General features: G+C 39.1%; 4 protein-coding genes and 1 non-coding gene across 14 annotated transcripts; 3 read left to right on the forward strand and 2 right to left on the reverse strand.

Moving 5' to 3' along the window:
• The first annotated feature begins 3,992 nt into the window (after nt 1-3,992).
• On the forward strand, nt 3,993-4,099 carry LOC131305775 (small nucleolar RNA R71). Its single transcript, XR_009193334.1, has one exon. It is a non-coding gene; the product is annotated as a small nucleolar RNA R71 (small nucleolar RNA).
• Nucleotides 4,100-6,041: 1,942 nt separating this feature from the next.
• Nucleotides 6,042-9,684, forward strand: LOC131304373 (uncharacterized). Of its 3 annotated transcripts, none has more exons than XM_058331597.1 (4): nt 6,042-6,357; nt 6,783-7,732; nt 7,850-8,878; nt 8,966-9,684. In XM_058331597.1, the coding sequence occupies exons 2-3, from the start codon at nt 7,042-7,044 to the stop codon at nt 8,476-8,478; spliced, it is 1,320 nt and encodes a 439-aa protein (XP_058187580.1). In that variant the 5' UTR covers nt 6,042-6,357; nt 6,783-7,041; the 3' UTR covers nt 8,479-8,878; nt 8,966-9,684. The 3 variants fall into 3 exon arrangements, with proteins under 3 accessions (XP_058187580.1, XP_058187581.1, XP_058187579.1); XM_058331598.1 differs by lacking the exon at nt 6,042-6,357 and having other exon boundaries at nt 6,453-7,732; nt 7,850-8,662; nt 8,760-8,878; XM_058331596.1 differs by lacking the exon at nt 6,042-6,357 and having other exon boundaries at nt 6,453-7,732.
• Nucleotides 9,685-24,851: 15,167 nt separating this feature from the next.
• On the reverse strand, nt 24,852-39,659 carry LOC131303769 (uncharacterized). 6 transcript variants are annotated; one of them, XM_058330762.1, is made up of 20 exons: nt 39,052-39,657; nt 36,500-36,652; nt 34,738-34,916; nt 31,207-31,314; nt 30,706-30,876; nt 30,056-30,616; nt 29,878-29,952; nt 29,655-29,783; nt 29,496-29,570; nt 29,181-29,390; nt 28,849-29,001; nt 28,544-28,758; nt 28,284-28,401; nt 28,024-28,156; nt 27,730-27,931; nt 27,546-27,651; nt 27,322-27,462; nt 27,104-27,229; nt 26,852-26,966; nt 24,852-25,723 (listed from the first exon to the last, which is right to left on the reverse strand). In XM_058330762.1, exons 1-20 carry the CDS (start codon nt 39,248-39,250, stop codon nt 25,323-25,325), a joined length of 3,570 nt encoding a protein of 1,189 aa, XP_058186745.1. In that variant the 5' UTR covers nt 39,251-39,657; the 3' UTR covers nt 24,852-25,322. The 6 variants fall into 6 exon arrangements, 1 of the variants encoding a protein (XP_058186745.1); XR_009192184.1 differs by having other exon boundaries at nt 25,689-25,723; nt 27,104-27,186; nt 39,052-39,659; XR_009192183.1 differs by having other exon boundaries at nt 25,689-25,723; nt 27,104-27,246; nt 39,052-39,659.
• Nucleotides 39,660-48,140: 8,481 nt separating this feature from the next.
• On the forward strand, nt 48,141-50,942 carry LOC131302575 (protein PLASTID MOVEMENT IMPAIRED 2). Of its 3 annotated transcripts, none has more exons than XM_058329278.1 (4): nt 48,141-48,365; nt 48,467-48,542; nt 48,637-48,768; nt 48,985-50,942. In XM_058329278.1, the coding sequence occupies exons 3-4, from the start codon at nt 48,643-48,645 to the stop codon at nt 50,755-50,757; spliced, it is 1,899 nt and encodes a 632-aa protein (XP_058185261.1). In that variant the 5' UTR covers nt 48,141-48,365; nt 48,467-48,542; nt 48,637-48,642; the 3' UTR covers nt 50,758-50,942. The 3 variants fall into 3 exon arrangements, with proteins under 3 accessions (XP_058185261.1, XP_058185262.1, XP_058185260.1); XM_058329279.1 differs by having other exon boundaries at nt 48,467-48,525; XM_058329277.1 differs by lacking the exon at nt 48,467-48,542.
• Nucleotides 50,943-52,230: 1,288 nt separating this feature from the next.
• Nucleotides 52,231-56,422, reverse strand: LOC131302576 (protein PAL OF QUIRKY). Its single transcript, XM_058329280.1, has 2 exons — nt 55,634-56,422; nt 52,231-53,274 (listed from the first exon to the last, which is right to left on the reverse strand). The coding sequence occupies exons 1-2, from the start codon at nt 56,290-56,292 to the stop codon at nt 52,440-52,442; spliced, it is 1,494 nt and encodes a 497-aa protein (XP_058185263.1). The 5' UTR covers nt 56,293-56,422; the 3' UTR covers nt 52,231-52,439.
• Nucleotides 56,423-60,948: the final 4,526 nt, after the last annotated feature.

Below are 60,948 nucleotides of genomic sequence, written 5' to 3' on the forward strand. Positions count from 1 at the left end.
GAGGGGCATCATGTTCCTCCGAGTCACCGCACCTAGTTTTTGGCATTGCTCACAAGCCCGGCAAAATGCATAAGCATCCTTGTGAAGATTTGGCCAATAGAATCCACATTGGAGAATTTTGGCGGTGGTCTTTTTATGAGAGAAATGGCCACCACACGCCTCAGTGTGGCAAAATGAGAGAATCCCCCGTTGATCTTCGTCGGGCACACATCGCCGGATAATTTGATCCGAACAATATTTGAAAAGATAAGGATCATCAAAGAAAAATCTTTTCACCTCACTAAGAAAAAGCCTTCGGTCTTGCGGGGTCCAATGATCCGGAATTCGCCCGATAACAAGATAATTAACAATGTCGGCAAACCAAGGGCAACTCGAAATAGCGAAGAGTTGTTCATCCGGAAATGTATCAACAATCGGGAGCTTTGAGGAAGAGTCCTCGAACTCAAGACGAGATAAGTGATCCGCCACCACATTCTCCACCCCTTTCTTATCCTTTATCGTGATGTTGAACTCTTGAAGCAATAAGATCCACCGAATTAGCCGTGCTTTCGCATCTTGCTTCGTAAAAAGGTACTTTAAAGCGGCATGATCGGTGTAGACAATAATAGGGGACCCCACCAAATATGACCGAAATTTGTCTAAAGCAAAGACGACGGCAAGCAACTCTTTTTCCGTGGTGGAGTAATTCATTTGAGCTTCGTTTAGAGTTTTGCTTGCATAATAGATGACGTATGGATTTTTGTCTTTCCTTTGCCCGAGAACTGCCCCAACCGCATAATCACTAGCATCACACATGAGTTCAAAGGGCAAATTCCAATCCGGCGTTTGCACAATGAAGGAAGAAGTGAGGCTTGATTTCAACTTCTTGAACGCTTCTTCACAAGCCGGAGTCCACTCAAATGGAGTATCCTTTGAAAGGAGGTGGCACAACGGCCGAGATATGGCACTGAAGTCTTTGATCAAACGCCGGTAGAAACCGGCATGCCCAAGGAAAGAACAGATGTCCTTGACACATTTAGGGGTTAGGAGGGTGGCAATAAGATCAATCTTGGCCTTGTCGACTTCGATCCCCTTTGATGATACAATGTGGCCCAAAACGATACCATGAGTCACCATGAAATGGCATTTTTCCCAATTGAGCACCAAATTTTTCTCCTCGCACCTCGCCAGCACCTTATCCAAATTTTCCAAACAGGATTCAAATGATTCGCCAAACACCGAGAAATCATCCATAAATACCTCGACGATCTTCTCAATCATATCGCTAAATATGCCCATCATACACTATGAGAAGGTTCCAGGCGCATTACACAAGCCGAATGGCATGCGTCGATAAGCGAACGTTCCAAATGGACAAGTGAATGTCGTTTTCTCTTGATCGGGTAAGGCGACCTCTATTTGGTTGTACCCCGAATATCCATCTAGAAAGCAATAATAAGCATGTCCCGCCACCCGCTCCAAAATTTGATCAATGAAAGGAAGCGGGAAATGATCCTTCCGGGTGCTAGCATTAAGCTTCCGGTAATCGATACACACACGCCATCCAGTGGTGACTCGAGTAGGGACTAACTCATTATTGGCGTTGGGAACCACCGTGACACCGGATTTCTTGGGGACCACTTGGATAGGACCAACCCACTTGCTGTCGGCGATCGGGTAGATAATTCCCACATCTAAGAGTTTCAAAACCTCCGCCTTCACCACATCTTTCATTATGGGATTCAACCGGCGTTGGGGTTGGCGAGAAGGTTTGACATCATCTCCGAGGGCAATGTGGTGGGAACAAATTGAAGCATCTATCCCTTTGATATCCGCGATAAACCAACCAATAGCTTTGGTATGCTGCTTTAGAATTTCAAGGAGTTGGGATTCTTGCGAGCCGACGAGAGAGGAGGAGATCACCACCGGGTAAGTTTCATTTTCACCTAAAAAGGCATATTTCAATGTATCCGGGAGGACCTTCAACTTGAGTTTTGGTGATTGAATACTCGAGGGAAGGGTCTTGCTCTCGAGAGGAGGCAACTCTTCAAATTTCGGAGACCATACGTCCGTCCCACAAACATCTTCAATGTCAAGCAAAGAACACAAATACTCCACCTCCAGTGAGTCAAGAAAATTTTCTTCTTCGGCGGTAAGACACCTCCAACGGATCCTTACACAAGAAAGTGTCCACATGCTCTTGGACCAAAGAATCAATAAGATTGACTTCACGAACACACTCGTCATCCCCCATTTGGCTTCCGATATTAAACACATTCACCTTCATCCTCATGTTGCCGAAAGTGAGGTTTAGCAAACCGCTTCGGCAATGGATAACGGCATTGGAAGTGGCCAGGAATGGACGCCCAAGAATGACCGGAGTCAACGTTGACACTTGCGAGGAGGGCACAGGGCATGTATCCAACACGATAAAATCCACAGGATAGACAAAGTTATCCACTTGCACGAGTACATCCTCCACTATCCCGCGTGGAACTCGAATGCTTCTATCGGCCAATTGAAGGGTCACCGATGTTGGCCTCATCTCCCCCAATCCAAGTTGTTCATAAACAGAATACGGAAGCAAGTTCACACTAGCCCCCAAATCGAGGAGGGCTTTTTCTATCTTCTTGTCGCCAATGGTGATGGAGATGGTTGAACAACCCGGATCTTTATACTTGGGAACCACGTTGGTTTGAATAATAGAGCTCACTTGTTCCGTCAAGAAAACCTTCTTTTGAACATTCAACTTACGCTTTTGAGTGCATAAGTCTTTGAGAAACTTGGCATACGTGGGAATTTGCTTGATGGCATCCACCAACGGGATATTGATTCTCACTTGCTTGAAAAGCTCATAGATCTCGGCATTGGTATTGGCACGGGCCGGTGCCTTCAATCTTTGGGGAAAAGGAGCCGGAATGTTGGTGTCGGGTACCTTCGGCTCTTCCTCGGGAGATTTTGCCAATTGCTCACTAACGGGAGAGGGCTCCGAGGTTGGTGAGTCATCAAAAGGGTCCGGAGCTTGCGATACAATGGGTGTAACCCATGGCTTGATAGGCTTTGGAGGAATGGCCTTATCAATCTCCTTGCCACTCCGCAATGTTGTAATAGACTTGGCTTGCTCGGGACTAAGCACCGAAGAGCTCGCCACATAATTGGTTCCTTGCGGATTCACTTGGGGTTGAGTCGGAAGTTTCCCCTTTTCTTGTTGGAGCATCCCAACCGTATTGGTCAACTTTGCCATTTGATTCTTGATTTCCCCAAGCGTTTGAGTGGTTTGCTCGTTGAGGGATGTTTGGCTTTGCATGAAAGATGACATAATTTCCTCCAAGGACCGCTTTTGAGGTTTGAATTGATTTGGCCCTTGAGGAGGTCCAGGAGGTGCAAACCCCGGAGGTTGTTGATGTTGAGGGAACCTCGGCGCTCCTTGAGATTAAGGAGGCCGAAAAGCTTGGTGTTGTTGAGGTGGTGGAACTTGTGGAGGTCCGGGAGGTTGAGAATCGCTCCACCGGAAATTAGGATGCATCTTCCACCCCGGATTGAAAGTTTGAGAATAAGGGTCAAACCGTTGATTAACGGCATTGACCTCCGCTTGCCCGGTTCCTTAGAGAATATCCTTGACGGCAGGGAGCATTTGACAATCTCCCGTAGCATGACCTGCAATTTCACACAACACACAAATTTCCTCCGCCTTGGCCACGGAGGCCATCCCAGCAACTTTGTTGAGTTGTAAAGTTTCAATTTGGCGGGAAAGCTGGGCGACCTTGTGGGCTAGCTCATTTTTCTCATTTAATTGAAATTTACCGAAATTGCTCGGAACCGAATTAACCACGTTCTTGTCAGAAGGGTCCGAGCAATCCCAGTTTTGAGTTTTTTCAGATAACTCCTCAAAATAGTCCCACGCCGCATCAGGGGTTTTAGCCATGACTCCACCCATACACATGCTATCCATAAGAAGTCGGGTGCTTGGAAAACATCCCTTTAACAAATACTCGACTCTTTGAAAAACCGGTAAGCCTTGATGTGGGATGGAGTTAAGCAAATCCTTGTACCTCTCCCAATATTGATAAAATGATTCCCCCTCTCTTTGTTTGAAAGTTTGAATTTGATTCATGAGTTCCTTTGTGAGATGTGGGGGAAAAAATTTCATGTAGAAAGCCTTTGATAAATCCGCCCAATTTGCCAAGAATTGGGGCCTCATGTTATTCAACCAAATCTTGGCTTTGTCTTTCACGGAAAATGGGAAGAGTTTTAACTTTGCGGACTCAAGCTGAGCGGGCGTAGACACTATTGTGGAGACCAACTCCTCGAATGCCCGCATATGAGTGTACGGACATTCTTTATATTTGCCATAAAAAGATGGCATCATGTTAATGTGATGCATTTTAACGGTGAAAGTATTCGCCTCGGTTGCGGCCGGAAGGACTATAGTGGGCCGCGGAGTAGTACGGGCCGGATTTAGATAGTCGCTCATAGTCCTTTCGGGCACAATCTGCGGCATCTCGCCTTCACCGTTTCCGGCCATTCTTTCTCGAGGAGGGGTTCTTACGGAAAAAGGAGTTCTTTGGGGTGGTGGTGTCCTTGCTCGAACCCGACGAGGAGTTTTGGGTCGAGAAGGAGAAAAAGATCTATGAAGCCTTTTAGAATTTGGGCTCCGAAAGGCTCCACGATGACCACCATGCATACAATTTAAAAACCCTTCTCGAGAATTAATGGCCAACAAGGATAAAGCAAACAGACAAGAGGGGCTATGCCGCCACCTCCTAACAACAGCTTCGAGGGGCTATGCCGCCGCCTCGATAAGAAAAGACAATAAAAGAAAAAGGTAATCTGTACTTAGTCTAACTTCGTTAAACCTCACGTTTGAGAAGCTCAAGTTAGAGGTATCCACTAGATTAAGTACAAGTCACACAAAGTAAATGAAACGGGATACTTACAATGATTTGGCGAACCTCCAAAATAAGCTATAAAAGAAAGCGCTCCCCGGCAACGGCGCCAAAAATGCTTGCGACCTTAGAGTGTGTTGCAATAAGAATACCCCAAGCGTAGGACTAGGTCGGTTGAAAGCATAATAAAACCCAGAAGTCCGGGGTCGAATCCACAGAGAGCGCATCCAAAACTTGGTTCGAAGATTAGCTTGCGTAGAGAATTTTGGCGTTTGGACCGCCAACCAAAGTTCGGCGTTGAGACGGCCAACTGAACGATTTAGAAAGTGGCTACTTAACCTAACTACGGCTTTTTAACTGAAAATTAAACTAAAGGCTAGGTTTAGGGATAATTAACACCTATAACGTAAGGATAAACTCGATTCTTCTCTTCTTAACAACGGTGTTAAACATGACTAGGGCTCTTTTGATTCATTTTAACAAACACAAAGAGGGACATAGCTCCAAGTATCAAATGTGGCAAATAGCTTAGCCCTTGCCTACATTTGATCAAAAAGATTAACACCTCTAAGTTTTGGTACATAAAATTAGTCCTAAGCCATGTTCAAGCTAGAAAATGGGATTTTACAAGAGAAGAACAAGCTACATCCTTGGTTACGGGATGCTAACCATCCCACAACCTAACCTTACTACACTACTCACTCATATTGAAAGGGGCAACGAAATGAGCAAGGGGAAACAAAAGGAAAACACCAAACGTTAAGTAAATTCGAAATGAATACAAGATCCTCGAAGAGAATGAAATTCCTTACAACTTTAATGAAGACCAAAAGCTTCGAAAGTAAGTGGATCGTGCTTAAAATCCTTCTCAAAGCATAAATGAGGAGAGAGGTGAGAGCTCCATTAATGGAGGTAAAGAGAGAAAGTGCAAAAGATGAAGATGACCTACTCCAATCAGGTCTGGGGGTATTTATAGCCCCTTAAAAACGAGTTACAAAGGTCCTAAATGCCCTTAAAAAGTTACAAAAGTCGAGCACAAAAAGTAGATTTTTTCCAGGATGTACCGGTATCGTGAAAACCTAGTACCGGTACATCGCTTGTTTCACAGCATTTTGAACCAAATCTGTCCGCGATGTACAGGTACAGCCAGTGATTAAAAAATCGTGACTAGGCGATCGCCTAGGCGAGGCGAGCGACGAGGCGAGGCTGGGTCGCCTCGCAGTTGCGAGGCGAGGCGAGAATGGAAGAAGCGACCGACTAGGCGGTGACGTCGCGCCTAGGCGCGAAGCGTGAGGCGAATAAAAAGCTCGCCTAGGCGTCGTCCAGGTCACAAACATAATAAAAGGGCAAAATTAGACTTACACAAGTAACACACCCACATCGATCGAAGCCGCCTCTCTGCCTCTGAGCTCCGAAGCCCTCTGTCTCTCTCTCCTCTGCGATCCAAAGCCCACTCTCTCTGCTCTGTGATCCGAAGCCCACACACACCCAGGTAAGCTCTCTACTCTCTCTCTTCTGATCGATTGATCCCTCTCTCTTTCTCTCTTCTGATCGATCTCTCTCCCTCTCTATTCTGATCGATCTCTCTCTCTCTGTTCTGATCTCTCTCTCTCTCGTTCTTAGAAACCATGTGCAGCATGTCTTCTTGTCGGTCAGTCCGTAAGTGTACTGACTGCTGAGTTTTTTTTTTGTGTTTTACATGTTCAGTGTTCACAGTTTACTGGTTAGTCAGTTAGTGGGTGTATATTATATATATTCTCTTAGTTAGTGGGTGTATATAATATAGTATATTCTATGAATCTATATACTCTACAGTTTTGGTCCATCTCTTTTCCGAACAGTTTCTGCATTTGCCATCTTTATACTCTACGGTTTCTGCATTTTGTGAATTATGTTTTATCTCCTTTGTTTGTATAGATATTGTAGATGTCGAATAGAACTGATCCTACTTGGAAGTATTCAAAGAGACATGAAGATAATAAGTTCAGATTCACATGTAATTTTTGTAACAAAGTGGTTACTGGGAGTGTTTACCGAGTGAAGCTACATCTTGCTGGAGGATACCCTGATGTGACTTCATGTCCTAATTGCCCAGAACCAGTTAAAGAGGAGATTAGGGCATTTATGTGTAAAAACAAGGAGACGGCGTCTAGCATAACTCCTCTTCCAGATTTTGATGAAATGGGCAATGAGGAGGACATTGATGAAGATGAGTTTTATGTACAATCGAAGCCCCCTCCTAAGAGGCCTGCTGCCACTGCTACCTCCGGCTCCAAGTTCCAACTTAAGAAGCCCAAGACCAAAGGGCCTATGGATGCTCACATCACCCCTGACTCCAGAGATCGAGGTAGAGAATAGGAGAAGTGGTAAACAACCTAAAGTTGACGATAATACACCGCAAAAGAAGTTATTGAAAGAGCAAGCTCATCAAGCTATTGCGAGGTGGATTTACGATGCTGGAATACCTCTCAATGTTGTCAATATGGAGTCCTTTGAACCGATGATTGAGGCTATTGGGCAATATGGCCCTGGTTTAACACCGCCAACTTATTATCAAGTGTGTGTCCCTCTTCTTAAAAAAGAGGTGGAAAATGTGAACAAACAAATGGAAGACCATAAGAAGGAGAGAGAGGAAAATGGATGCACTCTTATGTGTGATGGATGGACGGATCGAAAGAATAGGTCATTGATAAATTTTTTGGTTAACTGTCCTAAAGGTAGCATGTTCATTGAATCGGTTGATGCATCAAGTCGTTCCACAACTGGGGACAGCATGTATAGGTTGCTTGACGAGTATGTGGAGCGAATCGGAGAAGCTAATGTGGTCCAAATTGTCACGGATAGTGCCGCATACAATAAGATGGCAGGTAACAATGAATTGCCATATGTTAGTTACTAGTTACTACTCAAAGTCTCAAATATATTATTTCTTACTTTATTACTTACTCTAAGAATCTTATTGTACTTGTTCTAATTTATGATAGGGAAGTTGTTAATGGCAAAAAGACCACATTTGTATTGGACTCCATGTGCTGCCCATTGTTTGGATTTAATGTTAGAAGACATTTTCAAGTTGCCATATTTGAAGAGGACATGGGAAAGGGCGATCAAGGTACACGGTTATATCTATAACCGTCCGACATTGTTGAACATGGTGAGACACTTTACCCAAAGAAAAGAGTTGATTAAGCCAGCAAAGACTCATTTTGCAACAGCTTGTTTGACTTTACAAAGGGTTCATCAACAAAAGAATAACCTAAGAAAGATGTTCACATCAGAGGCTTGGAGTAAAAGCAAGTGGGCAAAGGAGGCGGATGGTAAAAAGGTAGCAGAAATAATGTTGTCGCCATCATTTTGGAACAATGTCTTGCTGGCCCTAAGATTTGCATGTCCTCTTGTTAAAGTACTTCGTTTGGTTGATGGTGAAGAAAAACCCGCAATGGGATACATCTACGAGGCCATGGATAGGGCCAAAGAAACTATTATAAACACGTTTGGCGGAGACGAAGACAAGTATAAAACTGTGTTTGAAATCATTGATGTGAGGTGGGAAGTGCAATTGCATCAACCTTTGCATGCAGCAGGCTACTATTTGAACCCTGCATTTTTTTAGAAGGATGGTGCAAGGATGAAAGCTGATAAAGAGGTATGGAAGGGTTTGGTGGATTGTATTGAAAGGCTGATACCAACTGAGAGGATGCAAGATGAAATTCTTCATCAGATAGCATTATATGAGGAGGAGGAGGGAATCTTCAAAAAGAACATGGCAATTAGGCAAAGAGTTACAAGGTCACCAGGTGATCACAATTTTTTACTCTTTGTGCTTAAAAGCCTTAAATACTACCTCTTTATTCTTTATCCTTTGCGACAATATAACTAATGGATAATGTGCAGTTGAGTGGTGGAAGTTATTTGGTCGTGAAACTCCTGAATTGCAAAAATTTGCCGTCAAGATCCTTAGCCTTACTTGCAGTTCATCCGGATGCGAGAGAAATTAGAGTGTGTTCGAACATGTGAGTATTACATTAAGGGATTTCTAATCATTTGAAGGTGTGAATAGTGTGATATGAACTTAAATCCCTTTTAACTTTATTTTGCAGCTTCACACCAAAAAAAGAAATAAGCTAGATCAAAAGCGCCTCAACGACTTGGTGTTTGTTAAGTAGAATAGAGCATTGAGGCGTCGATATATGAACCGCGGCAAATTTGACCCGATTTCCTTGAAGAACATTGATGAGAGCAATGAATGGTTGATTGGGAAATTGGAGGATGAGCTTGTATTTGAAGGTGAAGATTTGGATTGGAATGTTGTTGCGGAGGCTAGTGGGGTAGAACAACCTAGCAAAGTAACTAGGTCAACTCATAAACCAACAAGTTCAAAGAAGCGTTCAAAAGCATCAAGTTTTTGTGCAGATGATTGGGAAGAAGAAGAATTTGATGACACTATTTCAGATGAAGGAGAAGAGGAAGATGTGGATGGATATCGGTCAAATGATGATGAAGAAGATGAAGATATTGGTGATGAGTGATGAAAGGATGACTGATGATGTCTTGTTTGGAATATCTGGATTGTTAGTTTGTTACATTTTATGAGCGTATTTTACTAGTAATTCGTAAGTTGGAATGTTGGATTGTTGGTTATTATGCAATATGGTGATGTTTGTTCTTGTTTTGATGGTAGGAGTGAATATTGGTCGTTTATATAGCTTCTATTACTTTTTTTTTAAAACGCTCGCCTCGTTTCAATGAGGCGCTCGCCTCGCCTCGCTCCGATGAGGGCTTTGTCACCTTGCGTACGCCTCGCGTATTTAAATCACTAGGTACAGCTTTTATCGGTACAGGTACATCGCTGGCAGAAAGCTTCCGAATTGGTTTCTTCCCTCTAACAGCCCCTTTGACATCCCGAACACTCTTCGACACTTCTTTAAACAATCCTTGGGACTTGGTAGCGGGGTGCACATGGTCTCGGCTCTTTGGATGATCCCGGGTTGATTTCCTTGGCGGTCAAAACGCCTTATTTTCTCCTTTAACCTGTAAGGGCCAAAAAATACCAACTCCGCGCAATATCAACTAATTAAAGTAAATTATGCACGAAAGAGGGACAAAATTGGTATCGATAAGCCCATTTATATACACTATCGAGGGCTTATCAACGGAGTGCAAGCATATTTGTACTCTCCCCATCCTCCAGGGTTGGGTCGGGTTTGGCTCGACACGCAGTTTGACCCAACCATGCCGGACCAACGATTTGAGCTTCCATGGTGATGGATTCTTTTTTTAGTACATTAGGACAAGAAGGGAAAGAGACAAAGGGAGGTGGGGGTAAATTCGTCAATGTGTATGTTTAATTTAACGAAGTTTAGGCCAAATTAATGGAAGGGGGAATCTTTGTACTGTGAACCAAAACAAGGGAAGTTAGTGATATTTCAGAAACCTCTAGGGCTTTGAGATTTCTGCTTTTGTCAAAAATCTCAGGAAGGTTTGTGAAATTTACCAGCCGACTTTTTATAGGCTTCGCGTTAACAAAATCTAGCTCTTTCTTTCTTTTTTTTCCTGAGAAAAAATTTAGGAATATCCTAGAGATGTTATGATCGTTATTTAAAGATTAAAAAAAAAAAATCAGAACCACAAATCCGATCCTGGGGCGCCATTACTCCTAAACCTGATATACCTAAAGTTAAACCAAAAAAAAAAAAATTAAACCCCTCTAAATATTGTGAGGGATTGACAAAACTCTAAATGCAGAGCATTGGCACAGGGATCACTTATGCCCTGCATAAATACCAAAAATGCAACCTCCATATTCAAAAATCCAAACTTTATTTTATGCTTGCAAAATTCGATAAAATAATTTTACTAAATTTTTGGGGTTATTATCAATACCCCGGGATGCCACGTGGCTTTTTCAACCTGGTATTCCCCACAAATCACTTAGCAACAAATTTAATAAGCAGCACATGTTGACATACTTTTGTTAAGTGGTTAGGAGATAATAAGAAACTCATAAACCAAAAGCATCATATAACGATACCGCATAATTCTCCCAAAAATTGGGCTATTATAGCGTAGGAAACTTAACAGGAGTGCATAGAAAAATCAAACGGTATGGTAAACGTAACAGGGTATCAGGGTATGCAAATTGCAAAAGGTAAATATTCAACTTGGTTTGTAAAATTACAATTGTCAGTTTTCATCTAAAAACAAAAACTACTACTAAGGGTATCCACAATATTATAATTAAAAGTTGTCATATCAACTTTTGATTATTCATTTAAGAGTTTGTTAAGGTTAGTAATGTAGATGTTTCAACGACATAATCAAAATTGGATAGTTAAAACTTGTCACATCATCTTTTCAAACTACAAAAAACTAAAAACTGTGAACAGTAGAAAATAATTTTTCTAAAAATAGTTTTGAAATAATAAAAATTATTTATTAGAAATAAATAATAGTTTTTGAATTTCATTTTTTTTTGGGAAATAAACTGTTTTAAAAAAAACATTTTTTTAGTAAAAAAAAATTCAAAAATATTGTTCGAAAAGAAAGAGAGAGGAAAAGGGGAAAGAGATAGAATATTTTTGTATAATGATTGGTGTATTTGATTGAGAATATGTAGTGTCTATCAAATTTGATTATTGTAAAAAAAATTGCTAGTTTTGGTTATCCAAAACCTAAATTTTGATTATTTCTAAGGAGGTTGTTAAGTTTGATTATAGTATTGTGAGCCATATTTTACACCAATATTGTTAACTTTAAAAATCTTTTACTTTTAATTATAGTATTGTGGATACTCTAACACATCCCGACAACAAATCTAAAAAATTAAATCAACAATCAAATAGGTTTTCCTTCAGAAACTCCTTCAACATATCGTCAGTCGAGTACTCCCCATCTCCAACCCCATGAACATAGTTGTTAAAAAATGATATACGATACACGATACACAATACGTATCTTACGATTTGTATCTTCTCGTTCGGAGAAGGATACGTATTCCATCATGTATTCTTTTTGTATAAAAATTCTACGATACAACCGCGTATCTTACGATTTATACCCGTATCCTAATTATGTACATATCCTATGATTACTTATTCAAAAAAATTTGGACTTTATTTCAAGAAGCGGAATCTCAAATACATTAATCTAAGCCGTTTGATCTAATTATGGCATCTTTTAAACCCTTTGATAGAAATTCAACATCAATGTAGGTCTTGTATAAAAGAAAGAATCATACTTCGATTGTATTTTGTCTTACTTTTCTTTTCCTAACAAAGGGAACATAAAGCCAATGATAGGCCCCAGTTGAGAAACTTCATCTTAAATTTTTTTTTAAATGTACGTATAGTTTGTTGGTGTTATTAGGTATATCTACCTCTTAATTATATTTTAATTACGATTAACATTGTTGAAACATAAACTAATTTAGAATTTTGACAAAGCTCCAATTGACATAACCCAAATATGATAGATATTATCGAAAAAGATATAAATATCTAGTTTTTAAAAACTCTAAAATTTCTAACTTTAGAAGCTCTAAAATATTCTTGTGAAGTATGTAGAGTTTTTTTTTCTTTTTTGTGAGAATTAGTCTCATGCACTAGAGTCTTCCATGAAGTAGTATAAATAGGGATGGGTTCTAACCATTTTGTACCAAGTCAAAAAAAAAGTTTGAGTTCAAGTGCAATACAAATACTCTATTTTCCCATACTTGTCTTTTGGTATTCTCCCGCTCCCAAAAATATTGTTCTACACAATAGAAACTCCTACTCTTCCAGTAAATGTGAAAAAACGATACACGATACGTATCTCAATTTGAAAACATTGCCCATGAGCTTCTTGGCCCCTAAAGCAACCCACATCCCCCTCTTCATTGTCAAATAATCGCGATTGAAAACAGAACCAAAGCAGTCCTCACTCACCAACCCAAGAAAATCTTGAAATTCTGGAACAGGGGAATAATAATCACAACCAAAATTAAACGAGACAATATGTTCCAATGAAGCCACCCGTATCACCTGATTCTCTCTCTAACTTTTTTTGGGCAATGCTTTCTCCTTCTAAAACTGGGATCTTGAGGGGATTTGGGTCTTCCACTGCACTAGTGTAGCTTTCAACGTCGATGATTTTCGAGCATTGGGATTTCTCTGTGTTTTTGTTTGGGTTTCCTCTGTTTTGCCTTCTATTTTTCTTTCGCCTTCTTGAATAGGCCTTAGAGTCTCGTTGAGAAGTACTGTTCTTGCTTCTTCTTTTCTTGATGGCGATCGGCCTTGAAGGTTGTAGAGAGAGAGATGGTTTTGTGTTACAGTCTTAGGTAACGAAGTCAGTGACTGACTTCTTCGCATTAGTAAAATCTTTTGGGTAAATTTCACTTACCTCCCTAAGGTTTTTGACAAATGTAAGGACGTCCTAAGGTTTCTAAAATTATACTAACCTCCCTTACTTTACAAACTGTTGTCTAGATTCCCCCATTCCGTTAACTAGACACACACTGTTAGATTTTGCTCCAAAATGATGGAAATACCTTTAATTGTTCTATTTCCCTTCAAAATAGAGTTTTTAATGTTTGATTAACTATTTATATTTCTTCAAATTTGGGTAATTACTAGTAATACTTTTTACAAATATAATATTTGTTGCTTCATGTATCTCGTTCTTTTTTGTTTCCTTTTTATATTTTTTTTCAATAGAAATGCAGTTGTATCTTACTAACTTATCATATCTGTAAACACTAAAAATAAATAAATAAATTTGTCTCAGTTTCTACTCTTTTTTTCATAAAAGAAATCCATGTAACTTATCATTCAACCATTTTAACAATATTTTGCAACATAATGTTAAAAATATTAGACTTAATTTGTGCATACTATGCTCAAACTTTTATGATTGCTTATGCATTTTATATGTAAAAAAATTAAGAAATAGAGAAGGAACAAAATGAAAAAAAAAGTTCACAAAAATAATTACTAATAGTGGTTTTAAAATGAATACCATGGAATAAGTAATCAAATTAAAAATGGAACGAGAACATAAAAGCTCATATAAATTAGAAATATAACAAGAACCAATAATTCAATTAATGAAATATTAACTAATATTAGTCAACAAACCCAATTGAAATTGAAACAATTACGAAAATAATAGAAATATATCAACTTATATTTGAAGGACATTTCTGTCATTTAATAGCTAAATTTAACATCGTTAAGGAGTTAGTTAACGGAAGGGGAAATCCGTATAATAATTTCTAAAGTAAGGGAGGGCACAATGTAATTTTAGTGAAGTTTAACCAAACCTTTTTCTTTCTTTTTGGGCGCCGCTATTCGCAGCCCTTTATTTTCTCCCATAGCCCATTACATTTCAGTAAATGGTTGTTGAAAATCATATATAACATTTCGGTAAATTGCTGTTGCAAACAAAATTATATTTCGGTAACTACATGTCGAAAATATGTTCAACTTTCGGTAAACAACTGCCGAACATACATTTTCGGTAAATATCTGTTGAAAAAAATATTATATTTTGGTAATTGGATGCTGAAAATATATCTCAATTTCGATAACGAACTGTCGAGTATAATTGAAAATTTTTAACGGGTTATGGGAGAAAATAGAGGGCTGCGAATAGCAGCGCCTTCCTTTTTTTCGGGGGCCGCTATTCACAGCCCTCTATTTTCTCCCGGAGCCCATTAAAAATTTGCAAGTAATTACAACATGACCCCCTAATGTATAATGACCTACTTACCCTTATACCTGTACATGAAATGACCTATATGCCTTTATAACCAAAATTCCTAAATTATCCAGTACCCCCTTCCCCTCAAAATCCCCCCAAAATCATCATTCACGTTTGAAAATAAAAAAAACGCACACAACCTCCAATTCTTCATTCTCGGCTTTGTACCAGTTCATCTTCTCTTCTCTCGGCTCTCTAAATCATCATTCTCTTTTTTCCTCTCTCTCAAATTTTTCAATGGAGGAGGAGCAAGGACCATATATTGTATCAATGGAAGGTTCAAGTCCTTCCATTGATCCATTTTTTGACCCACTTGTAGGATTTGATTTTGAAATTGAATCAAATTTTATTGACAACCATATCATGGCAGAGGAGAAGAATGATATTGTGATGGACACTGTATCTTGGAAGCCGCGTGAGGAGGTAAGTTTTTCCGTTTACAATGCCTCTGTTTTGTAGTTGTGGCGTCTGGATTTTGTAAACCCAGTTTTTCAAGGGTTTTGTCGATGTTTCTGGTTCGAACAGAATGAACAGAATAAAGTAAGTAATTTCGGTAGCTAACCACTGTAAAATATTACCATATTCGATAGCTAGTTACCGAAATTGAGATACATTTTCAGCATCTAATTACTGAAATATATGTTTATTGTTTTTTTGTTGTATGCATTTTTGACATGTAGTTACCGAAATAGAATCTTTTTTTCAACAGCTAGTTACCGAAATGTATGTATGATTTTCCTATATAGTATTAAGTTTAGCAGTTCTTTACCGAAGTTTGAACATATGTTCGACATGTATTTACCGAAATATAATCTTTTCTTCAACAGCAATTTACCGAAATGTATGCATGATTTTCCCCATATAGATAGTTCGGCAGTTGTTTACTGAAGTTTGAATATATTTTCGACGTGTAGTTACCGAAATATAATCTTATTTACTTATGTATAATTTTGTAGACATAGTTCGGTAGTTGGTTACCGAATTTTGAACATGTTTTCCACGTGTAGTTACCGAAATCTTATGTATAATTTTTTTCTATATAATTCGGCAGTTGATTACCGAAATTTGAATATATATTCGACATGTAACTACCGAAATGTAATCCAATTTTCAATACCTACTTACCGAAATGTTATGTTATAATTTTCCTATACATAGTTCGGCAGTTAGTTACCGAAGTTGGAACATATTTTCGACGTGTAGTTACCAAAATGTAAACTTATTTTCAACAGCTACTTACCGAAATGTTGTGTATAATAATTTTTCTATGCATAGTTCGGCAGTTGGTTTCCGAAGTTGGAACATATTTTCGACGTGTAGTTACCAAAATGTAATCTTATTTTCAACAGCTACTTACCGAAATGTTGTGTATAATAATTTTTCTATGCATAGTTCGACAGTTGGTTACCGAAGTTGAACATATTTTCGACGTGTAGTTACCGAAATGTAATGTTATTTTCAATAGGTACTTACTGAAATGTTATGTAATTTTGGCATGCCGAACGTTCGGCAGTTGGTTACCGAATTTTGTATATATTTTTGACATGTGGTTACCGAAAGTGATACTTATGCGAATTCTATGTATTTTTGACATTCACTTACCAAAACAGATCTAGAGAGGTATAAAACTTGTTTTAATGGACTTTTGAATTTTTGATACTTTCTTCAGGGTGATGCTTCAACGCACGGCAGCCATATAGGTCCAGTGACCATAGCACCGGAGTGTACGACGGAGAATGTGAGTGCGCACGGCAGCCACATAGGTCCAATGGCCCTATATGATTTGACACGAGAGTTTACAACGGAGAATGTGAGTGTTTTCAAAATAGTTGGATGATTCAATGGTTCTTTGGATTTTCTTTGTTTATTGTTATTAAATGTTTTTGTTGAATCATGTTTGTAGGTTTTTGCATCTGAAGATATGTTGAAAGATTGGATAACATCTACCGGTAAGGAAAATGGGTTTGTAATTATCATAAAGTCGGCAGAGAGAATGACAAAGAACCGAAGGCCAAGGATGTGGTTTGCATGCGAACGGGGTGGAAAGTTTAGACCGTTTATCAACAAGGCAAAGGACAAAGGAGGTAATATGAAGGAGAATGGCAAAGAAGCGAAGGCAAAGAAGATAGCACGCGTCACAGGAACTAAGAAATGCGAATGCCCGTTTCAACTGAGATGTGTTAAGAGGTTGGAAGGTTGGACTGTCACTGTCTACAACGGCAATCACAATCATCCTCCTGCGAAACAGCTTGAGGGGCACGCTTATCCCGCGAGGTTATCTTTGGAGCAGTCGAATATGTTGGTGGATATGTGTGTTTCGTCATTGTCTACACCGCGAGAGATCCTAAGTCTAATAAAGGGCAAGGATGAATTCAATGTAAGTTCAATTAAAACCATCTACAACGCACGCTACAAGCATGGGTTTAAGGACCGAGCGGGGAGATCTCAAATGCAATATTTATTGGCTAAGTTACAAGAATATGGGTACATCGAGTTTAATCGGAAAGATGACAATGACTGTGTGAAGGACTTATTTTGGTCACATCCTACTTCTGGTGACATGTTGCGTGCTTTCCCTCGGGTTTTGTTGATGGATTGCACATACAAGACCAACAGATACAGGTTTCCTTTGCTCCAGATTGTTGGCATTACATCCACCGAGAGGACTTTCTCGGCTGCCTTTGCATTCATTGATGGGGAGAAAGAGGAAAACTATACGTGGGTGTTGGAGAAATTGAAGAGTATAATGGATCCCGCTGCACTTCCCAGTGTTATTGTGACAGACAGGGAGTTAGCTCTAGTGAATGCCATTACAAGAGTGTTCCCAACGGCCAGCCATCTTCTTTGTCGATGGCATTGGGCAAAATGTATATGCCAAATGTAGAAAGATGTTTGATGAGACGGCTTGGGCTCTGTTTAAGCATGCTTGGGATTCACTGGTGTACTCACCGACTATATCTTTATACGAGCAAACACTTTGTACAATGAAGCGGGAGTTTGTGCTATATCCAGATACATACAATACATATTATTGTTCATAGAACAAATAAAGATTACAAAATACTATTCAAAGCAATTTTGAAATTGAAAAAAGTTTACATCTTCCTCTACCGGTGGCTGCGGTGCTATAACCTACACGTATAAGAAGAAACAAAAACAATACATATTAGTGTTCCTAAAACTAAAAACCTATAGATTGCAAATAATATGAGTTAGTGTTCAACAAAACAAAAATGTAGTGGAACCCTTTTTGAAAAATTTTCACCTCATCCTCAGGTATGTCCTCGAAGACAACATCTTGCTCTTCCTGACGAGGCACTTTGGCCTTGCCCCGGCCCCGGCCCCAGCCCCGACCTCGGCCTACTCGAGTTCTAATTCGAGGCAGTGAACGCATAACCTACACGTATATGAAAATAATACAATTACAAGTTAGTCTTAAAAGAGGCAGTACATACATATTTCAGTTTTTCGTTACCGAACGTTTCATAAAACAAACAAAGATAAAATACAAACTACTACAAAGCTGGTGTGAAATTGGAAAATTTTAACCTCATCCAAAGGTATGTCCTCGACGAAAGCATGTTCCTCTTCCTGACGATGCACTTCGGCCTCGCCCCGGCCACGGCCCCGATCTCGGCCTCCACGAGTTCGAACTTGAGGCAGTGAATGCATAACCTAAATAATACAATTACAAGTTATTCATTTCCACATGAAGTTTTAACGTCTGCTTGCCGAAATAAGCATAACATGTCAGTTACTGATTACTGAAAATAATAAACAATTTCGGTGATTGGTTACCGAAAGCAGACCAAAATGAAACCAAAAAATAATTTTGTTTTTTGTTTCAGAAGTCAGAACATTTTACCATACGTGAAGCTTCTGCTTCTGGTCAAGTTGTTTACCAAAAGGCAATACACTGTTGCTTACAAACAGTTAATGCCTGAGACATAAACTTCCCCTATTCACATCCTTGAACTCCATTACCAGAAAAAATCTTCCACAAAAAACTACTAGTAACAAAGTTTCTTTGTTTTTGTCCACCTAAACATAGCCACTTTGACTCCGATGCTTTCAACAAAATATTTTGAACACAGTTCTTATTTATCAATTTGGTTGATCATGCCCGTATCCATTATAAACAAACAGCAAACATACTTCAACGTGGCTCAAATGGTTGAAGTTATCATCATCAATCTTGCAAACAGTATGCCATCATCAATTTCTACGCCACTTCAGCATGGCAGAACTTAAAGCTAGCTAGTTAATTCACATTCAGTCAAATTGTATTAATGGATACTGGACAAAAATGCGGAGTCTTTAAAGAGGGAACGATACCCTCTTATCGATGAGTCATAACAAGGAATGCGGAGTCTTAAGCTATTAAACTTCATTCAAAAAATCAACTATTGAAAGCTGTTTACCTCAGGAGCCTCAGACTCGTCCTGAAGGACACCCCGAGCCCGACCTCGGCCTCGAACTCCACGTGGTGGACGCATAATAACCTGCATATCATAACAATAATACAAATTTACAAGTCTGAAAAGACAACAAAAAGTAAGAATGCCTATAAGACCATGTACTATCAAGCCTTATAGTTTCAAAACAAACTAGACTCATTATGAGCAGTTTCGTCTTCTAAGTATAGAGCATCTTAGTATAAATTTTGGAATATGGAAGTTCTGTGGTTCCAATTTTAAGGTGGGTTCCCTGCTGCCAAAAAAAAAAAAAAAAAACCTCGTCTAAGAAATGCCAAATATTATATATGCTAGCTAGTCGGGTGGGGTCAAATGGAATAGATTGTGTTCTTTAATCATGTAGCGGATGAGGAAACGCTAGTTTACCAAGAGAATTTTAAAAGCAGTTTTTATGTCACCAAGCGAATAGGCGACTTAGAGAAATTACTCCATTGATTAAACGTTTCTCTTTGGATCTTAGGAATGTATATCAGTCTTGTGGTGAAATGAACTCGGAGCTATAGAAATTGGGCATTTGTTTCGGCTTGCTAGAGTAAATTTTGATGGCATATTGTTAGTACGTAAACGTACCCTGTGGTATTTTTATAGCTGGCCTTCTACATCAGAGATTGAACGCCACAAAACTTGAACCACAAAGACTTCATCAAATAATGAAAATCTACTTGGTGACTGAATTTGCTGTGAGATATTGCGATGTCATTCTGCACTATGCCTGGTTTTTTTTGGTTATACAAAGGATATGTAGATTGGCTACTCTACATACCGTCAGAGCAATGCCTGCACCACGCAACCATCTGCTATCCCACTGTGTGTTCTAAGCGCCAAAGAGTAGGTTTGCCCCACCAAGCAGCTAACCACTTGCTGGTACTATGTAGGCATTTAAAGGAAGTGAAATTTTGATTGTCGGAGAGCACAACAATGTAATAAGAAGACAAAATCTTAGGAATCCACCTACGAGCAGAGAAGCTCCAACAGGAGCTTCATATCCTACGTGGAGTATGGGCACTTTTGACAAGTAGCACAGCTCAAATTCAGCTGCCTCTCATTAAGCCAAATCCACTTGCATTGACATGAGGTTTAGGGCTGTCATTTTTTTGCGCCAAGAGAGGCGCATGCCAAATGTGAACCAATACAGGATTAAAAAAAAACCCGTAGCATCTCAAAGCTTACTAATCGGACACATTCACCGCTTTTGGCTACCAATTTCGGGATCTAGTTACCAACATTTCTAAACAAATACGGGATCTAATTACCAAAATCTTTACAAAAATACGGGATCTAACTACCAAATTCTCTACACAAATACATGTATGTAAATGGGTGGGCGTGCTGGGGTGGCGGTGGTGGTGAAGAACACACACACACACACACACACACACAGAGAAGAACAGAAGAACAGAGAGAGAAGATCAGAGAGAGAGAGAGAGAGAAGAACCTGAGCCGGTGGTGTGGCGGTGGTGCGGCGGTGGTGCGGCGGCAGGAGTGGCGGTATTGCAGTGGTGGCTATGGAGGTGGAGGTGGTGGGAGACGGAAATGGAGTGGCGTGGGAGACGTAAATGGGTGGGCTGGGGATTAGGGTTATTTGGATGGGTGGGGGAGTTCAAGTGTAATTTTTTAGAGGAAAGGGTATAATAGGAAGATCAGGTACATTTAATGGGTTACATGGAGAAAATTTTCTTTTTTAAAATATTAGAAATGGGCTATGTGGAGTAACGGGCTACGGGAGAAAATACGGGGCTGCGAATAGCAGCCCCCTTTTTCCCCTAAAAAAACGCTAGGCAAAGCCTAGAGACGTTAAGGAGGCTTATTTGTACATATGGTCCCCAAAGTATTTTAGGAATGTCAATTTGGTCCCCAATATACAAATCGTGTCTATTGCATCCCTAATGTTAACAATGCATGTTTAAATGGTCCTCGGAACTAACTCTATTTCCTTTTGCCGTCTATAACAAGGGCATTATAGTCAAGCCCCCCAACCCAATTCCCCACTTTCCCCTTCATTTCCCCACACCGTCCCTCACCGACCTCTCTGCCCCCAAACCCACCCTCACTGATCAAATCAAACGCGCCGCCTCCACCGTGTTAATCTCAGAAGCAGAGAGATAATTAAATAGCTCAGGTTCAAAGATGATATTTCGTTCTCGAATGAAAACAGCAGCACCAGCATTAAACAAGAAACAACCAAACGGGCTTGATTGAGAATAGCAGCACTTTGACACACCCCACAGCAGAATTTCCAAGCAAAACAGAATTGGTGTTGAACAAATTCTTCATAAATGCTTCAAAGAAAGATCAGTGGGTGGGTTTACAAATTCCTACAGAAAAGGAATTCTAAGGTTTCGAAAACCCCAACGAAATTAAATGAAACCAGATGAAATTGATAGATACAAGAGTATATACACGCTGGAATTAACCTCTGAATTTTCCTTAGCATTTGTACATGAACTCCCAGGGGTTAAAAGGTGGGTGGGTAGACCAAAAAGAAAGGAGGAATTGCTTTACATTTGCTTCAATGGTTTGTCTGCGACTCTTAAACCTTTCGTCTTTTAAGTCCAAACCCCAAAACCCCTTCTTTCCAGGTATGAAAAGCGAGGAGCACAGTAGATCTCAGATCGTCGATGGGCGAAGCTTCGAGGAGGCTCTGTGAGACCTTAGCTTCGAGAGAGCTTGAAAAGTTGCCGGCGTCGACCCCTGCTTTAGATCCGAGCGAGAGGGAACGAGGGGGGAAGAGGAGGGCGGCGGTCATGGGAAGGGTGGCGGAGTCGCACGCGCCGCCGTTGGTGAAGGTCGTGGTGAGGAGTTGGAGGGCGAGGAGGATGCCTATAACCTGTTGGGAGGAGGTTGGCCAAATTAGCGGTGCCGGTTAGAGTTTGAAATACTGGTTAGGGTTGCGGAATGTTTTAGACAGCAAAAACAAACGGAGTTAGACCCGAGGACCAATTAAACGCGTATTGTTAACATTGGGGACGCAATAGACACGATTTGTACGTTGGTGATGAAATTGACATTTTAAAAATACTTTGAAGACCGTTCATACAAATAAGCATCTTAGGCCATCCACAGTGGCATAATCAAAAACGGATAATTAAAAGTTGACACATCAGCTTTTGATTATCCATTTAAGATGTTGCTAAGCTTAATAATGTTGAGGTCCACAATGGTCACTTCTAGTCCATAACTAAAATAAGGGATACACTATAATTACACTCTCTCTCCCCTTGTGTTTTTCCACCATTGATCACTTTCCTCCATTACACTTTTTTATATCGATTTTCTCCTTTAATTTTGGGGGAAAAATTGGTGACTTCCTTCCCCAATATTATGAATTTGGAAAAAAAATCATGTACTAAAAAAAAAAAAAACAGATGTGTTCTTAAATTTGTAAAAAAATGTAAGGTTCTTTATGTACTTAACCACAGGGAGAGAAACGAAAAAAGAATAAAATAAAAACAAAAAAAAAAGTGAAATACCTTAATGCGACGACAAATGTTTTCCATCATTGATCACTTCCCTCCATTACGGGTTTTTTTTGGTAAAAATATATCGATTTTTCTCTCTTAATTTTGGAGATAAAATTGGTGACTTCCTTCCCTCATATTATGAATTTGGAAAAAAAATCATGTACTTAAAAAAAAAAAAAACAGATGTGTTATTGAATTTGTAAAAGAATGCAAGGTTCTTCATGTACTCAACCACAAGGAGAGGAACGAAAAAGAATAAAATAAAAACGTAAAAAAAAATGAAATACCTTAATTCGGTGCAATGAGTTGAATTGTAAATGATTGAAAGATATGAGCTTCACTTTTGGAGGGAAAGAAAAAGAAAGTTTGTGGCTGAAAAAAATGAGATATAGAGCAGGCGAAGAAAATAAGAAGAAAATACCATTTGAAACACGTGTGTACATAAATTTTAGAACCAGTTAACTTATGTGGTGTGAGATCCACAAATTTTGATTATTGAAAAAAGTTGCTAGTTTTGGTTATCCAAAGCTCAAAATTTGATTATTTCTAAGAATGTTCTTAAGTTTGATTATACCATTGTGAGCCATCTTTTACCTCAATATTGTTAACTTTAAAAATAATTTGCTTTTGATTATGCCACTGTGGATGGTCTTAGGATTATGATTTAAAGAAAGTAAAAATGATAGAACCACAAACTCTTGCACACATAATATTGTGGAATTGCTGTGGTTCTAGCACTAAAGGAACCGGCTCCTCTCAAGTTTTACTCTCTCCGGTCATTGTCCAGTTTCAACTTTTGTCGGCCCATCTCAAGCCCAAAACAATGATCGAAACCGTTCATGTTGTAAATATTGTCGTGAACTTGTACCCCACCAATAAAAATTATTTTGATCGGATACCATTTGATACTCGATCTGCACACATTTAAATTAAAGAAAATATATAGTTCGCATTAGATTCGAACCCATTCATTTGTGTTTTTCAATATAAATATGTGCCAATCAAATATCGAACGGTATCCAATCAAAATGATTTTTGGATCAGGTTGAATATCTTGACGAGATCTACAACATGAACGGTTTCGATCGTTTTTGTGAGACCTAGATGGGCCCACAAAAGTGAAAACTGGACAGTGACCAAAGAGAGTAAAACTTGAGAGGAGCCGGTTCCTTGATTAAAGATTTTTATGCCTTCGGCTTTCATTCCAAGGGATTTCAGATTTGGAATCTGTAGATATCAGGATTAGGAATTTTCGCTCCTTTTTTAAATATATGTATTTATCAAGAAATTAGGAATATTATGAATTTCAGGACGGAATACTATTTATGAATCCCGCTTTAATAACACAACACAAAAAGAATATCCAAAATTTGGTTAAATGTACCACAAAAAAAAATTTCGTTACTAATGGCCACTTTTTGTTCAGTTAATTTATCCAAAAAAATTTAAACTTAGTTCCTAGTAAGTTTATTCTCTACGTGCGTTAATCTAGAGAATTGTTTTCTCGACGAATTCGCACTTGGTTTAGATGTGAGATATATATATACACCACCGGCATTGTTCTTGTGGTAGATCTACCGCTACCACCACATCAAATACAAAAAGTCTCAAAGTTCAACTCACCCCCATACCACTATCCTCATAACCTCATAAAATCTCAATTTTTTGGTTCTACCGTAAGCTCATAACAATGATCCAAAACTATTCATTTCATATGCCTTGCATTGATCAACATCTATGAAAAAAAATTAAATTGATTGAATATTGGTAGATACATGAAACAAATAGTATAAATTGGATTATCGTCGTGTTTTAGAACATAAACCATTCAATTTATTGGTTATAAGAAAAAAAAATTTAAGGCTATAAGTGAAAACATACACAATCTAATGGACTAAGAAACGTAAATTGAAGGTTTATAATGGCAATCGAATTTTTAATTGTAGATTTTGTTTCAACTTCTCGCATTAAAATTCTTAGTTTTAAGAGTGTCTGGTCAACTTATGCGTGCCTTCACTAATCTCAAGGTCTTGCTAACAACCAGCAGACCTCACAGGCCCCAAAATTTGAAATGTTTGATCTTCGTAAAATTTAACAAGGATAAGCCCTTTAGTACTTTATCACATAGTTTTAGAGAATACCATACATTCCAACATGAAAAAGGGAAATATCGACCCAAGGGAAATATTGACACGGAAACCGGAACACAAAAGAAACAAAGTTATTTGATAACGGTTTTTTGGATAATAAATAGAGAGAGATCAGAGTATTAAGTGGAAAGAAAACTAATTAAAAACTGTGCTCAGAGAAAGGGGTAGTTCTAGCCCTCTAGGAGGCCAAAACGGAACAAAGCTTCCAAATTAATCTGATTAAGTCGATACATGACGAAAACAGTAACATGAGAGAAACAGTCACAAGTGGAAGACAAAAAATGTTTTATTACTCTATATCCATCGGATTCAAAAACTTTCAACCTTTCCGGATATGGGGCAAAGAATGTTCTAAACATCATGTGGAAGAATTAAAAAACAAAACAAGATTCGCGAGTGAAGTAGCAAATAGACTTGCCAATATAGGTGTCAATCAAGACGACAAGATGGTGTTGCATGCCATTCCGCCAGATGATATCATTCCGCCGCTTGAGGCGGACATGCAGGGTGTGGCTTTTGAGCGTTTCTAGTTTGTTTATTTCCTTTCCAGTGTACCAAAAAAACAAACAAGATTCCAGCTTCCGCCACCCAAAATAATTTCCAGAAGGAAAAAAAAAAAACTTTCGGGTTTAATTTTTATTGGCTCGGGGGATTTTCCTCGCTGCTCTTTGTTTTGCCTCTGAGCATGTCACTGAAACCACCCCGCATGATCCGCCTAAACCTCGTGTCCTCAACTGGAGATTGCTGTGGTGGAACAGGTTTAGGAGACTCGACTTGCGGCTCAGGTGGCGGTGGTGAGGGGTCTCCGGTTTCCTTCTTCCCTAATAGGCCACCTTCACCAAAGAAACTGCTTACGGATGATGCAAGCCCAAGATGAGCACCCATCACCTTACTAATAGCCTCAAAAGTTCCACCTCCTCTTTCCTTCATTACGATTTCCAGCGCTTCTTTATGTGCTGGATCGAGCGCATCGGGGTCTTTCAACAGATTCTGTATTGTTGGGAGCAGTAAATCTCTCACACTATTAGCGGGTAGATCTGCAGTAAGTAGAGATGGAAATTACATCCAGTTATATAAATGGGGCTAGTGAGGCTAGTGATAGTCAACAATGTTAACAGGTAACAGCAGTAAATCATAAAGAGTTCCCAACAAAAATACAGCCGAATAGAGAGATGAACTCTTTCGAATGTATATCTATCGCTATCCATGCTAATACATTAGGCCACCTCCGCCAAGCAAAACAAGATCCTGATTTTTGGCTTTTCTAAAGCTTTCGCAACTATAAATTCCCCTGTGAGCATAAATCTTTTCAACTCAGTTAAACCAGTCTTTCTTCCAAAGTTTGTGAATGAACTCTACAAAAAATGAAGTTGGCTCAATTTGTGGATTTTACAAAAAAGAAGTTGGCTCAAAGGAATTGGAAATCCTGTGTTTTTAACACTGTAATAAAGGAATCTCTACATAATTCCACCTAAAATTTGAAGGTTTTTCTAGCTAGAGTAAGGTTTCTGACCAAGAAACCACAATCCTCTACACTCCAGCGAATATCTTTTGTTTCTTACATGTTTCTGTTTCTACTCTTCTACTCGCACCTCCCTCCATCTCTATTTATGTACAAGTGTGCATATATACAGATAATGAATGCGAAATCTTCCATGTAAATACACGTCGAATGAAAAGATAATAAATTTCATTTCCATACGCCCCCTAATGCATCTACTGGGACATTGGAAATCTTCGCCTTGTTAAACAAGTTCTGAAACTAGAGAGATAGAGCAAGGAAATATTTGCTTGTTAATCAAAAAGTAATCCCCTTGCAAGTACCTTAATGACAAAAATCAGTTGACCATTCATCTCACAACCCCTTCTCCAACGTCTGTTTTCAGAATATATCAAGATTCCCAATTCCTACACCTTATGAGAGATCATAATGTAGGAACAGAAAATGCCAATGTATAACAAGTCGATCAGAAAGGCAAAACCTATTGAAGAGCAGAATATTTGAAAAACATTCACGGTGCAAAACTTCTTTCATGAAAGACCTCATCCAGAACTATCATGAACACTGTGGCAGGTGATACGAACATGGAACTTGGAAGTCCCTCAATCACATAAAAAAGAAAAATAAAGCGTTTTCTGATACTTGGAACTTGAAAGAAGCAAACCTGTAGCATCTAGAGCACGGATTGATTCACAAAACGCATTAGCTCTCTCACGACGACGCCTCACATCACTTGTAGGAAAGGGTGTGCTTGTAAGTTGGAAAATCTTTGTCAAAAGATGTATACCAAGTCAAGGAGGAAACTGAAAAAATCTAGTACGAGGAACAAATGGAACATATAAAATGAGTACCAAGGACGATAATATTCTGAATACGTGAAACCACAGTAATTTATCAAGAAAAAAGGGTTCAGGATATAATCTCTAAGTCTATCTGTCGTATGAGGCACAGCCACCACCAATGCACGGACCACAGCAATTGTAGCTTCATGTGATCCATCTTCAAGAAAAGCATCCATTTGAACACGTATTTTGTCAACAATCTAATAAAAACGTAAAACTTGATCACCCAGATGAATTGAATCCACTGTATCGAAAATATAAATTTTGAAACCGATGTCAAAAAATACCATACCATGTCATTTTTAAAATGCTGTGCCACAGCTCCAAATGCGTCGATGCTCCCATACTTCACGTTCAAGTTTTGGTCAGATCCAAGAGTAATAAGAGCAGGCACAACATGAGTTGAAGCCACTTTGGCATCAATATATGGTACCTATCAAGAGAATGATATCAAATACTTTCACATAATCTAGAAGTAATCAGAAACAAAACCTCCAGGAGAATGATAGAACTTACACTAACTTTAAACAGATTGGCAGCACTGATTTTCATATTTACGTCGGAGCTTACAACCATTTCCCATAAGATGTTGAAAATCATGTTATGATGTTCTTCAAATGTACTGCATTATGTAAAAGGTGCAAAACTTCAAACCAACCATAAGCTCTGTACAATGAAACTTTCTCAGAAAAGTACCAACCAGAGGAAGCGAACAGGGTTAACAATCTCAGTATGGTGCTTTGATGGCTGACCCTCCTGCACTGCACTTTGAAATAACAGATTACTCAAGTAGTCTGTTAATTGTTTTTGCTTACTAGGAGATCCTAACACCCCTGCCAAGAGAAGTGGTAGGACACACATAGCAGCAAGTCTCTCAGCTACAGCAGTTTTTGGTCTCAATCCTGTAGCAACAAGAAGCAATGAGCCTCCAATAGCACAAATAATGATTTGATAATATAAACAGTCATCACGAATGGATTCCAAAAGTCAATACCTCTTATTCTTGACTGGATGGTAGAAGGCAAAAATTTAAAATCAGCATTGTCACCAACTGCTACCAAGAACACGGGCAGCATGATGTGTGTAAGATAATCATCTCCAAAACTCTCAGATACAGCCAACAAAAACTGCATTGCCAATGTCTAGGTCAGTGACTAATGCATGACCGGTAATATTATGCAAAACAAAACAGACATGATAAAACCAAAAGCACCCAAACTGCCAAACAGCAAAGGAAAAAGCATATAAAATTGCCTTTGTGATTCGATTTCTGAGAGTATCTTCCTTCTGAGGTAACAGAGATGCAAGTCGAATCAAATCGGGCAAGCAGTCAGTGTGCAGCCATTCAAATGCAGGCCATTCTGCGTAATCCCTGGCCAACCATAAAAACTTATCAGAAGCACTATTGCAGCAGCTAGATTTTTGGCAGCCATCCCAATATTATGGAAGACAATAAGTTCTGTACCACAATGGAACTGGAAAAGGTAGGTGAATTTTTGGTCAACACCACTTACCCCGCATATTGTTCAAGCAAGGAAGTAGAAAATAATGTTCCTGCATTTTCGGAATGGCTCGGAAATGGACAAGTCTCGATAGCTTTCTGATGCACAAATGGAAGCAATTCTTCCAGCAACCGTAGTAAGACATCAACATTCCAGCGCTCTCTTTCCCCTAGAACACGGAGATGCGATTCAACAGAACCTTCGACCCCCGAAAGAGGTGGACAACGCTGCCAAAGTTATCAATGATTGTCAATAAATGTCTGGTAGTTTAGGGATCACAGTATTACATGGTTTATGCAATAGCTGAGAAATAATACCTGAGCAGAACTTATAATGTGAGAGAGCAGAACTCGTAAGATATGATCCAATTTATCCCCCCATTTTACTAAAGAGGGAACTAACTCTTTGATTGTTGTATCTACAACCACACCAGAGGGATCGCAAACCAACTGAAACATCATCTCCTCAACCTACCAAAAACAACAAAGAGAAATTGGAGAAACTTTTTTTCTTTTTACTTGTAAGTCATCATATTATGATCGGGGGAAAATGCTCCATTCCCTAGACCATTTAGCTTACATTGTAGGAAATTCTGTCAAGTCAGATTTCTTCTCCATGATTGCCTCGAAGCATATTTAGTGAGGCTGACCTTGAAATATTTGTCTAGGTTTGGGAAGAGGGGAAGCAGCAAAGCCAGATTATGAGCAGCAGCCTCACGGACAACAGTTCCAGAATCCTCTATGAGTTGTTGCACGATAGACAAGATAAGAGAATCGCGAATCTCAGGACGGACAAATTCTGCAAGCTCTCCACATGATTGAGCAACAAGAAGCCTGCGCTCCTCATACATGTGATTAATCTGCATTCCCCAAAACCAGAAATATCAGAATCTATCAAATTAACAAAAGAAACAAATTAATTAAACCAAAAAGAGAGTACTTGCAAACTGAACTTTTAAGCTCACCTGTTCCCAACACTGGGGGAGCAATTCTGTCTCTGTTCTCATTTCTCCCACATTCTTAGCAAGTGTAACACACGCCTGAACAGAGCAACAACATTACCATGTTTAAATCATAAGCATATCTTACAAATAATTGTGCCTTGGGAAGTTAGAAAAACTTACGTCCATAATAATTCGTCTCTGCTGTTCATCTGGACGTTTAATTAAGTTAAACAACGTGTGGGTCAAGGAATCTCGCGTGCTGCTCTCCGGATGGCGCTCGATAGCACACATTATCAGAGGAAGAAGCTCCTGCAAGCAAACATTCAGAAGACACCATAAGTCCAACAAAAGCAGCAAGAATGATAGCCAAAATAATGAAACGAGAAATTACAAACAAACAAACCTCACGGTGGTTTATTAGAACGTAAGGAACAATTTTAGGCAATGCATCCGAGAGGATCTGAATGGTTTCAAAACCCTGGAAAAATAAGAAAGATATTTTAGATATATTATTGACAATTTGTCCCCTTGTGTTGGACCCAAACTTTACTCTAAAGACGAAGGCTGGTATGGTAACTTACAATCTTTTCACGAGCTGGTTCAATACCTAGACTGTCTGATTTTAGAGGTTGCCCATTATCTACTGATAGTGGTTCAGCATCGTGTTCATGGATATTCTCAGCACTCCCAATAGCTCCATCAATACCATTTGGAAAAATTACTAATGTCTCTCCTGTTAAAGCCTCAGGTTTATCGCTCGTGTCATCAGAGTTTTCATTTTCCAGTGCTTGAACACCCACAGTTTCTGGAACTCCAGACGTGATCTCAACTGGAGACATCCCAGCATTGTCTTCTTGGACATCAACAACTTTGTCTTTTATCTCTATTAACTCTGAGTCATCATTATTAGATTTTTCCGTAATATATTTTCTAGTCTTTAAGCTTTCTATTTCCTTCTGTAGCAATTTTATTTCTTCCTTGTAGCTGTCTAGGGACCCTGATTGCATGTGTTCACTATCACCAGCTAGCAAACTTCGTCCAGATCGGGAACCTTCAATATGCATTTTCAGTGAAGTGATTTCTGCTCTGCAGTCATTGAGCTCCTTTCTTTGGCGTTCCAATGACTGCTTCAAACTTTGCACCTGAAAATCATGATCAGCTATAGCCTATAAGTATGCATATATGAGTGCAAATGCTTTAACAAGATGGGAGTTTAATTAGGGAAAATTACCAGAATCTCTTTGTCCTTGAGATCCTTCTGTAAAGTTTCCAAGGATCTTGTTAATGCAGTGACTTGGCCATCAGCCACATCTTTGCTTTTCAGCAAATTGGTCTTTTCATGTTTGAGCTTATCATTTTCCTTTTGCAGAGACTCATTTTCCCGAAGCATTGCTATTTTTTCCTGCAGCATAGGTAAGCTGTCTCATTTATGTTGGGTTACAGCAGCAAGATTTAAACCAAATATCAGAAAATTCCACAAACATCAATCATCAAAAACTAGTTGAGCGTGAAAGTGTCCAAGCCTTGAATGAACGAGGTCCCAAAGCATTTGCCAATAAAAATCCAGTTTTAAAAATTCCGCCCCAACTCTCAATAGACGATACTGTCCAATGATCATTTATCAATACAAGGCCACTAATTCATCTGCAGTCTCTTTTAGATGACGCAATGAACAACTTGCTCACACCATTTATGTTTCAGGAAAACAAAAGATCTATGTTTCAGGAAATACCTCAGCAGCCTCTGCAGTGGATGAGAGGTACTGGTAATAGTAGTGACGCAGGGCATCTGGTACACATGCATTCGAGTTGTCCCAATTATCTAGATTCTGGCCGGTAACCTGTTGTGAAAAATACATGAGAAGGTAACACAACATTTATTTTTCTAAGACTCTAGATAAATGAACCAAGACTCTTATCCTGGGTGAAACAACTTTATAGAGCTTTTGATGATTCTGTTTTGCTACAAGAATTTACATCACCACAAAATCTGTTAGCTCAATAAAGAATAGAATAGTATAAACGGTGTATATCAGACAAACTTAAACAAGTAACTCAACAGCTGAACTGACCCAGATGACCAAAATGGAGGCTGTTGATAAGGTTAAGGGACCACCTTCTTGGACAAGCCTATTACTCGTACAACATTATAAAGAACTTGGTTCACATCCATACGCGCTTTTTTATATTAATACTTAAGAAGCTATGCAGAACGTCGTACATGTAGGCATATTGGTTTGGCCTCGGCACGAGGCTAACCCAAGTGGTTGTCCGCCATTCGTATTGTGCCTTGTGGCAGTGCCACCTAGCAGCATGGGTTCCCCAGCTAATGATACCACGCAATGCATTTATCAAATTCAAAGTGGATTTGACACCAGAATAGCTATGCACAAAATCAAAGCAAAGAAATCTTTTCCCTAAAAGAAGGAAGTCGGCGGTGCAAATGAAACCACCATCATATGGCACGGCTAGTGCCGCTTGCTAATTCCGTAAGGAGGCTCCGCGTGTCCTCCTAACAAATTTCCATGTTGGACGCCTACTAGAGCTCAGCAGTAAGTTCCATACAAGACCTCAATGACATAACCCCCAATCCTGTCATAGTGTACCTAAGGAACCTTCAATACGCCAACCTCCAGCCTAAACATGACCTCAGCAGTCGTTGCTCGGTCGCAAAACCTCAGCCCATCCAACTAGCAACTGCCAACTCCGAAGACAGATGTTCAACGCTGGGAGCTGGGCCTAAGTACCTCGCTCTGGGCCATCGAAGAACTCGTGGTTTGGAGGCTCGAGGTCAAGAGTTTGTCCAAGGCTGTAATACCCGTCCCGGATATTTCGGTACTTTAGTTACTTTTAATCTAACTATGCGATTCGGGGTTAGATTGCATGCAATAGAACTTGCGAGGGTCTTGTGTGTGATTTGTGATTGGAACATAAGTTAGCAATGGGTCTCGCTTGCATATGATAACTTTTCTATAGGTTTACAAATATCCTGGGGGAGATATTTCTCCCCATTCTTATCCCTTGTACGTTGAGAGAGAGAGAGAGAGAGAGAGAGAGAGAGAGAGAGAGAGAGAGAGACGGTTGAGAAGAGAAGAAGAGGAGAAGTGGGTTTTGTGCTTACATACTCTTAGATTGAAGTTCTAGCAAGGTAATTTCCTTATTTATTGGGTTGTATTTGGATTCTTGTGGATTGAATTCCATGGATGGGGGTATGGTTTGAGTGTTGAACTCAAGGAACCCCATATCTTGAATACTTTCACTTGTGTAGTTATACTTGTTTTGATGCATATGATTGTGTTGTTGTGAGGAGGTTGGTGTTTATGTGTGTTTTGGTGAAGTTTGGGTATGAGTTTGGTGGGGTGTGGAGGTGTGGAGTTAGATGTGTTCGTGCTTGATTTTTGGCTGAAAATCCAGGTCCTACCGGTAGGAGTTTTGTCCCTACCGGTAGAAACGCTGTCCAGTGGTGTCATTTTTGTGTTTTTGAGGTTTCCTACCGGTAGGAAATTTGTCCTACTGGTAGAGATTGAAAATCAGCATTTTTGGAAAAACTTCGGACGGGCATAACTTTTTCATCAGAACTCTATTTTGGGCATACTATATATCGAAATTGATGTGCTGAAAGTCTACTTTCCTTTGGTGGTGGTCTAATGATCTAATTCTAAACCAATAAGAATTTATAGCCAAAATAAGACAAGTTGGTCGTAAGTTTGCAAACTGATTTTAGGCGTTATGTCATATTGGTACTTTATGCTTGTTTTGGGACACTTGTAGGTATTGATATGCACATATTAGTATTCGTTGGACATTGTTTAACTTCTTATTAGCTTTATAACTTTGTGCCGAGTATTCATGGAATTCGTAACTAATACGAGTTAGCTTGTGGTTGGGTAAAGAACCGGTCATTCGGGAGGTGCCGAAACCATACTTTGGCATACTTTGGTCGATACTTTGGTCGATACCGCCGAAGCTTTGCGTGTGAGGCACACCATGTCGTAAGCCATGCCGCCTAATTAAAGGTAGTTGGGAGCATGGTGTGTGGGACACCACTCCTGGGGTATATGGGATCGTGGCAGACGTGCCACCGCATGTGTTGTGATTATGTGTGTTGTTCATTTGAATATTTATGCTATGTTTGTGTGAGTTACATTCAAGTGAGGTGTTCCTTCGGGTATCGTGGAATTTTATTGAATGTATTTTATATCTCACACCCTTTGGTTTTCCTTTTTGGATTGCCAGGTCACAGGTGGTCGTAGAGTTGGTCCACTACCCGTTGGCGTTTAGGGAACACTTGGTTTTGCATCAAGTGTTAGTGTTTGTGATCGAGTTGGTTATGTTGGGTCAAACTCTTACTTTTGCTAAACTCATTTTGTGACTAATGTGGTCAAGTACTTTATGACTTCAAGTTTGTAATTATGTTGGGAGCTCCGTTTATGTCTAATTACTTGTGTTGGGTTACAAGGCATCTTATGTACTACATATGTTTGCAAAGTTCGTTGACACCTTGTTCATATTAATGTTAAGTCTTCAGCTGGGGTTTTTTTTATTCTGTTTCCTGTTTGGTTAGTCGTTTAGTGTTGTTCTTTTGTGTAGAATGCCACGTGGCCATGTCGGGTTGGGCCCACTCCGGGTGCCGTTCCAGGGCGGGGTGTGACAAAGGCCCTAACATACTTTTCCACGAAGGCAAAACATCAAACCAGTTAAGAGAAACCTACTTCTGACATGTCTGCAACCTAGGAGGCTAGGACGACAGTGTCCCCACATCTACCACCTAACTTTGCCCTGATGTCCCATGATATGAGTTCCCACACCAATTATAACTAGCCTCCAAGGTCGACTTGAAACTCTTGAACCATCCATGTCGAGGGCCACTGAGGACCAAGTGACCAACCACCAGTCCTAGGACCAAGCTGGCCCTCAAGAGGACTTTCCCTATATGACGACAGCCCATGCAATATCCAAATCATCACCATCACATGTACAATAAACCTTACACCTCCTAGCTCCACATTGCCATTCTCTCTGTTTGAAGAGTGCCTTGGCTAGCTCCTCCTCAACCTACCATGGTCAAAGCTTGCAATGACTCCACCTTTAAGAGCCCCTCAGCAATCCCACTTGCCCCTGGTCACCCACACATGTATAATACTACTATGTATATCTATGCAATTCACTATTTCGCATTCACATTTTACAGAAATCATTTCCAGTTTCAATTGGGTTGCAAAAGGTAAAGCAAGAAAAAGGCAAAAGCACTGATAGTCTGATACCTCTTCATAAAATGTCATGGCAGTGAGACGGTGTCCAGCTAACAGCAAATATTCCTTCACAGCACAGTTGATATCTCGACGTTCATTGTCCTTCAAAGGGCCCAAATCAGAATACGAAGTTTCTCTCTTACCTTGTTGGGAATCAGGCCCGTTATTTGTGGAAACATCTGCATTGGACCCTGCAAAATGTAATTTAGTTTGATTAATATATGCCAACCAAGAGAAATAGCGACTCATTTTGTTCCAATAAATAATTGTATGTGTAATTGTGTATATATCAATATACACACCAAACCAAACCAGCCTCAAGGACCAATCTCCAAATATAAGTGTATGTATATATACATATACACACACCAAACCAAATTGAGCCTTAAGTCTCAATCACATATTTCCATTGTCTCCATTGAATTCTGTCAAAGAAATCGTGTCCCGTATCGTATTCAAGAAACCTAAGTATTTGTGAACGACTGCCTCTAAAAGTAAATTTTGGTCTACCCCTCCATTTAGGGTTATCACATACCTTAACCATATCACTCCTCCTAACTACTGCATTGACCCATCTATGATAGACATCTCCAAACCACCTCAATCTATTCGCTCTATTGTTATCTTCTATCGGTGCTACCCCAACCATCCCACTGAGGAGTTACAACACATCCATCTCAAAATTCTCATCTCAGCTACACCCATCTTACTCGCATGTTGCTTCATAGTAGCCCCACCACTCCGTACATATAGCATGGCTGGTCTTATATCAGTATCCAAAAATTACTCTTCAACTATTCAATTTGGGATACAGCAGCACGATACGCTGGAAATGGCAAGGAAATATGTTACTTGGATCAAACGTGAAAATTAAAACCTACGAGAAATAGAAAAAGTTACCCGTTTCCCCTATCATCATATCCAAAATGCACGTGCATTAACGAATCCTAATTGTGATTTATGTTTCCATTAGCTTGCTTTTGGTTTTGGTTTTGGCATCAATGGCACGTATTGGATGCTTGATAGATACAAGTAACAACAAATGAGTGTATTCTTGCTTTTGGTTACATTTTTATGCATATTGCAATGCCAAGTAAAATATTTAGGTTACAAAGTATCCTCGACTTAAGGGTATCCTACTTTTCTAGGTTTTTACCAAATATCCGAATCTGCAGACTTTCTAGGACGCTGTACAAAAAGTATCAACTACGTGTGATGCACTGGCCACCTTAAACCTCTGGCACCAGATTTTGCAAAGATAAAGTCGCATGACCCATAAATAACTAAAAAGATCAAAAGTTGAGGCCAGTACAATGCTAGACTTATTTGTTAAAAGGACACTTCTTTGAAAACCTCTCCTTGTTTCCACTGTATAATATAATAGATATCATAAGAGTCATTTTTGGTCATCCACATCAGGATGACGTCCTGGCTCTGTCCGTAGCCCATAGGTGCCAGCATTCACAGCTGTGTTTTTATTTGTTGACTTGTAAGAACTCACGTTCGACATGGATGCTAGAGAGCCGACGAAAAACATGGCGGATTGCAATCGCATAAAAAGGAAGAAAAGGGAAATAAATAAATAAATAACTAACCTTCAGGAATTCGAATTATTTCGAGAAACTGAAGCATGTCAAAAAAAATTGAAATATACTTGCAGGGAAGAAAATACAGAACTATTTGTTTGAAACTAAACAGAAAAACATGTTCTTCCCCAACATGCTGAAATGCACAAAAGCTCATTCCCTTGGAAGTGAAGCAGTGTTGGAATTACCAGTAAATTCATCTATTGTCAACTCGGATTTCTTCAACAATTCATCTTTTAGTTTCCGAGTGTCTTCTTGGGCCAAACGAAGCTCATACTCAGTTAATGCCAATTTTTCTGCTAGTGCTTCTCTTTCTTCTAGCAGACTCTGGGGGTCCGCGACTGGTTCCATCAATAAGCAGCAAGAAAGTAATCAGTTATGTTAAAAAAAATAAAAAACATTCTTACCACAGGGACACCATGTCCCAAGCATCAATTCACCAGCCAAAGGCAATACACCAAGGCAAAAAAAACAAAACACTAGCAAGGAAGAGAGATCAGAATTGTAATCCATGCTACGTGAAGTGAAAAAGAAAAGGTATAATGAATGAGAAACTCCCAGGAGAACATGGATTGAAACGATAAGAGCCAAATCGGTTCCTGAAACTTCATTGCAGCCATGGTTTCTTAAAAAACCAACTGGAGGAAATAGATCCCCAACGTCAATTTCAGGAAATTGGATTAAAACTTTTGTCAGGGATCGACTGATCATATATTTTGGGTTTAGGTCTACTCGAGCACAAAGGCCTTTCTCTGTGAACTTGCGTTGAAGAGTTGCTTGTGACTATGAATATTGAGTCTTGCAGTTCCAACCCTAAATGCCTCAAGAAATCTAGGTGAGATGCCCAGCACAATCTTCTAATTCCCTTTCTGCTTCTTTGGATTAATGATCTTCTTACACCTTTTAAACTCGAACCAAACCATAATAACTTTTAATTCCCCTTACAGATGCTACTTTGAAGCCCAACTCTCTTCATCTTAATGCATTCAAACCTACTATCACAAATCGCACAACTGAAATAACTACAGGCTAATCCAAATCAAACCCCAGAGTAGGCCAGAATTATCTGAAACATAACCACAAAACCAATCCTCCCCTCCAACCAACCCTCATACTCCATACATTAAAAACCTCCAGACAAATACAAAAAGAAAATATAAAGTGCCTCTACTGCTTCCCTACATTAATTTTGTCCTGAAAGGGTGTAATGTGACGCACTGTTATTGATCCCATAGACTCTGACTTGCATGATTGCATCAGAACACATTTGGAATCATGTATTCAACATTCAACAGGCGCAACTTATGTACTGCCTCACACTGCGCACCATAATATTTTCCCTCAAACTTCCTACCAACAGATACAAGATGACATTCTAATTCAGTTTCACAAACAGAACACTTCAATGATCATATGAATATCAACTTACAAAATTGAAACAATGAGGATTCCATAGACTCCGACTTGCATCATAACAAATTTGGAATCATGAGGCAGAACTTATGTACTGCATCAGAGAGCATATTTCCGCTAATAACCTATAATGTCTGTGCCCGAATCAAATTTTTCCTCAAACTTCCTAGCAACAGATACAAGATGTCATTCCAATTTAGTTTTACAAACAGAACACTTCAGTGACAATATTAACTTACACGATTTGAAACTACGAGGATCCAATAGACTCTGACTTGCGTCATAACAAAATTGAAATCATGTATTCGACATTCAACGGGCGGAAATTATGTACTGCCTCACAAAGCTAATTTCCACTAATAACCTATGAAATGTCAGTATCCTAGCCCTAAGATTTGCACATACAATCAAAACAAAGAGGAGCCCATAGACACCAACTTGCGTCATAAACAATTTGGAATACAGGAATCATGTATTCGACATTCAACGGGTGGAATGGATATAGTGATATACTGCCTCACAAAGCTTATCTCCACTAATAACCTGTGTAATGTCAGCGTCCTACTCCCACATATAAAATCAAATTTTTCCTCAAGCTTCTTTCCAACAGATACACACTGTCATTCCACTCCAGTTTTACAAACAGAACACCTTAATGACAATATTAACTAAAAAAATTGAAGCAAGACTCTGACTTGCATCAGAACAAATTTGGAATCATATTTACCAGTCAACAATGTACTGCCTCAAAAAGCTTGTTTCCACTCCAATGTCTATAAAGGGAACACCCCTTTTGGTGTGATTCGTGTGAACGTTAGTTTCAAGGCTACCTCACATTTTTATTTTCCAAACTGCCCCTTTCACTACCAAAAACAAACTGCGAAGAAAAACATCAAAAAACAAACTACCAAAAACAAACTGCCCCTTTTACTACCAATTTCTCTTCCTCATCTTTTCTACTTTAATTCATTACAGATTAATTTCACTTCAAGATTTTCCTCGTTTCATCTTTTGCATAACACAATTCGCGCACTCACCACTTGTGCCCGAGCTTCAAGTAACCTACAAAATATCAGTGTTCTAGGCCCTAAGATTTAGGCATGCAATCAAATTTTTCCTCACATTTCCTAACAACAGATGCAAGACGCCATTCCGATCCAGTTTTACAAATAGAACACTTGAACGACAACATCAACTCACAAAATCAAAACAATGAGGATCGATATTGAACGACGCAATCAATTCGCCACACTAGACTAGATAAAGAAATAAGCCAACAATACATCACACACTGGTCGGTGAAAATGCAGAAACGTGCGTTGCGTACCTCGGAGGGAATTGAAGCGAGCGATCTGATCGGGAGGGAACTGCGCAGGATCGGAGAACAACTGTTTGAGGCGGATGGCCTGGGCGTCGCGGCCGTCGTCGAGGAGCTCGTGGAGGAGCTCGAACGCCGTCAACAGGTAATTCTCCTCGATCAGGAAGTTCACCACGCAATTGCACAGCGACGATCTCTCCACGTCCATTTTACTACTTCCTTGTCATGTGGAGACGAGACGAGACTAGACGCGACGCCGTGCCGTTGATGAAGACTTCGGTTTATGCGCAAAATTCAACGGTAAACGGAGGGAAAAGGAATAGGAAATTGTGTGAAGGTGATATATACAGTACAGGGCTCGGATTTTGAAAGTAGTGTTTCCAAGGGGAGGGGATGACGGTGGTGTTGTTATGGTGCTTGGCAGCAGTATGAGGGAAGATGGTTCGTCTCCGGTTGGTTATCTGACTTCTGAGCGTAGTCGGTTAATTCAACGGAGGTTGGTTCCGTAGATTACATCTGTACCGGCGGGTGGAACCGTCACGTGCCGTTTGCAGCAAATCTGGTGCATCCCGGGAACTCTGTCAAACGTTTACTTTTCTTTCATACTCTGGCAGCAATGTCGTTTCCATCCACAATAAGTTTTTTTTTGGGGAATTTTTAGGCCGGGTCAAAAACTTAGGCTCGGTCTTCATTTAGTCATGTACAATTATTTATATTTTTTATTCCAACCTTGTCCCTTCACGCGTATCAGCGCACAGAACTAGAGAGTATCTAGTATAGAAAAATTATCCAATGCTCCATGAGCACTGATGCACCATTAAAACATTATTTAAATTTCAAAAAGTCATATCTTTTGTTGTATATTCATTTTTTTTTTAAATTATATTTTTGAAACCTACTCGACGATATCTAGTAAACAAGATCCATATTGAATATGAAATTATGAAATATTAAAAAAATACAATTTGCTATGAGAAAATTCTATGAGAACTGTTTCTATGAGAATTGTCTATGAGAACCATTTCTATGATAACTGTCCCTATGAAAACTGTTTTGGACAAAAATACCCTTAGTTATATGAACTGGTTATGAGAACTGTCAATTCTCATAGTCAGTTCTATGAGAACTGTCAGTTTTCATAGTCACTTCTATGAGAATTGGCTATGAGAAGTGACTGTTCTCATAGAGAACTAGCTTTGCGAACAGGTTATGAGAACTGGACTATGTGAACTGAAAAATACACAGTTCACATAGTCTTACCACACACTAAAATACACAGTTTTCATAAAATATATATAGTTCTCATAGAAAATATATAGTTCTCATAGAAAATATATGGTTTTAATAGACAGTTCTCATAGATAATACACAGTTCTTATAGAAAAATATACAGTTCTTATAGAAAAATACTCAATTCTCATAGACAGTTCTCATGAATAACACACAGTTCTCATAGAAAAATACACAATTTTCATAGAAAATACACACACGAAAAAAAATTGAACAAAAACAAAAAGGTAATCAAAATCAAATATAGTTATAAATGTTCTAAGGGGAACTGTGTATTTTTCGTGTAATTAAATTTTTAGTTAGTTTTATTTGCGCCAAAGCCTTGCTATACACTGATTACAATTCAATTGCTCAAATAACTTTGGAGAAAAATACCTTTGGCTATGAGAATTGTCAAGTCTTATAGTTAGTTTTATAAGAACTGCTCGGTTATGTGAACTGAGCTATGAGAACTGAAAAATACATAATTCAAAGCCTCAGCACACACTAAAATACATAGTTCTCATAAAAAATACACAATTCTCTTAGAAAATATAATAATTCTTATAAAAAGTTCTTATGAATAATACACAGTTCTCATAAAAAAAATACACAGTTTCCATAGAAAAAATACAATTCTCATAGACAATACACAATTCTCATAGAAAATACACAGTTCTCATAGACAGTTCTCACAGAAAAAACACAATTCTCATAAAAAATACTTAGTTCTCATAGACAATTCGCATAAAAAAATATACAATTTTCATAAAAAAATACATAATTTTCATAGACAGTTTTCACAAAAATACACAATTTTCATAGAAAAATACACAGTTCTCATAGAAAACTATACAGTTCTCATAGAAAAATACGCAATTCTCATAGAAAAAATACACACAATTCACATAATTCACTAAAATACACATTGCCCCAACACACAAATTCACTACGCAATTCATATAGCCCAAATACACAAGAAATACACAGTTCACATAGCTCCAACACCCTAAAATTTACAGTTCACATAACCCCAAATACACACTAAACAACATAGTCAATAATAAAATCAGATAATAAAACTCATTAGAGAAACAGTACGAACACCTATATTTTCACATCAAAAACAAAAATTAAACAAAAACAAATTACATGTTGGAGATGCTTTTGTTAGGCTCCATTTGTTTTGATACAAATTATTTTCACATCAAAAATTCTTTTTCATTAACAGTACAAGGTTTAAGTTGGACAAACTGAAAATACGTTGTTGAAGTTGGGATTTGTGTTATACCATGGGGTTTCAAATGCAATTTTTCTCAAATCTGTGGACACGTTTTCTGCATCAATTTCTTGTTTCGTTTACTTCATCTGCGTAGACTATTGGGCTCTAAAATCACTACTCCTTCCGAACGGACGCAATCACAGCACCATCTATGGCGACTGAAAGCAACTCGTAGAGCTCGACAACGAAACTGTCCATTAATTTCCTCAAAAAATCTAAGTCAAAACTAGATGTGATAGATCGAGATCAATACTTATCAAAATCGAGTCTCTCGACGCCGGCGACGCTTTCAAAACTCTGGCCGTTGAGATCAGTGAAGGATTTAGAACGTCGTCATCACCGTAGAGGGCGGTGACGAAGTCAGATCTTGACTTGGAGAGCTCTAGTTGCCGATCATTGTCTCGTTGATCTCCGCCGATGATATGGCGAAGAAGGACCGGGCGTGGCGGCGCGACAGCAACATTGTTGAAGAGGAAACGGCGGCGACGGAGGTGGTCGGAGCTGCTCCATCGGTGGAGCGACGGAGAGAAACAAGGAGAGGTGTTGCTATTGCTGGGAGTGGTTTATAGAGAGAGTGCGAGGGGTGGGAGTGGTTTAGAGAGAGAGTGAGTGGAGCAGAGAAAATGATCACAGTAGTAGTTGATTAGGGCAAAAAAGTCTTAATGCAATATAACCGAGCCTATTTAGGTTCGGGAATAATATTCAGGATTGGGATTAAAACGAACCTAAAAATGAGGACTGGCCTCTAATTTTCTATTTTTTTTATATAAGTTTAAAAAAAATTATTAATCTCCCCAAAATTATAAAAATTAAAAAGATAATAGCAAATTAAAATTACTTAAACCCAACAGTCAGCCCATGGCCAACAAACCCCAAACAACCAAAACCCCAATGCCCAAGCCACCATCCCACACCGGAGTAGACATTCGGAATCTGGGGAACCTGCCCTTGTTGCTGCTCCAAAGTGACACTGATGTTGGATGCTCCCCCAATGATGACCGCTACAATGCATCCACCAGAACCCGGGGAACACCCCTCTAATCCGCAGAAGCTCCATCCGTCACTTGTTGGGTTAAATAAGCCACTTGGCTTTTTTTTTTTTTGTTCTTATTCAAATTTTTATCGCATTTGTTAGTTTTTTTGTCAATTTTTTGGAGATTATTGCTTCTTAATGACGAGAGGAATTTAAAAAGTAAAAAATTAAGATTGAAATCCAATTTTTTTTTTAATAAAGACGAAAAAATTGGCTTATTGGCTTATTTTTGTCTTTATTCAAAAAAATTAGATTTCGATTGTAATTTTTTACTTTTTAGATTCCTTTCATCATGACGAAACAATAATCCCCAAAAAATTAACAAAAAACTAACAAATGCGAAAAAAAATTTAATAATGACAAAAAAATAAGCCACTTGGCTTATTTATCCAACGGCGTTCTCTGCGAACCACATGCTACCACCCAAAACCACCACCAACTAAGCTCTTCCACTAAAAGCCCTTATTCATTTTTTTTCCGCGTTTGTTAGTTTTATGTCAATTTTTATGTAATATTGGTTCATCTTAATGACAAGAATCAGAAAAATAAAAAATTATTATTTTTACACAAGTATTTTAAGAAATAATCAATCAAAAACTCAAAAAGTCAGTTTTTTTTTAGATTTTTTTATTGGATATTTCCAAAAATACATGTGTAAAAGTTATAGTTTTTTACTTTTTCGATTCCTTTTGTCGAGACGAACCATTATTACGTAAAAATTTGGCGCAAAATTGCTAAACACAAAAAAAATAAAATAATGAAGGATAAAATCAAAAAATTGTGATCCCCAACTTATTGGTACAGCATCCAGTCGGTTTTGTGGGTCCAGGATACGGCTAAATCTAGTTACGTGTACGTGCTTTCAACATGCTTTACCACCAAAGCAAAGCATAAGGCTATGTCTTTTTCTTCACATATTTTCTACTTAACCTTTGTACGTGTAATTTTTTTTTTTTAAGTTTTTCTTCAATCAAGGGTGGCACGTCTCATCTCTCCCTAATTGCCTCCGCCTCTAACCTCTAGTTTATACATATTCGTGTTTGTTTTTCAAATGAAGAATCTTTAACATAAACAAGTTCGTGATTTCTTCTTGCAAATAGTTTCGTAAAAGGAGGCTGCGCTGCATCAAGTTCAAAACTTGAATGGGAGAGGATTCGATCCCTAATTGGAACCGTTGATTTTATGGAGCTCAGAATCATTCGTTTTTTTGTCATGGGCTGTTAGAACTGTGGCTCATATATGAGAGGTATCGAGAAGGTCTATAATAAGAGCTAGTTGTTGTGTCGATTTCTTTATTGTTTTATGTTCGTGAATCATGTGTATGCGCGTTTCGATTCTAACATGGGCCGATAATTGTTGTTGGCCCAAGATAAAGCAGAAACAGGACCGGACTGGCCCATAATGAAGCTGGATGGTTTTTTTTTTTTTTTTTTGCCACAGCGATATACATCAGCGAAGGTTAGTGGGGGAGTTAGAGTTAGCATGGAGAGACCAGAAGCTATCCATAGACCTGGCCCCCTAAAGGGCCTACCGCTGCGGGGTTTGAACCCAAGACCTTCCACAAAATGGAGGCAATGTGTAGAAACTTTACATCCATCTCAAAACCAATTGGCAATGAGTGGAGAGGTCCCAGATGTTATTAAGTGATCACCCATTCCACTCCCAAGCAATGTGGGATTCTATTTCCTTAACATCCCCCCTCACGTGCAGCCGCATTTGAGATCTGTCACATGTGGCCACTTTTTGGGTCCTATCATCGTGCAGCCTTTGTGCTGGTCTGTCATCGTGGGGTGTGGATTGTTAATTTTTAAAATGTGGGGTGGAACGGGCCCCGCTCTGATACCATGTAGAAACTTTATGTCCATCTCAAAACCAATTGGCAATGAGTGGAGAGATCCCAGATGTCATTAAGTGATCACCCATTCCACTCCCAAGCAATGTGGGATTCAATTTCCTTAACATCCCCCCTCACGTGCAGCCGCATTTGAGATCTGTCACGTGTGGCCACTTTTTGGGTCCTATCATCGTGCAGCCTTTGTGCTGGTCTGTCATCGTGGGGTGTGGATTGTTAATTTTTAAAATGTGGGGTAGAACGGGCCCCGCTCTGATACCATGTAGAAACTTTATGTCCATCTCAAAACCAATTGGCAATGAGTGGAGAGGTCCCAGATGTTATTAAGTGATCACCCATTCCACTCCCAAGCAATGTGGGATGAAGCTAAGCAGTGGTTGTCAATGAAGCTGGATAGTTGGGAGAGCCTTTGTGTTGGGGGCCAGGGGAAAATTATCAGGTGTACCGATCACGGGTAATTATTCAATGCACCATACCATTCTTCATCACATATTGTAGTGAGATCTACACACTTTGTCTTAGATTCCGCCACAATGTGTGATAGAGAAGGAACCTGGAGTACTACATGATGGTGCCCCAAATAAGGTGAGTAATTTTTCATCTATCATGGTCACATACAATCACATTGCACTCCAAGGCACATAATCAATACACATTCACGTAGTCCTCTTGAACACCCCGAATACGTCGAGTAGCGAATTGTTCTAAAGTTTTGTTTGAAATTTGACGAGTTCTAAAGATATGTTTTAGAGGTCAGCTTGTCTATTAGGAAAGTCTCAAATAAGATTAGGATTTGGGTTTGCTTTGGTATTTTATTAGTCATTTTTTAATTTTTATTTGATTCATCTTGTATTTTTTAGATTAACTATTCGTTTCGACGAGAGAAGTTTAAAAAGTAAAAAATTATACTCGAATCAAAAAAACAAAAAGCGCACTAAAGACAAAACAAATACCAAACGATTAGTGATTGATCCTCTTGTCAAGATGAGTGATTAATTCCAAAAATTATGACAAAAAAACTAAACAAAAATTACGAAAAGTTAAAAAATACCAGACGAAAAGTTTAGAAAGAACAGCCATGCCTTAATCAACCACATATCAATCTTGAGTAGCTTGAATTTTTAAACACAAAATAGGCTGAACGATTCGAGTTTTTACATCATAATATCCCTTGAGTTTCTCAAAATAAAAAATACTGTAGGGGAGCCGCAAGTTTATTGATAAAACTTTATGAGATTATGTCTATCTCCGGTCCTCCCCACCTATATACTCCATCAATTGGTATTGCATGACCATTATTATAGTCATTGTCATTGTGGTTTTCTTTATGTTTTAAACTAACCAATCTCAAATGAATTTTGGCAATTTAGCTCGACCAAACACGAGCTCGAACTCGAGTTAATTGATTCGTTAATCAGCCTTAAACTTGAGGCGTTATCATGTGGGCTATACGCCAGGACAACTCAATAATTCTATGTCCCGAAGCCGAACGTGTTGTGAGGGGAGATGGGCTCACTCAAAGTTTGTTAATTTAACGGGGCTATAAATTTTCAGCAAGTCTACAATCACACTCAAAATATAGATGCAAATGTGCAAACACGCACATAAATGTATGGTACCACACACACACTTATGAAAGCCCCACACATATTATGTGTATGTTTGTGTAAGAGTGTCGTTTTCTGTGGTTCTAAACTTTTTGATAAATTTTTGTGGGCTCTTCAACTTCTATATATCACTCCCGGGAAAAAATCAAATTCATCAAATATAGATAGATACACCATCGAACGTGATGAAACGTTAGTTAACTTTCTCGATTGGAACGTCTGCTTCTCTCCTAGGCCTAGCTTACCATGACTGATTGGTAGCAAAGCAACGAGCACCTTCAATCTAAAACCTACTAGAGTAACACTGATTTTACTGGTTGCAACCACAAGGTTTTGGATCTAGCAATATAACGCGGCGCAATCAAGTGGTCTTGGCCTGAAACTTAGGTGTTTGCTTTATTATAAGGTTTCAGGTTCAATTCTTCTTTCCAACAACTGGGGCCACCTCACTCACAAGAGTAAGCGTGTGAAAAATAGCTGCGAGAGGGGCTGTATGGATTTGTCCAAAGTTTGCCAAGTTGGCCCAGGATACCCTTTATTACCAATACACACACACACACACACACACACACACACACACACATTACAAACAAAGGTTTCTATTGAAAATGTCTAGACATATATATGACAGCAATCTCTACAACCGTTAGATCACTTCATGTCAAATTTACAGCCATTGAATTTTTTTTTTAAATATAGAGAATATTCTCCTAATAAATCTATCTCTCTCTATCTTCACTTTTTAGACAATGCATCTCTATGCAAAATAATATTGCCTTATATGATCAAAAAGAAAAAAAATATTTTAAAATTGTAACTGACGCTTTGTGAAAATTACAACTATTCCGCAGAGCAATCAAGTAGCACGAGCAATTTATTTAAGTTAAGACTATGATACATTCCGACGTGTCTTGATGCATGTGGCACATCATTCACCGCTGTTGCATGTGACGGGCTGCCAGCACCGTATGTTAGCTCCAAAACATAAGAAAAATGCCAACATTTTTCTAGCCTCTCCCTTTCATACGTGCTGTTGTTATCTTCGCCAATTTTTGTTTGGATCTCTCGTGCGACTCTCATTCTTCCAAGCCTTGAATGTATATGGCCCAGTTTTTTCGATGCTGCCACACTTCTCCTTCGTTACCTCTCTCTTTCTTTCTTTCCCATCGGAGTAGTACTAATATTCTTCTCATGGAATTTTGGTTGTGGCCCACTTTATGCACATGATTAATGTTTTATAATGGTATAGAAGGACGGGAGTTGATATTCACAGTTTCACACTTCCATTTTCTTTTCTTTTTAATTCATACTTCATTTTTTGTCTTTTAGCAACAAAAAAAAATACATACACTATTAATACTATAAAAAATAAAAATAAAAAGAGTGTGGATAACAAAAAAAAAAAATGTGTGAATATCAATTCCCAAGAAGAAATGCTATATAAATTGAAAAATATGTCAACAAATTAAGTAATTCAAATTGAATGGTGAGTCTTGTGACCCCCTGACTAACACTACCCAAACTCTATTTCGGCTTACTTTGGGCAGATTATGTATTTGTAAAACACAGAAGGCTCGCGTCTAGGTGATAGTGGTTTTTGAGTGATGAAATCCCGTAAGTGCTGCTCGACGTTATTGAACGAAACTCTGATCAAAACAAAAGATTGAGTCATGAGCCTGTCACTCGAACGTAAAGAACTCGTAATACCCTCCGATTATAAAAAAAAAAAAGAAGAGACAATCAATTCTGCATCTCGTGATTATGAGGGAATAGCACTTTCGTTATCCAAATATGCACCTCGATTAATTCAGAGGTCTTGAACTTAACGACAGGACAAACCCTTTAATAGTCTCAAAGTTTGAAATGTTTGGCTTCCATGAAATTCAAACGTGCGACCTCATGAAGGGAAAAGATGGTTTTCTCATTTTCATTTGACCAAACCTCTTGGGGTTTGCGTACCTCTACTTAATAGACCATTAATAAGTGCACATGACAACAATACAGAAGCATTATTGCTATATTTAGGGCAGGGTAATGTACCCTTTTCCCATGGTCATAAAATGGCATACATCTTAGGTTATGGACCAAGAAAAGGTATAAAAATCAGTACGGCTGAGGCTGCAGATACTTCCAAGTTCCAACTTCAAATAAGAGCCAATCACCCTCCCATTGTTTTATCTCTCCCATCCATGGGGAGTAGCTTCTTCAACTTGTCTCAGACCCAACGACCAACTCCAGCTCCCAAAAGAACCAATTCCCACTAATCGGCAACAATCTCAGGTATGCATTCAGCATTCTGTATCCCTTCATCCAAAACGAAATCTTGTTGCCTAGTGAAGTTCGCTCAGAAAATGGACTCTTTTCTCATACTAATGTTTTAGGTGCGAGCATGGCGACCAAAGTTTGCGGTTGGTGAGATCGGTTAGGGGTGCCGGAAAAAGTAGTTGGATATGAAATGTGCCGTTGTTAAATGGAAAACCATCATGTTTCTTCTTCTAGTTTTCTCTGAAGCTGGAAAACTGAAGTTGTGTGATCTTTTCTTATTTAACAGGTTGGAATGGACAGAGGAGAGCTTGATAGTGAAAGGAGAATTGATCAAGTTAAATCAACTACTGATTTGTTTGGAGAAAGGACAATTGAAGGCAATTCAAAACTAAAGAAACACCAAACAGGATTCTCGGAGGTATGACTGCGATTTTCTAAAATTCCCCATGAAATTCTGAAACCCATGAGAAGAGTGTCTTCTTTTAATATAAGATGTTTTCTCCAGTTTTTTTAGAAGAATTTTGAATTTCTGTCTAATGTTATTAAACCCGTTTCTATTTACTTTGAGAAGGGGTTTCCTTTTATGTATTTTGGATAAATTTAACTTAAATTTAGTTTTCAATTTCATTTTTAGAGATCCTCTTCAAGAACAAGAGAGCTTCACATGGCAAGGAGGGACATAGGTCGGTTCAATGAGAGCAGAAGCAGCGCGGAGTCCATAAAGGCCAGAGCAGAATCTGAGCTTTTTGTCGCGAAGAATACAGTGAGGGATCTAGCCTCAAGGATTGAAGAAGTCAATTTGAAAACAGAAGGAAACATGGAAAGGGGTAAAGAGGAATGGGCATTGGATATCAGGAAAGTTGCTCAGTCTGCAGAAGTGATGAGAGACTTGGAGTACGTAAAGAAGGAAGTGAGCAAACTCAAACTTGATATGGCTTCTGTTTTAGATGAGAAAAATCGAGCGGAGAAGGAAACCGAAGCCTCAAATTCCAAAATCTCATGGTATTTGACCACTGCTGAAGCGCTTCAGAAAGAGATTGAAAAAGTTAATGAAGAACAAGTGTTGGTAGAATTGGCGCGAATTGAAGCTGTTAAAGAAATCGGAGCCATTGAAGCTCAAAGAAAGGAAGAAGCGGATCGATTCTCATCTGAAATGGAGACAACCAGAAAGAAAATGAATGAAATTATCCAAGAAATCAACAGCTCAAAAGAGACCGAATTGAAACTGGCTGCCACTAATTTTGATGTGACCGTGCTACAGAATGAACTAAAGTTGGCTTATGAAATGGACAGAAGGGTTCAAAGAAGTGAGAGCTTTAGGCAACGTGAGGTCAGTTTTCGGAAAGGAAAGGGATTGGACTCTAAATTGGAGTTACAGTTCGTCACAGAGGAACTTGAGACGGCAAAGATGGAACTGGCGTTGATTAGAGAAGACAGCTTTCAGATCATGGCTTCATTGGATGTCATAAGAGAAGAGCTCAAACACACTTCTCAACAAGTATCGCGGCTGAAGAAAAAGGAAAACAAGACGGATGTTATAGTTCAAAATCTCAATTCGAAGCTCCTCAGAGCAAAAGCCAAGTTAGAAGCTGTATCTGCAGCTGAGGAAAAGGCGAATACAATCGTATCCAACCTATCACTTGCTCTTGAACAACTGAAAATGGAAGCTGAGGCAGCGAAAAAGGAGAGGGGGCTTATTTGTGAAGAAACCACAAACATAAAGGCAGAAGTTGAGAAAACTGAGTTCGAAACTGATTCAGCTGAGGAAAGACTTCAGGCTGCAATGCAAGAGCTTGAAGCTGTCAAGTCATCAGAAGCAACAGCTCTTGAGAAGTTAAAAACCCTAAGTGAAAACACAATGAGAGCTAGAGCTTCGGCTTCCAAGCACAGTTCCACAATAACAATCTCAAAGTTTGAGTACGAGTACTTAACTGGACGTGCGGCTGGAACGGAAGAAATCGCAGATAAAAAGGTTGCAGCAGCTCAAGCATGGACTGAAGCCATTAAGGCAAGTGAGAAAGAGATAATAATGAAAACCAAGATGAATCAGAGGAAAGTGAGAGAGCTAAGAGTACAGGAAGAGCAAGAGGCTTACGAAACAAAGAAGTCACTTGCTGCCAAGAAAGTGGTTGAGGGGGAGGCCAGGAATTGGAGGGAAAGTAGTGCGAAAAACTCTGAACCTGAAAACATGTCTTGGCTTGAGGGAGCGTTGCCTAGAAAATCCATGAGGGAGAACAGCAGTTTGACACCAGTAAGAAGAGTGAAATTCAGAAAATCTGCATCACCTGCATTTCGGCATTTGGCTAAATCAGGTTCTTTCAAGGCTAAGAGGAGAAGAAAGGTGATACCAAATCTAGCAAAGTTGTTTACTAAGAAAGGAATGGAGAGTGATCATTGTGTTCTGTGAAGATTTTGCAGATGTCAAGGCTCAAAAGTTAATGAAGTTTTAATTCCAGTCTATATAATTCAACTTCGATATAGTTTTAGTATCAGGACTTGGAAGCTAACAACTTTGGATTAAACTGTTTCTCTACGTAATTTGTCTTCCATGAATTCCTTCAATAACAAAAGAGAGCATGCCTATTTTGAGTGTGTCTACGCGTTCGTGTGTGTGTGTGTGTGTGTGTGTGAGAGAGAGAGAGAGAGAGAGGACTTTGTGCGCTTTCGGTAAGTAGTTCAAAGTTTATCTCAATGGTGCTGATACGATCTAGTTTGAGGTGTACTAATTTCCTGCATATTCTGTGTTGTGCTTTCTATCACCTGGGAACAGATATGGAAGAACTTGATTACTTCCATTCTCATGAGTTGATGTTTGTACAGATATGGTTTCTGGAAATCAATTATAATTCTTCTTAAATTGTCACTCTCATGACTACGTATGCTTGTTAACCTCCATGTTTTTCTCTTTTCTTCTTTTGACCCAGCATTATACAACATCGATTGTCGATATTTTCCACAATTTAATCTCACTGCTCACGTTATGGGATGTCACTGATCCTATGTTCCTGGGAATGAACTCTTTAATGAATAAGAAACCAGTGAGTACCACTTTGGAGGAAACACAAAGCTATCCACAGGACGATTTAGCGGTTGATTTAGGCAATACAGTGAAAACCAACATCATGGTAGATAGAGTAAGCTGGAAAATAAGCGAAATACGTTCCACAGTGCTGAGAGAGGTAGATTAGAGACAGCCTACTCTGCTGAAGTCCATCTGACACTCCTACCCATCCTCGGGAACAATTAGTGATAACTACCTGAATTTCTGCATGCCCCGGATTATCTGTAGCTGAATCATTCATTCACGTTCATAGTAAGGAACTCATAATTTTAATTGTCCTTCAGAACTACCAAGCCTGCAGCCGCACTAAACTCACATATGCCCAAAAACAAACACTTCACGAAAAGGGGAAGTTTCTTTTTTTTTGATAGGCAGGAAAAGGGGATATAGCTATCTTTACATACATACATATGGAGTTCCCTTCTTATGAGGGATCCCCTACTTAGCTTAAGTGTGGTCCTCATAGCTCCCGATCGAATTTCGATGATTTGAGCCGCTCAATGTGACCAGAACGTGATTTTAAGGGTTCTTGCGAGAAATCGTCAAAAAAAATGGTCGGGAAGGGCTTCATCCAAATAGTTTTTTATTGAACGTTTCAAAAAAAAACTGCTCAAATCAAGCCCTTTCCGGTCAATTTTTTTTGCCGATTTCGCGCGAGTACCCTTAAAATCACGTTCTGATTACATTGAGAGGCTCGGATCATCGAAATTCAATCGGGAAAAAGGAGACATGGGGAGATCCGCACTTAAGGAGCTTATTTAATGTCCTCACATGAAGCTCGGTAAAGAACTGAAACATTTACTGAACAAAACAGCAGTATTGCAATACAACTTTTACTGTATAATCTCAGGCATCCCTTATGACTTCAGTAAACAAATAAATAACACATTCAAAGAAAAAAAAAGAGGATACACAAGTATATTTGTCTCACCCACAACACATACAGATACCAAGAAGGGAAAAGAAAACGAACAGCAGGTAAATAGATATCATCTCCTACAAATCGCTTATTTCGGGATTACAAAACTTCATTGTGGCTGTGAAGTTCCAGTTTGCTGTTTAACATTTTCCCCATGCAGCAGCTTGGAAGCCTCAGATACCACTACTGTTCCCGCATTTGTCATGGTCTGGTACTGTGACAGCAATGCAGCAGGTACAGAAGGTTGAGTTTTGTAAATCTGAGTGTAAGCCAGATCATCCTCATATTCGTTTTCATAATTGGCAGCAGCTATTGAAGCAGCGGTTACACATTGAGATGAATGACTGATCTCAGAAAGATCCATAAGCGGGGGTTGGTTTTGATTTGAAGGTACAGGGAGAAGTTGGGTTGCTCCCACTGGCTTGTAAACTTTTGTGGCAGATTCAGGTAGCACTGGAGCCAACGTAGGAGCCATCATGGTAATAGGAGGATGCATAGGGGGCCTACTCGGAGCAGTTGTGGCATTATCTTGAAAATTGCACTGCATAGGCGTATTATAAGATTGGGTAGGCCTAACAGGCACAAAGTAAACTGGGTATGGAGGATTTGGCTGATAAGGGTTAGGTGTGCTTTGATGCAAAGGTGAATAATACATGGGATAGTAAGCTGACATTGGCAACTGAGAATACTGGGGGGTGTAATGGGCACCTGTTTGAACATATGACATCTGTTGTAGGTGTTGTATCTGATCTGAATGAGACGATACTTGATGAGGCGGTAGCGGAACAGTTTTCATCATATGAATTCCAGATGCCGGATCACTGGAAACATAATCTGTCTCAACAGCATTAAAAGAAACCCCGGATTCCGTTGAAGGAAAATGAACTGTGTCTTGATAAATTGTAGTCTGTGGATGGGAGACAGCACTTAGAGTACTGTTTTCACTGTCAAAGTCATGAATCATATCAGAATCTCAAGGTAACAGTCAGAAAGGAAAATGTTTTTAACTCCATCTTGGGTACCAAAAACAACTATGGCATGAGAAAAAAAAAAAAGAGAGAGAGAGAAAAAAAAAAAAAAAAGAGAGAGAGAGAGAACAGAACAAAACTCTGGGTCTCCAGCCAATTGATGTACGAGGCTTTACTTGGACAAATTTTTTACCATACAAAAAAAGCATGCAAAGCTTCACTTCTCAACACATTTTCTCACCAAGAAACGGGAAGACGATGAAAAGAGAAAACTGAAACCTGAGACTATATGGCGTTAAAACATCAAATTCAAAACCAATTGGCAATGAGTGGAGAGGCCACACAGGCACATATACTAATTTTGGAGATTATAATAGCCAATATGGGACAATCTCTAACACTCTCCCACACGTGCGACTCTTAACCCGCACATGGAGAGGGAAACAAGGATCCATAACATTGGAATCATACTGAAACAAGGTGCACTTATGGAACAAACATCGGGTAATCAATCAAGAGCGTCTTGTCCAAATGCCTCCTAAAGCCTAGCTCTGATACCATGTTAAAGCATCTAACTCAAAACCAATTGGCAATGAGTGTAGAGGCCGCCCAGGCCTATATACTAGCTTTGGAGGTTATGATTAACAAATGTCAAACAAGCTGTAAGCCTGTAACATCTAGCATAATACCGAGCTTTCTCTTCCTTCTAAGGTGGGAAAAAGTGGTTGACGAGAGGAGTCTAACTCCACCTAATCTGAACGAATTGATGTATGTTAACTTGACAGAGATAACAGCAATAGCTAACCTCCCAAATAAGCCTAAGGAATCTTGAATAAAGTCTTCTAAGAATGAGAAATTAGTGTTTCTCGGGTTGTGAGTCTTTGTGCTTAACCTAGCTCTCGGGTTACCACAACTTCTAGGCTTACTTCTTCTTTGATAGAATACTCTGGCCTCATCTTGTTTGCCCCTTGGGATGTGAATATCGCCTCATTGTTTATGTTTTCTTTTGGTTTATATAGCTTAATTACCACAAAAACAGAAAGGGAACCCCAAAACTGAGACTACTTAACAAAACAATATCAAGTCTTGTGCTTTGTGTTCTACTGTTCTGTGTTCCATGAGAATGAAAATCTTAACAAACTAATCCAGATTGTTCAACAAACCTAGAATCAAATAAACATCTTATTCTACAACCAAACCCAAATCCTTACTTTTCCAACATTTTCTCAGTAACCAAAAAATGAAAATTTTCATGCGTGAAGAGTTCCTTAGTAACAGGTGATGTGGTCCACGAGAAGCAGTCAAGGGTATTTTGATAGGTTCCGAAAGGCTCTGGTCATGGGGTCACTCATGGATTGCAGGGGCCATGCAAGGGTCATCATATAGGTCTTCTAGTACATGAATTTGCTGCATTTACCATTAAGTTAGGTTCATTAGCACAGAGGCTTTGTTCAGTGCATGCATCAAACTTATTTTTAGTTCTTTCAATCTAATTGTTGGTAGGTTCAATAACTTCAATGTATGCATTTATATCTAGGTTCATTTAAAAATCTCGTCGGGTATTTGCAATAAGGAATGCAAAAGGTTGTTTTAGCCTATAAATATGGATGTAATCTTTCTTTCCAATATAGAGTTGATTAATCAATTGAGTTTTACAAGGTTGATGCAATTGTGATTGGGGTTTGGGCTGTGGTCCTTTCTTGCAAAAACTGCTTACCCTTCCTTTCTTCTTCTTTGAGCACTTATCTATGTAATATTCTTATTTCTCCATAAAAAAAACCCACCGCGATTCATATTATGGGCGGCAATACTCAAGTGCCCTAAAACCGTCCTAATCAACAGGTCAAGGGTTCGACTCTTTATTCCCGCCTTCATGCTTTGTCTCTCTTCTTCTTCTTTTTGGTAATGAAGAGTGTCTCGATGAACCGAACTAATATCACCAGCCCCTCACACATTCCTCTCCAGTTTCCACCCGTTTGCGTGAGATGAGGTGACCCCAAGTACAAATCGCTCCCGAGGGAAATCGCTTTTCTCTCTTTCTTTACTATTGTATTTGTAATAATTGTACTTATTATAGTGCTACGAAAGATATTGGCGGATTTTCCCATTAGGTGAAACGTTCAGATTAACGTAATTGTCATGAACTTTTTGATAACTCAGGTGTCCGGCTAGCTTACGCACACCTCAATTAATTCTAGGAAGCAATTCCACGGCCCAATTGGGGAGCCCAATTAAAGCCGGAGCTTGCAGTACGGACTTACTGCTAAGGATAAAATGAAAACAAAATACTCCGTAAAACTTTAAATTCAAAGAGCCTAATAACATAACAGTGCACCTTTCAATTGAATCCGGTGATGTAACCTTAACCTTCCTCTCCTGCCCATTCACGCCCCCATCCTCCACCCCGATGGGCGGCAAATTCGACATCGAAATCGAGGACCCCGTGGAACCGAACGACGAGTTCGTCTCCAACACAATCGACTCCGGACCCGAATCCCCGTCCCGCGGCCCCCTCTGCTGCATTATCTTCACGCTCTTCAGCGCGTCGCAGAACCAAGACTCCGCCTTGGAGGAGTCCATCCCGAAACCCGAATCGGAATCGGGTTTGGACGGGAAGAGGAACAATCGGACGCGGGCGGGCTTGGGGGAGCGTTCGATGCGGTCGAGCTCCTCGATCATATTGTGGAGGTCGTCGTCGGTCGCGACGGAGACGAGGGAGTCGAGGTCTTCGTCGGGGAGCTGGTACTTGAGGGAGAAGGGGGTGACGTTGGTGGTGGCGGTGGTGTTGAGGAGGGTTTTGGAGAGGTGGGAGAGGAGGGAGGAGAGGGAGGAGGCGGTGGTGCGGCGGTCGACGGCGACGATGCGGGTGTCGCCGCCGGCGTAGCAGAGGGACTTGTCGTGGGGGCGAGGGAGGATGTGGCCGCCGTAGCTGCACATCAGGCGGAGCTTGGGGTTTGGGAAGGGGGTGGCGGAGGGGGCCGCCGGTGGGTCCATGGCGGTTGAGAGATCTGGGAGAGCGCCGGTTTTAGAGAGAGGCACACGTGGAGCGAGTGAGTGTTTTTATAGAGGACTTTTCCTTTGTTTATTTGAACTAGGGATGGATTTGGCTTTAAAAAGTAACTTATTTTTTGTTTCTGCATTTGTTAATTCGTTAGTTTTGTGTTAAATTTTTATCACTTATTAATTCATTTTGTTGAGAGAAATCGAAAAAGTATAAAATTATGATTGAAACTTATAATTTTCTTAAAAAGAAAAAAATAAGTAAAAGAAAATTATCTTTTTGACTTATTTTTGTCTTTATTCAAAAAATTCTGAGTTTCGATCAAAAAAATTTACTTTTCTAATTCCTCTCGTCGAGACGAATCGTCAAAAACAAACAAATGCAAAAAGAATTCTAATAAAGACAAAAAAATAAGTTCTTTACTTTTCAATCTAAACCTACCCTAATTTTAACCATTAAGTATTTGGGTATTTGCACCGCGACTAAATTCCATTCCTCTTCATTTTTTTTGTCTTCTTCATTTTGTGCGTCTTGTTCATATTTTTTTAATTTTCTTTAAATTTGCATCATTTTTTTTGCATTAACTATACATCTCAACGAGAGAAGTCTAAAAGGTAAAAAAAAATAGCCAAAAGCAAAAAACAAAAAATTGACTAAAAACAAAAAAATTACCAAATAGTTATCTTTTTTGTTTAAAGTGTCGTTTTATATAAACTTTTTTTCAACATCAATTCACATTTTTATACTTTTCTGATTCCTCTCATCGAAACAAATGATTAATTCTAAAAATTATGACGAAAAAGCTCAACAAAAAATGCGAAAAATTAAAAAAATTTCAAAAAAATTTAGAAAAAAAGGTTAAGAAATATGCACCCTAATTTTGGGAACCAATCACAGAGTTTTTGCACCCTAATTTAATCGATTGGCCCAAAAAAATTAATAGCATTGAAGAAGTTTCAAACATGAACCCGTAGGAGAGGGAGCAAAACCCCTATCTCTCAGGGTTGGCCGGCCAACCCCTTGGCATTTGATATAGTACCTGCTCAGGTACTAGAAATTATACCTTCCCCCTCAGGGTTCTAAGTTGGATGATAATTTGTCCTCTGTTTAGTTGACCGTTTAGTTGTTTAACGGAATAATTATGTTCACATCAGTTGTTAATATATTTTTGGAGCAATACTTATATAACCACACATATTCACACACACTCACTTTTTTTGTGGGTCGACACACTGGAAGTGTAGTGTGTGTGAATCCTCATGTGAATGTAAGTGAGTTTATGTAAGTATTTGTGGTTGTAGAATGATTGTTTTTTAGACCAGTTATCAATGTGGCTTAAGGATATCTCTTATTGGGAAACTAGGGTTTGTCCGTGCCTGAAAGCATGGCGCAGTGCATTTTGAACACAACTAAAATGAATTACAAAACTATTGACCATCCCCGCCAACGAAACTAATTTATACGGGAATATTTTTTTTAAAATTAGGTTCAAACAGAGTTCTTTTAGTGCTCGAAGGCGTGGATCGATCAATCAGCATACATGCAAATCAACACTGTAACCGTGAACAAAGTATCAACTTAACCTATTCATGTAACACCAAGGGGTTGTTCAAAATTTCAAAATAGCACACACACAGAGAGAATATGGAGCGTTTGGTTGTTGTTGTTGTTAGTATTATTTATTTATTTAATTGGGGGTGGTGGAAGGGAATCATTGCAAAATCAAACATCGACCCAAAGGTAAACAATCCTGTTACAGATTGGACAATGGTGGAAACTTTGCAATTGAAATAGCCATTTAAACTAAGAAAAAAAATGGAGTCGATTTGGGCTTTGGGAGTGGAGAGCTAGAAGATGTGTGTGTGTGTGAGAGAGAGGAGGAGGAGGAGGAAAGAGTGAGATATGAATTTTGAACGTGTGATTTAATTAGTGGTAATTGTGCAATTACTATTGTTTGATAGAGAGAGAAGGGAGAGCCGCAAAATTTATGGAGCAAATCAATGATTAGGATTTATAGAGAGATAAGATTCAAAAAAAATTCTCCCTTATTATGTAGATTGTTATAGAGTTTATTTGGTTGCTTTGCTATATCTGGCGTAAGAGGAATAGAGTGCTTATTTATGGTAAGGTATGTCTAGTGCAAGAAAGTTTAGAGTTGGTGCATAGCCAGTTGTGTCAAGTGTTTTAAGTTCGGAAAGGGTGAGAATAATCAATTTGGGACCTAATAAGATTGTTTATTGGTTCAACAAAATTCAAGATTTGTTTTAAAAACATGGAAGAAGCAAATCAATTATACGAGTTTATGATAGTGTAAGATTGTTGGGGGTTGAATGATTATAGTCATGGGATCTGACAGATTGCAAATGGCATGCCGAAGAAGCAGGTAGCACATTTTTTGTCGAAGGGGAGAGAAGATGGGTTAGGTTGGCTGGTGTGAGTAGGCCTCAGAGGGTTTGGATTTCACGAAGGAAATGATAGAGATTTTTTTTTTTTTTTTTGAGAAATGTGTGAGAATTAGGCGATGCAAAAAAAGGGAAGAGGGATAACAAGATGTTTTTGCACATCGTGGTAGAAGCACAACTTTGCATGGACTGTTTGCAACCGTTAAGTGGTACACTCTGATTGTGGGTACAACGTAAATGATCCAAACATTGAGGGGGGAATCTATTTTAAAGCCAAACCTAGGGGAGTTTGGTGTAATCACCCCTTCTTTTATGAATTATGTAGGGTTTATTTATTTATTTGTATAGGCCTTAAGTGAGGTTTATAATTTAGGGGTGATTTCGGTTCTCTTCGGGGTGAAATTTTCAAAGACCGATTTGGTTTGGCCCAAATATTTTCAGGACCGATCCCGATCTGAGTTGAGTTTGGTTCGGTTCGGGGTGGGATCAGTCCGGTCAGGGATTTCGGTCCGCCCGAAATATAAAATTTCCATTTAATTTAAAGCATATATATGTAAAATATATAAAATATATTTTTGGTTGGTTCAGTTTGGTCTGGTGAAAATTTCAAAAAACCGAGACCGAACCTATTTCGGTTCGGTTCGGTCCGGTCCGGAAAAATTCCTCCATCACCCCGACCGAAAACCAAACCGATCAATCGGTTTTTTCGGATTTTTTCAGTCGGTCAGATTTTGTAACACCCCTAGTTTATATTATGCTAAATGACGTTCAGTTGCTTTCTTGAAACGCTTTAGCAGTTAAGTAAAAGAGAATAAATTCTCTTTGGCAGTGTTGGACTATGTAAAATACTACTTCTGAACGGATTGTGTTTTTTTATAAGCACTTTACTTTTATAAAAGCTCAAAACTCATGTACAAATTCTAAGGGGTATTCCCCCGAAAAAAACCAAAGCACCTTAGACAAACCTCAACATACTACAAGAGACATTTAAAAAAAAAGAACCAAACAACTCTATACAAAGTACTCCTATACTGAGGGCCTGTTTAATAAAACTGAAAACTGAAAACTGAATGCTGAAAAATTAAGTACTGAAAGCTGAATGCTGAATTTTTTAAGCTGAAAAGCTATTTGGTAAACATATTAAGTACTGAATTAAAAAAAGATAAATTAATTTTAGTTTCGATTCTCTCTTAATTTACTAATGGTCACAATGTACTTATAATAATGGTGGAATGGTGATTGTGGTGGTGGTGTGTTGGTGGTGATGGAGTGGTGGCGGCAATGGTGGTGGTGGTGTTGGAGTGTTGGCGATAGTGGAGTGATGGTGATGTAACGGTGGCAGTGAGTGGTGGTGGTGGTGGAGTGATGGTGTAATGGTGACAGTGAGTGGTGTCGATGGAGTGATAGTTGTGCAATGGTGGTGGCGGCGGCGATAGTGTGGTAATGGTGGTGGTGGTGATGGAGTGATAGGGGAGTGGTGGTGGTGGTGGTGGTGGAGGAGTGGTGGTGATGGTGGAGTGGTGGTGAGAGTGGTGGTGGTGGGAGTGGTTGTGGTGGTGGTGGTATGGTGATTAAATGCAAGTACACGAAAATTCAGTCAGAATTAAGTAGCTCAAAGCTACTTATTTTTTTTTAACTTTTTAGCCTATATTTTAAGTAATACTTAATTTGTTAAACAATGTATAATGTCGTTATCAAAATCAACCTCCTAATCCTCTTATGTGACTTTCTATGTAAATAAGAGTACAAAATCGGCAAATGTCACGATATCATTTGACGATTCAAATATCGTAGTAGTATTTTGTAGGTATTCTTGTATACATAGATTTTGCAAAAAAATCAGGTTTAATTGGATAATCGTATCATTTGAACTAACAATAAAAACAGGAATATGATTTGACCAGGTCTTTATAGATTTCAACCTAATGTTCCACATGCATCACATACCCAATGAGCCCAGCAAAATGAAAAATTTAATCGTAGTGATTACCTAGTCGATGGGTTTAACAAATGAAAATATTCGATCAAATAATGATTTTTTTTAATCAGGCATAAATTATGAGGTTAAGATAGATCCCATAAAGTTGTATACTATCTTCACTAGGTATGGTCCAAGTAGCTGTTCATAGAGCGGGACCTCCAAGATCTATGTAGGGAGAAAGATGCAGATGTGGGTGGACACACAAACTGTCACACCATAATAATTCTCTGTATTGCACCAAGGGGGCAGGGATCTATAAAACTCCA

The sequence above is a fragment of the Rhododendron vialii genome, chromosome 10a (assembly GCF_030253575.1).
Source record: "Rhododendron vialii isolate Sample 1 chromosome 10a, ASM3025357v1".
In the NCBI taxonomy this organism is placed as follows: domain Eukaryota; kingdom Viridiplantae; phylum Streptophyta; class Magnoliopsida; order Ericales; family Ericaceae; genus Rhododendron; species Rhododendron vialii.

Bases quoted from the DNA above. Each gene is read 5' to 3' on its own strand.
- LOC131304373 (XM_058331597.1), top strand. From the start codon at position 7,042: ATGAAATGGGCAATGAGGAGGACATTGATGAAGATGAGTTTTATGTAC. The intron at 7,733-7,849 runs GTAACAATGAAT...AATTTATGATAG, and splicing joins CGCATACAATAAGATGGCAG to GGAAGTTGTTAATGGCAAAA.
- LOC131303769 (XM_058330762.1), bottom strand. From the start codon at position 39,250: ATGGACGTGGAGAGATCGTCGCTGTGCAATTGCGTGGTGAACTTCCTG. The intron at 29,571-29,654 runs GTAAGTTTTTCT...TGCTCTGTTCAG, and splicing joins AGAGACGAATTATTATGGAC to GCGTGTGTTACACTTGCTAA. The intron at 28,402-28,543 runs GTAAGTGGTGTT...ATGGTTGGCCAG, and splicing joins TTGCTTGAACAATATGCGGG to GGATTACGCAGAATGGCCTG.
- LOC131302575 (XM_058329278.1), top strand. From the start codon at position 48,643: ATGGACAGAGGAGAGCTTGATAGTGAAAGGAGAATTGATCAAGTTAAA. The intron at 48,769-48,984 runs GTATGACTGCGA...TTTCATTTTTAG, and splicing joins ACCAAACAGGATTCTCGGAG to AGATCCTCTTCAAGAACAAG.
- LOC131302576 (XM_058329280.1), bottom strand. From the start codon at position 56,292: ATGGACCCACCGGCGGCCCCCTCCGCCACCCCCTTCCCAAACCCCAAG. The intron at 53,275-55,633 runs GTGCACTGTTAT...TGACTTTGACAG, and splicing joins TCACCGGATTCAATTGAAAG to TGAAAACAGTACTCTAAGTG.